A 72,089-nucleotide genomic window follows, 5' to 3' on the forward strand; every position below is an offset into this window, starting at 1 on the left:
ATGCTAAGGTCTGCACCTGTATCCAGTAGCCCATTAAATTCATGTCCTTGAATATTTAGTTTTAGCATTGGGTGAGAATCTAAATTCAAAGACAGCATAGCCCAGTCTACACCTGTGGAGCCTAATCCCCTGGAACCTCTTTCTATACTACTACTGGAAAATTTATCATGTAGGCTCAGTATTATTAATAACTCTGCTATTCAATCTCCTGGTGAAATTACTGATATACCCCTTGGAGAACTAGCTATAATTTTTATTTCACCTTCATAATCAGGATCAATTACCCCGAGACTTATCATAAGTCCTTTTAGCGTAGAAGAACTGCATCCTAACAATAAGTGTACTGTTCCTTGGGGAAGAGGTCCTTTTACTCCTGTGGGAATGTTTTGAACTCCCATCTCTGGAGTTAGTACTGCTCTGGCGGAGGCGCAGATGTCCAACCCTGCTCTCGCTCTGGTTCGTCTGATGAGAGATCTGATGGATAATGTGTCCTGGGCACTACCCTGATGCTGTTGCTGGGTTCCTCCATGGTATTTCTGGGTTCCTCCAGTGCCCCGTATATTTGTGGTCGTGGGCCCCGGAGCATTGGGCCCCCCTTTTCGTTTTTTGGCAATGGAACCTGATGCTTTTCTCCACGATATCATGGGTAAACACCTGGTCCTTGTCCATTTTTTTATAACGGAGTACTCTCTATGGTGGTTTGAGAACGGCATTCATTAGCGCAATGTCTCCCTCTACGGCATCCTGGGCAAATACCTGGTATTCTATTCTTTTGATACCTAGCTTTGTTAAACTCTCCTCCTATGGGGCAACTCCTTTTAAAATGTCCTGTTTGTTCACAATTGTAGCATGTTTTTGGCCTGGCATCTAAAGCCTGTTGTACTGCTGCCAAGACTTGTCCTTGTTCATTAATGTCTCTACATAATTTAATATATGTGTTTAAATCTTCATGTCTCCATGGTCTAATGGCCTCTCTGCAGCAACGATTTGCTTGATCATAAGCCAGTTGTTTTATAAATGGCATTGCTTGTTCTGTATCCCCCAAAATTCTGGAAGGTGTTTGAATAAGCCTATCTACAAATTCAGTGTAAGGTTCATTAGTTCCTTGTATTACCTTAGAAAATTGTCCTTGTAAATCTCCATGCCCCTGTAAAGTTTTCCATGCCCTAACCGCATCTACAGCAATTTGTGCATATACTCCAGGATCATATTCAATTTGTTGCTGTTGACCCTCATAAGGTCCTTTTCCTATGAGGGTAACAGGCTGCTGCATTTCGCCTAGCGGTCTCCATGCAAAATTCCTCATTGGCAACCTTCCATAACAAATATTGTCCTCCATTTAGCACATATTTACACATACTAGCCCAATCTGCTGGCGACATGTCCAAGTTGGTAATGGATTCGACCATTCTTACAGTGAAGGGTGCTTGAGGACCATAGGTTGTTACAGCCTCCTTTAATTGCTTCACTGTTTTGTAATCTAAAGCACGGTGAATTCGCTGCCCTCCTGCCTGCTCAAGTTCAGGGCATGCTAATGTTTAATCTATCAACTACGGGGGTTGAGGGCTACTCAGCTATCTCCATAGGTGGAGCTATTGGTTGAATTACGCCCTCTGGTGATAGAACGTGTTAGTAGCAGCCTCCTGTTGTAGCTTTTTCCCTAATAGCTGTTTCTCCTCTAAGCTTTCTTCCTTTAAATTTTCTTCCTCTGTCTGACTAGCTCAAGAGACCTTCTCTTTTGCTTGATCTAAAATGTCTTTCTCCATGCTCTGAACCTCTAACAATTTACTTAACACTGTTTCAGTTTGTTTTTTTACTAATTTCTAATCTGTTATAAAGATAACACAACCCAATAAGATAACACAAAACAAAACCGAAACAGAATGAAACAAAAACGGAACAAAAAATCATTGTATCAATTTTCCTATTTTCTTGACATGTGCACTTGTGGTCTATTTCTATCTCTTCCTCAGGGGTGAACAACTTCAAACCTTGAGCCAACCATTTTTCCCAGTCTGCCTGAGAAAATTCTAGGGATAGGCAGCTTGAAACAAACACAAAACAAATCAAAACAAGAACACATTGTTTTTTAAAATGGTCACCCATTCTCTCGCCTTCCCTTAGGGGCGAGCAATTTCACTTACCCCCAAGCTTCAGACGTTCCCCCCACGGGCCGCCAATTGCCGCAGTCTGGCTGGGCACAAATCACGAGCCATTGAAGCAGGAATAAACTTTATTTTTGAACTGCAAGAAAACACTTCACACATGCTCCTGGGGAATTCTCCCGAATGCCACGCGGTTCATCCAGGAACCCGCAGCCAGAAATATCTCTCCCGGAAATCCCTCCTCCTGCACTTCCCCAACCAATGGGAACTCTCGTAGAATCCCCGGGAGTCCCCACGAGAACTCCAAAGTAGCAGCCAAGGCAGATAGTAATGCCTCGCCAGTCAACCAACACTGTTGGCAAAATGCCAGGGGCCATACAGACTCAGCCGTGGCTCTCAGCATTATTACAAAATTTAAATAAAATATAATAAAAATTTAAACTGTAAAGAGAGGATGGAACTGGGCATTATTTGTTTGCTTATGCCTCAGTGTTAAAAATTCAATTCATAGACTAAAACAAATTTCTGATGTAACCGTTCTTTGGTTGGGGGGTTTGTGTTTGTGTATGGTTTTAAAATTTCTTTTGTTTTGTGCCTGTTCAGTGAAATAGGAAGGTAAAATCCAAGTTTTTTCCAAGTCTAATTAGTCAACAGGTATAGTCAACTCAGGCTCTGGAAGTAGGGTTTTATAAAACTACTTGTTAGAACTTCACTTTAAAAAAAAAATAAAATAAAAACTACCACATGGAATGAATGAGAAGATTAAATAGAAAATTTTATAGATGTTTTTGGTGTTGAACTGTGACGTGAGTCCTATAATTGTAAATAGAGATATTTGGAAGTAATGTAGAGAAACAATTTTTTTAAACATTATTTGCTATTAAATTTGGTAAAGTTTCAGTTATCCCAAACAAAACAAATATAAAATTTAATGTTTCAGACCACAAACTAATGCATAATGTCCTTTGTCTAATATTATGTACAGGTATTTTGATTTGTACAGTCATAATTTGTTAAGATGACTTTATTTTAACATCCACTGTTATAGATTAATAATGCAAGTTCAGATTTAAAGAATGGTGGGAAAATGGTGTATGAAATACTTTTGCAAGTATTGGGAGTTCAGTGAGTTGAAAAAAGTAATTTAATATTTGGGTGTCAAGAAAAAAGTTTTATTAAAATAGAGTGCTGGCAATGGGCAAGTCTGGTAACACTGGCACAGAGCATTAACCATGAACCTTATTAATGGTGAGGTAAATAATAAGCTTTTGAGAATTAAGAAAAAAAACTGTTCAAAGTCGAAGTTCATAAAATAATAAAAATTGTTCTACAAATTAAGGGAAAATTGATAAACTGGGTATCTTTCAATAAAAACTATTAAAAAGTACTATGCTATTTATTTATTTATTTATTTATTTGTTTGTTTGGGTACTGGAGATTGAACCCAGAGGTGTTAACCACTGGGCCACATCCCCAGCCCTTAAAAAAACAAAACAAAACAAAACAAAACAAAACAAAACACATATATACATATATTTCATTTAGAGACAGGGTCTTACTGAGTTGCTTAGCACCTCACTTTTGCTGAGGCTGGCTTTGAACTTGCAATCCTCCTGCCTCAGGATGTCCAGACTCTGGGATTATAGGCATGCTTCACTCGCCTGGCCTACTGTACACTTTAAAGTGATTACTAACATCTTCTTTTGTTATTATTGGCTTGCTCTTAAGCCCACATTTGTCACTCCTTGTATCCTCCTATAAATACAAACATTCTTTGCTTCCCTAAGATTATTACAACAAATTTGAGATTATTTAGACAGTTTCAATATGATCTGAACTGAGAGTGAAGCTACCCATATTATGCAAAATGCTTCCACACATCTCACCTCTGTACTTAAGTAAAAAAAAAATAATATGATTATGGCATACTTAAAATTATTTTCTTTGAACTCCCCTTGCCCCAAAATGGGTCTTTGAGATAAGAATGATTATTTTGCAATTTTATTCACAGATGTATTTTTTTAGTTAAGAGCTTTCTTTCTGAAAAACATAAAGCAAGATATGGTTATCTCACATATTTTATAAAAGGCAGAAAAGTGAAAACATTTGTTTTAAATCGCTAGTAATTTTAACAACAAAATTTATTCTGTCATTCTATCTTTAAATTCTGCTTTAAAATTTTGTGTAACTGTTTAGGTCCCTGTTCCAAAGAGCAGGTTTTAAACGATGGGACCATAACAATTTTATGACTTTTTTTAGTATTAAAAGTTTCATTTTACTTAAGAGTTCACATACATATACATATATGTGTGTACATGTTTATAGACTTATATTAACATATTTGATACATATACTAAGACATGCAAAAATGCATACAGTCAGATTACTAATTTTTTATGAGTATGCAAGCTATTAAATAAGATAGGAGAGAGTATAATATTCACTTTGCCCTGAATAAACATTAAAATTCATGTGAAAAATTATTCTATTTATTGATACATGACAAAACATGAAATGGCCTGTCCTTAAAAACCATTGTTGCTTTTTGCATTGATGTGTTTTCCAAGAAGCAACTGAGGTTTATGATGCTGTATCTTCTCTAGAAAACTGGTTCCCTTTGCTTAAATCTTTTTATTACTACTCAGCCAACTACCTTAGACATCATTCCCATCATAATGAAATACCATTGCATTGAAGAGCAAGAAAATATAATGATTTTATTCTAATTTCATGCCTTAATCATCACAGTTTAAAAATTTGGGTTACTGCATTCTCTAACTTGGATAATAACAAAAGTTCAGAAACTGAAAACCTCAACAAATAATCAGGGAAAGTTCTCTTTGAAAAAGACCTCACAGACCTGCAGAATTGTAGACTTCTCTCTCATAAAGAAAGCAAGGCAATTTACCATTCTGGGAGTAATTTTCCTTATTTAAGCATTTGAACTGGAAATGCAATGTTAATAGTAAAATTACTTGAAGAAGAAAAATATAGGTGTCTTGCTATTGTTAATGTGTGTGTGTGTGAGAGAGAGAAATAAACAGGGGTACCATTATTTATCTTTTAAATCATAATTTAATGTAGAAACTTTCAAAACAAAAGTTTTAAAACTATCTATAGAAAATTACAAATTTTATCTAAAATTAAACATCAATCTATAAATAATGTATATATGCATATATCCTTGTTGTTGTTGTTGTTTGGTACCAGGGATTGAATACAGGGGCACTCAATCACTGAGGCACATACCCAGCCTATTTTGTATTTTATTTAGAGACAGGATCTGAGTTGCTTATATCCTTACTTTTGCTGAGACTGGTTTAGGACTTGTAGGCTCCCAAAGCCACTGGGATTAAAGGAATGCACCACTATGCCCAGCTATAAGCAATATATTTTTGTGCACTTGTATCGATAGTTTATTTTAGTGTATTTGTAATTTTTCTTATGAATGCACTGCTTTATAATTTTATATTTTGCTTATTACTATATGGTACATGACATTTAAAATATAATGCTTAATATATTCATACTAATCCACTATAGCTGTAGATTCTTACACATTTAACAAGTCTTAGTCGTTGGAAATCAATATTATTTTCTGTTGTCTATACTATAAATAAAACTACACTGAATGACTTTCAAAATATCTTTATATGGGATTTTAATAGTTTGTAAAGTCAAATTATTTGGACACTGGCTAATAAAAAAACATCATGACTAAGGGCATATTTGTTTTGGAAGAAAATACATGAAAATTAATATTTAAACATATACAAATATGCATACATATGCATATAATTAATGATAATGCAAATTTAATTTTTACACATGAATTTAGGTTTGTGTATATGTTGTGTTTTCATATACACACATATGTATGTGTTTATACATATAGATCTGTGTACACATGTGTCTTGCATTTGTGCATACACACACACACACATATACATTAATGCAATTTAATTTTACTTTTAGAATGTATAGCAATGTCCTTATTTAGAGACAGGATCAAATCCATCATTGTATTAGTTTTAATTTTAACAAATTAATGGTTTTATAAATGGTAGTTTAATTCTATTTATGGGGGTTATTCTAAATATTCAATATTTTGAAAATTTGTATCAATCATTTGTTTTGAAGGGTAATATCTATGTATGTTTATGTCACTTTATCTTCTGAGGTCTTTCATTCTTTTGTTTATAAAATCTCATTTATGTAAAATAGAAAAAGATCTATATTATCATGGCTAAATAACAACTCAAATCTAGTAACATTATTCCAAATTTTTGTTTTTTATTGAAGATTAGAATTTAACAGAAATAAAATGTAATTTGGACCAACACAGTTTTAGTTTTCCTTGTTTAAAAGAGGTTGTCTAAACTATTAACTCAGATAATAAATACTAAACAAAAAGCAAATAATAGATCCACAAAATAATTGCTTGTTATCATGAAAATTTTATCAATTGGAGTAAACTCTAAAAGGCAAAAATCCTTCTGTCAATTATACCAAAAAAAAAAAAAACCTGCAAGTCTAGGGAGAAAAAAAATATTTTAATGGGTTTGTAATCGTAGGCTCAACTAATGCTAACAAAATCAATATAGTGAAGAAGTTGATATACCAGAGGCCTTTAAAGGTCATTATGAATGAGTGTTTAACAGGATAATTTGCCAAATCCCAATAAAGAAAATGGAATGCATTTAAAAAGTGCTCAGTGAAGAGGAACTGAGAAGCAAACACAATGATGCAAAGTAAGTCCAGTTAATTACTTAATATGGAAAGAAAACATTGGCAATTATTAGAGAAGGAGTTTGTGAATAAGAGCACTCAACATTAACCCTACAGACAGAAACTTTATAGTTCCATTTCTGAATATTTTGGTTGATTTGAAACTAGTTTTAAATATTGTAGAATATTATTATATTCCATATTATTAAAACATTGTGGTCTCAAGCTAGATTTAATGACAAGTGTGAACAATTTTATTTATCAGGCTTTGAGATAGACATAGCCACATATATTTTTTTTTCAATCTTATTAAGCAGAGTGAGATATGTCACTACACTCTACCCAGTATATATCAAAACATCTCAGCCTATAGACTAGTATATATAAAGTCAGAATAACTAAACGAGTTGCTTTATAATGATTAAAAGCAGGTTTCTTCTCATAAAAAGTTATGATAGTAAGACAGTTTTGAAAAGATAAACATCTATTGACAGACGAATGAATACATAAAGAAAATGTGGTACATATATACTATAATAATTGACTTTGCATTATCTTAACAAAATACTCAAGGCAGACAACATAGGAAGAAATGAGACTTGTTTGCTCATAGTTTGTAGATTCTGAGTTCAAGATCAGGTGGTACCATTTATTCAGCCTCAGGTAAGGAACACACCTCACCTCAGATCCTAGTCAGAACACATGTAGGAAAAAGTGTTCACATCTCAAACCAGGGAGCAAGAAGACAGGGGAGGGTGACTTGCTTTTTTAAATAACAATCTTCACAGAATAAACTCCAAAGGGGTTTCACAAATAATTCCTTTCCAAGGGGTCCCAGTGACCTCAGAACTTCCCACTAAACCCCTCCTCACAAAAGTCCTACTGCCCCCAATACTACCGTCTTGGGAACAAACTGTTACATGAATCTTCAGAGGACACTTAACTTATATAAAAACCATAGCACATAAAACAGAAGCTCATTGAACCTTAAAAGTGAAGGAAACTCTTCCATTTCAGACAGCATAAATAAGCCTAGAAGATATTATTTTAAGTCAGACAAAAGTACTGAACTAAACACAGAAGAATGAATCCTACATACTACTTGTATAATTATATAAAATAATCAGAATTATAGAAGCAGAGAATTAAATAGTTGTTGCCAGGGGTTGGGTAGAAGGACAAAAAGAGTGGGTATTATTTAAAGCACACAAAGTTCTATTACGCAAGAGGAGCAAATCCCACAGACCTACTATAATAGCATTATGCTTATGGTTTAAAAATACTGTGTTATAGTGTTAAAATTTTGTCAGTTCTTGTGTTTAGTATTCACATATCACACAAATATCATATATACCATCACTGAAAAGGAGATATTGTAATAATCCAACAGGAGCTCAAAAAAGAGGAACACAAGGTATGGGATGCAAGCACTGTGTGATGACAGCAGAGAGAAGCAGGAGTTTGTGTTCTTTAGTGATCATCAGTTTTGGCATCAAAGAGCAGATCTCGTGTTCCATCAAAATAGGTGAAAGATCAGTAGACTAGATGAAGGGGGCTGTGGGGAAAGAAGGACGGGATAAGAAGAACAGTGGAATAAATCTAACTTAAATTTCCTATGTATATATACGAATATACTTCAGAGACTCTCACCATCATAACAACAACAACAACAACAACAACAAACTAAAGGTAAATATCAGAAAGATCAGTATAATAGAGGGAAGGGAAGAGGTGGGGAGAAAGGGGAAATAGTGGGGACTGAAGAGCAAATTTTAATCCGCATTTGTAATTATGTCAAAATGAATCCTAATGCTATGTGTAACTAAAAATAAACAATAAAAAGAAAAAAAAAATCTTAAGAGGTTTCAGGGAAGGAGGTTCCTCAGGGGCCCCTTTCATAAAAAATGAACAAAGTTGAAATAAATTTCTAAAATATACATTCTTGTGAAATGCCTGTCAGTGCCCATGTAATTAATAGGGTAATGATATTTGATGACAAAGCATACTACCTCTCCTATTAGTAACAACTTATTAAAGAAGTTTCCACTCTTATTAGAGATATGTAAATCCCCACTGACAGATGAAAAGACATTCCCTAAATTTGATAAACAGCCTAAATTAAAACCTGGGACTGAAATGCCAGTATGCTAGTATATCCATAACCAAGTGTTTGGATTCTTAAATAATATGAATTTCTAAGTGGATAAAATTAGGTGAAGAATTCCTTTACACTTCTAAATATTTTTGTAGATATTCCAAACAAAAGCTAGAATGGATATAAAATCTGTATTGATTTTATGGTATTTATTTTTAAATAGTACCTATATAGATAAACTATTAGATGAACTTATTTATATTTTTAACTTTTTTTTTTTTTTTTTTTGGTACTGGGGATTGAACTCAGGGGCAATTGACCACTGAGCCACATTTCCAGCCATATTATATTTTATTTAGAGACAGGGTCTCACTGAGTTGCTTAGCACCTCACTTTTTCTGAGTCTGGCTTTGAACTCACAATCCTGCCTCAGCCTCCTGAGCCTCTGGGATTACAGGAATACGCCAAATCACCCAGCTTATTTTTAACATTCTTAAAGCTTCTGAGTTATTTTAGTATTTCTATTTTGAAAGAATAATATAGATAATAATTTTCCCATGTCCAAATATCTTATTTTGGAGGCAAACCTTTCACTTTAATTTATCATTGCAGATAAAAAAATCAAAAGTTTAATTTAGTATCAGGAAACTTAACGATTTTTACATCATTTAGTTATTCATGTGTAAAATGTATGCCTACCTTATTTTGACAGATGCTTGTTCAACATCAGCTATTTGAAAATTCTGTCCAAGGTTTTGGTACTTTGGTATCTGTTGTAGTATAGGATATAATTCCAGAGTAAAGAATGAAGATCTAATGTAAGTATCATATTCTTATCTTTTTTTAGGGCAGTTTAATGAAGGGGATGCATATTTCTAGCTCTGCTGGAGACACAAATGATTTCTATGTTGCTTGTTGAAACTGTTGCTTCAACATAATTTTTTAAATATAATAACATGGTAACTGTTATGTAAAATAAAATATAAGGTACTTTCTGGTGATATTTTTCTTTTAAATATAGCAAACTTGATATATTTGGTTTTCTACTTAATATGAACTACACATTTTACCTTTATTTCAAGTACTGATAAATATAGCTTCTATGAAGTAATTTCAGAGCAAAATTTGAGAAACTATTTTCAGAGATATAATCAGTCATTACAAGTCATCCAAATTGAACTGAACAAATCATAAAAAATGAGTAATTTTAGGAGTCATATTCATAGGGATTCTGAATCCTACATGTGCCTGGAGTGGTCTTTCTATCGATCCATCTCAGAAGTTGTTTTTTTTTTTTTTTTTTCATGTAAGCAGATGAATTTAAACTTAATCTACTTTTTTCAGCAAGTACCCTTTGAGTGGTTCTGAATCTTTTGGAGGAAAATATCAAATAAGTGAGAGAAATTAGAACAAACAAAGAATGTCAACACACATACAGACCTTTTTTCATTTTACATAAAATTAAGGAGTATACCATGTCCATTTGACATACAACATCTTTTCTCATTAGAATCACCACACAGCATTTTCAGGTTTACATCAGTAATAAACTCAGAAAACATAAATTATTGTATTTACTTAATGTGGCAGTGGATAAAGGCAGATAATTCAATATACACTGCATCTTTATTTAAATTTAGAAATTAATTTTATTGAATTATTAATAAACATACAACATATTTTGCCTAATTTAGGCACATAATATTTGAATTTGGAATGTATGTAAAGTCATATATTCTGGAAATACATATAATTTTTATGTATAAATTAAAACCATGGAATTATTACTACAACAATCTTAATAACCCTTAAAAAGTTTCATGTAGAAATCCCTTCCTATGCTCTGTGTCCCTTAATAACTACCAATCTGTCACTATATTGTTGTCTTTATAAACTATCTATAAAAGAAATAAATTCATATATAATTATGAATGGAATGGCCATATTGACTCCATGCTATTGTAAGAAACTATAGCTTTTTTTTTTTTCTTATTTAATGACCTAAAAGAGTACATTTTTGGTAATAGATAAAATGGTGTAAAACCATTTCAATTTGTCTCTCCACTTATTATAAATGAAAATTTGGGGCAGAATATACACAAACAAAAAAACTCAGGACTCTGAAAAGTAGATAATAACCAGCAGATTGTTGAGAGGAGCTAAAATTTGAAAATAAATAAAAGTTGTGGCAGGAAGTTTCCTGATTTCTTTCACTATCTGTTATCCTCTGACAGAAGAGTAGGCTGAACTAAGGAAATTCATGTCAGAGGTTCTTAGTGAAACCTTGGTGCATGGGCTGTCTTTATGGCTAGATGACCTGGGGAAAATGTCCCCAGTTATCCAGCTACAGAACTATGCTACTGTGCCATAAGGGAAATTCCATGAGAAAACCTATCCCTCTGAATACAGGAAATGAAATCCCTATGAAGCAAACATTATGGAAGAAATACATTTTTCTTAATGTATCTTCCCAACTCCCTGGCTACTGTATACTGATTGTGGACTATTTGTGTGGAAGTATGAAACTGTATGAGGAGCTAAAACAATGAAAAAACACTGTATGTATGAGCAAAAAGAATTGGAATAAGGCCCTGAGAACTGAATTCTCTAGGAGAAAGATCCAGGGGAAATAATATCTGTAAGGGAAGCACTAATTCTGTACACAGACACTAACGAGTCCTATGATTTCCCCAAGCAGAACATATTTGGAACACTCCTGGGGTAGTACACAAAGGTTTTTGTGAATTCAACTAAGATATAAACCATCATGGAAGTCCCAAAAGAAACTCAGAGAGACAAAGTCACAATACAGCAAAGGCTTTGAAACTAAACTACTACTAAAACTACTGTGAACTGACAATAAAAATTTGTGGAGCAAATTTGATACTTGCTTGCTGAAATGAAATGGGATAAAACAAAAACTTACACTCTCAGGAAGATTTTAGCAGAATTTAGAGTCTTTGGATATAATAGTAAAAATATCCAGGCCACAATGGAAACCTTCTTGACATTCTATTGAAGTACTATGAATTGGGGGGTTGGGGGTGAACAACTCGCAAAATTTTAAAGGAAAAATGATAAAGTATATATTATAATTATTAAGCATACACGTAATGGTAGAAAATTGTTAATAGAATTGAAACTACAGGTACATATCCTCAGTAGATTAAATATAAACTATATAACATAAGCAAATATAATTTTCAAAGTGAGAAATAGAATGTCAGAAATGATAAATTAGTAACTGATTCAATAGCTGGGTGATGATGATAGTAATGAGACATGAACTCAAAAACAGATAAACTACAATGATGTCTGATGAACAGAAAAAATTATTTAAAGTTAGCAGAGTTTCAGGACCTGAGGGCCAATATTGACAAGTCTAACTTCTATGTCATGGGAGTTACTGAGTGATTTGTGCAGCAAATTTTTTTATGAAATAATGAATGAATTCTTTAGATTTAGCAGATAATTGTGTAGATAATCACAATTTAAGAAACTCAATTAGTTTCAAACTAGATAAAATCAACCATGACCAGACATATTATTAACAAATTGTTCAAAAATCAATACAGCCTAATGTCAATAGAACATGTAGGGGAACAACAATCTGTTTGACCTGGAATCACGTCAGTAAGCCCGAAACCCAGATGATGGTAGAATAATAAAGTTTTAAAAAGTTAAAACCAAAACTGCAAACCAGCAGTTCTAGGTCCACTAAAAATATGCTTTAGGAATAAGATTGAAAAAAAGACGTCATCTGATGAAGTATAATTAACAGGCTTCATTATCAACAGACCTGCTGTGTTGATAAAAGGCTAAAGGAAGCTGTTTATGCTGACAGAAAATGATACCTAAGAAAAATAAGAAAGTTTAGGTTAATGAATTCTACTGTATATCAATTACAAAATAATTTTTTTCAGTTCTAATAAGATATAGCTAGGTTTTGTGTAAGAACATGTTTAACTTCATAAAAATCTCCTTATCTATTTTTACATAGACTCAAAGAAGAAGCTCCCTGTTTCCCAAAGTTTCTGTGCCATTCTGCATTTCCTCCAGTACCTTATAAGTTTCTGTTGCTATTGAAAGGTTTTATTTTAGCTAATCACATCAATCTTATCAAGACCTCCTAAAGTTCCTACTACTTTGCCACTCAGCGTCTCCTCTCCCACAGAAAGTATGCAAGGTATGCAGCAGATGACCTCAACACAGACAATAAATACCCACCATTCCTCACAGTCTTCTGTGTCTTGTCAAAAAGGCCCAATGCCAGCACAATATTTCTCCAGATCATATTTGTTCCCCTTTATCAGAGATTTTAAATTTACGAAGCAGGTAACACACAATTTCCCTCTTGACATCTCATATCAACAGTGCCCAACAGATAAAACATTCAAACATTGTTCCAGGTTCTATTGTTAATTTAATGATTCTACCTATTCTACTTATTTTATTTCATTTTCTCTTGACTTCATATTTATCTTTTATTTTTGAGCTCTTATTTAAAACACACACCAAAATGTTTGATCATTTTATATTTTGTTTTAAGTAATGTTAGGTGAAGTCAAGATAGGACATTAATTTAGGACTAATTTCACTTGATTGGTCAGACAGGCAGAAATATGAATAGTCCCTCAAATTCTTCAAGTCTTGAGTATTACTTCCTGTGTTTTCCTTTGGTTGTTGGTGGTTATTTTCATATGCTTGAGCAGCCTCCTAACATGTACACTCAGGTGATAAGATCCTGGACCTGAGTCAGCACCAGACCTCCCTTTAGGCTACAGGTATACGCTTGGCCTTGCCTCAAAGCCTATTAGGCAGAGAAGCTTAGGCACAGGTAGCAAGAAGGAAGCAAGCCCAGGGACAGATGATGTGCATTAAGCTAGTCATCACACCATGTGGCAGAATCAACCAGAGTGATGCAAAATACTGATAGCCAGGTTCCTACTAGGCCTTGGAGTCAAAATGGATAAAAATCCTTCTGGTAATTCTGAAGATGTTCTGGGAATGGAATTACTGATAATGCATCCCTGATTTTCCAGAAGAATATCCCTAATCCCAACAGGAGATTAATTATCCTTAATACTTATCATTATTAAGTCATAGTTTAAGGGGGAACCTCTGATAATATCACAGTTTTCTTTCTGTGCAACTTTCTCCTTTCTGATACTCTATTTTGTGAATGCAAGGCACCCCAGCCTCTCTTGACTCACAACTTTCTCTCCTCAAAATAAGGAGTGCAACAGCCTTGAAGTTAGCTCCTGCTTTCTACTCTGTGCCCTGAAAATACTTTGTGCTCAGTAATCTGGGACAAAGTTAGTATTTCCCTTTTCTCCTTTGTCAATCATCTTTTGATGCCTTGTATTCTATTGTCTGAAATCACTGTTTCATACATTTGGTCCTTTTTTTTTTGCTAGCTTTTTCAAATGTGTGGGTAAGCCTGATCCTTGTTACTCTATTTTGACTGGAAAACTTGATCATTTATTGTTTTTAAGTGTGTATCAAAATCCTGACAATAAAGAAGGTAATTAAGGGCACTTAAGTACAAACATTTCAGCATGGGGAAATTTCATTTTTGGGCAGACACCCACTTATTCACACGCAGAAAAATGGAACATAATATATTTGGAAACTTACAAGATCAGTTTCAGATGAAGCTTGAACACAGTTGATGCTGAATTCCAATTAATGCTGCTCTGCTGGAACTGCAAAAATTTAATGACAGAAAACCTGTCAACCAACATCTGCACACCAGAGGAGCTTGAAGAGGCTAAGAAAAGATATATGGGAGGAAGTGCATCATTTTTTGTTGAACTGAGAGCTCCACTTTAAGAGGGGCATGGCTGGTGATTCTGTTCTTGTCCATAAGCTTAGTGAAGAGGATTGAATAGAATCACTTAAAGAGCTTAAAATTTGTCCCTTGAAGTAAACCTGGATGTTTTCACCTTTCAAATCTTATATCAAGAGGGTCACAAGGCTAGTTGCTGAAGAGTGAACTGAATTTGAAATGACTACATTCAACATCCTGTATTTTCAGATTTTGTTAAGAACACATTATTTTCTGTGAAGCTGATATAAGTCACAACTGACAGAGTCAGCATAGAGCTCTCTTGAATTCTAAGAGTAAAGGAGAGAAGACTTCATCAGAGAGAAGCTACACATAACTTAAGAGGCAAATATATCAGAAAGCAATGAATCAGGGAAATAGCCATAAGAAATTAAAGTATGTGGTCCCTGGTATCAGCTGATTTTCTGAAGAGCACATGAGAGCCCTCAGACCAGAGCATGAGACTTATACATCTCCCTAGACTATAGAGCATGCTGTCCACTGTTGATACTACCTGATAATCAAGGCTTTTACTTCTGATTCACCTTCTCATGGTCACTGTGCTCTTGCTCTGGTGGGATCAGAATCAGAGTGGCAGAGAACTAGTAAGACATATAACAAAAATAAGATCAATGTACAACACCTTTTTCTTGAATGTGAGCATCTTGTTTTCACTCATGGAAGTAAAAGGAGGGACTCTTTAGGGAAGATAGAGAAAAAAACCATAATATTAGAGCGGACTTTTCACTACTATTTTGGTTCATATCTTAATTCCTGAGTAGAGGAGTACTAATTATTTTAGAATTATGCAAATTGTATGGGACCTGCCAAACTCATCCTCCTAGTATGAGAGAATAATAACTAATCCAACTGAATTAAAGTTCAAAAAATAAGCTTCAGTATTGTCAGTTATCAGTTATTCTAGCTTACTAAAGTAGTTTTCTACACACGTAACACACACATTCACACACACATACACACACAATGATAGGGAGAAAGTTGGGTTTTATAAATTTGATTCTATAGCATGTGTTTGACTAATTAAATATTATATTGTTCATATTCCCTCTCCCCCAACTTTTTTCCCTTCATCTATGTTCCAATTATGAGTGCTTTCCTCAATGGAGAAGCAGGGAACAGAGCAGTGAAATGGCAACTATAGCACTGTGATGGACAAGGTGGTGTCACTGTCTCAGAACCATGCTTAAACAGATGCCAAACTTGCCACCAGGCACTATCTGGTAATTAGCAGCAATTCAAAGAGAGTTAGTTATTAAAAAATGTCAGTAGAGCCTACTTTGCAACAAGATTTAATGTGGATGATTAATGACTCTTAGCATCCCAAAACTGTGGGAGTAAATATGTAGATCAGGGGAAGATCACACAAATGTCTCAGACACTTCATCAAGTGTCTTGACTTGTCCTGTGACTACATTTACTAATGAGTTATAAATGCCGTGGGCCTATCTCTAGCTACCAAGACAATCATCATAGTACAGTAGTCAGGAAGGGTTGTGGGACCTGCTGTGAATCCCATGTAAATTAACATGGCCCAGTGATATTCAATTTGCCTTCTAAATACTTTGGTCCATCCAATTTATACTTTGGGACAACTCACTCAAGGGAGAGTTTATGTCTGAAGGTTCAACCTGATATAAGGAAGAACATCTGCAATATACTACCAGGCTTCCCAAATATGTAGCATGAGGCATATGCCTACATCCTGTTCTCTGGTGCTTAAAATCTAGCACATGAACTAGTGTGTTTTTGCCATAGAGAAGAGAAACACTAGATGAATGTACAACCATAGGCAGCAAAATTAGAAATCAGAGAGTGTGGAGAGCGAGTGAGCCCCTGGTCATCAGCTAATCCTTTAGTGTTGGCAAAGTCAAGCATGGGAAACATTCCTTGCCAAAGCTGAGAATGTTAATAGCCTTGACTCTCTGCTCTGATGCTAACAGTTATCAGACATCCCAGGACAATGGCAAGGTAATGGCAGAATGTTCTTAGCACTGCAACAATAGTATGCTGCAAAATGTTCCCAGCTCAGTAACCTTTTAATGCACAAAGAAGCTTCTAACAATTCACAAGCTTTGAACAATATCCAGTGCCTCTATAGTTCAACTTCCTGCTTATGAGACCCTATGTAATAAATTTGCGGAGCTAGTTCTAGGTCACTGCTATGCCATCAGAGTATCACCAGTATGGTAGAATTAGGAAGTGAGATATTTTCTAAGATGATGAGGGCAGAGTACTCATGAATGGAATTAGTGTTCTTGTAAAATAGTCCACAGGGTGCTGAGCTCATTTACCTCTTCCATCATCTGTGCACAGCTAAAGGGCATGGTATTGAAAAAAAAAAAAAAAAGTGTACCATCACCACACACTGAATTCACTGGTATCTTGATCTTTGACTTCTCAGCCTTCAGAATTGAGAATAAACTTTTGTTGTTAATAAGCTATAAGTTACCTAGATTATTGCAATTTTCTATAACAGTCCAAGGGTACTAAGACATACCATCCAACCATTGCTGCTCTAATACGGATCCAGTGATCTGATGGATGAGTAATTTATAGATTTCTGTATTTACTTACTAATTTTTAATTCATGCATCAGTGAACCAAGGTTGATATTAGGGTGATAAGAGTATTTAATATAGATGGGGATTAAATTCCTGCAAAATATATATCTTTATTATCCAAACTGAACACATTATTAAGTTGGACACCATATAAACTAATGCATTCTATTAAGTAATACTTTTTAAAAAATCATTATCCCCTAGAGATACTATAGCTGCACTAAATAGGGAAGAGGGATGGGAGGAAAAGTGACAGGGAAGGGGATTAGCAAGGATGGTGGAATGTGATGGTCATCATTATACAAAGTACATGTATGAAGACTTGAATTGGGTGTCAACATACCTTATATACAAACAGAGTTATGAAAAATTGTGGTATATATGTATATTAAGAAATGTAATGAAAAAAATAAAATACATGTATAAAGGCATAAATTGGAGTGAACATACTTTATATACAGAGATAAGAAAAATCGTGCTCTATATCTGTAATAAGAATTGTAATACATTCCACTGCTGTAGTATATTTTTAGAAAAATCAATAAAACCAATAAAATATTTTAAAAAATAAATAAATAAATAAATAAATAAAATGGTCCTCAAAGTGATTTTTCTATAATAGTAATTTTATTGAAAGCATTGTTTTGATAAAATTAACTAATATACAATAGTATTTGCCTTTTTAAAGTGTACAATTCAGTTTTCTCTATAAAGTTATTAAATTATGCAACCATCAGCACTAATATTTTCTTCATGTCTAACATATATAATATACATATAAATATGTATATTATATACATTATGTTATATGCATTGTATTATAAATATATGTTTTGTAGTACACATAGATATACATATAATATATATATATATATATATATATATATATATATACATTTTATATATATAAAATGTATATATATGCATTAGCAGTAACTCCTTAATCCTACCTCCCCATTGCAAGTGGAAATCCCTTCTGTCTTTAAATTTGCCAATTTGGGATAATCATACAATATATTGCCTTTGGTATCTGGCTTCCTTCTGTTAGCATGAGAATCTCTTTATAATTTATATTTTTGTATCAAAGGTATAACTCCAGACATTACTATATTGGTCATGCTGATTTACATTTTCAACAATAGTGCACAAGGGTTGCCTTTTCTTCTCCTTCTCATCAAAACTTCTTATCTTTTCTTATTTTTGATAATAGCCATTTTAACCAGTATGAGGTGATGTCTCATCATGGTTTTGATTTGTATTTCAATGATGATTAGTAATATGGAACATTTTTTCATTTACCTGTTGGCCATTTATATCTTTTGTCCTTTCTTTTTGTCTTTTTGATGTGCCTGACACACTAGGAAAGTGCTCTACCACTGAGCCCTGTAATGTCTTATTTTAAGAAATATCTATGTAGGTCTTTTCCCCATTTCTAAAGAGATTTTTCTTATGAAATAATTTGTGCCCCTTATGTGTGTGCTTGTGTGACAACATTATGCTGTTTTGTTTTATCACTTCATAGTAGATTTTGAAATTGGATAGTATGATGCCTACAGCTAACTGGGGTTCTTTATCAGCATTTAAAATATGTTATTTATTTTATATACCAGTGTCTTATCAGGTGCAAGTTTTGGAAATGTTTCCTCACATTCCTTGAGAGTCATTTTACCATTTTATACTATCTGTTGAAGCAAATGTTGTTTTAAATTTGAAGAAATTCCATTTTTATCTATCTTTTTCAAATTTGCTGTTGATGTTATATTTAAGATGGTACTGTTTAATCCAGGGCCACAGAGGATCACTCCTATTTTCTTGTAAGAATTTTTGCATGTTACCTATTATGTCTTTCCTATAACCTACTTTATGTTGGTTGTATTATATTAGTACAGTTTTCTCACAACATTTTTTTAAAAATGACATTCCCTTCTATTTAATTATTACTCTTGTCAGTTATCAATTGGATATCAACACATGAATATATTTCTGAACTATAAAGTTTATACTCTTGTTTTACATATTATTCATTAAGCCAGTAACACATTTATGTGATCTTAGCAGCTTTAAAATAATTTTCAAGAGAAATAGGATCCACCTGCTTTCTTTTCTACCTCTATCATTGTTCAACTATTCTGAGTCACTTGTCTGTTTATACATGGTAATACAAATGGCTTCAACAGACCTGTCTTCCAGTTTTCTATTTCTTCCATGAACTCCCATCTGCTATTAAGCATATCTAACAAATTTATCACTTCACTGATTATACTTATCAATTTTAGAATTTCTATTTGATCTTTTTTGATCATTTAATCTCTTCACTGATAAGTTGTGTTTAGTGAAATATGTTATCCTATTTTCATTTAGTCCTTTTGACATGGCTCACTTTTGAAAAAATATATAGAAAGACATAGATATGTAAGTGTAGATAACCCGAATGGGACATCTTTATTTAGCAAGCCCCACAATTGTAATTGGGGAACAATTTTTATGAGCATCTTCCCTGTATCTGAATTAGGCCTTCCCATGTTGTTCATGCCTTGAAAATTTTTGTTAAAAATTGGACATTATATATATAATATAGTTTAACAATTCTTAAAACCAGATTTTCTACTTCTTTTCCTAAAGATGGTTGTTATTGATATTCGTTGTTGCTTTGTTGCTACTCTTGCTGCTATTTAGTGACTTTTCTAAATTTGGTAAAGTCTTTATTCTGTGCAGGATACAATTTCTGCTCCATTATCTTGAACATCAACTGATGACAGAAGTTTCCTCATCATCCTTAAAACAATGTCTTCTTGTTTTCTCTCAGGAGTTCTATGGATGTTTGGAGTATACCTCCTCTATTCATGAAAGTCATTTCCACATATGGCAGAGTATTCATTTCCTTTTTAATCAAATGCTGAAAGTCAGCCATATATGAATGTTTTGGCTATGTCTCAGGTCATCCCCAGAAATATGTATAGCATTCCCTGTGAACACAGCTTTTTTGGTTCTTAGGAGTATATTCCAACTTTCCAAATTGCCATAGAAACATCTCATTTTCCAGCTATAAGTGCTTTTGCTTGACCTCTTGTTCGTTTTATTATGGAACCATGGCCAACTGTGATATTAAATTATTACTGTTGGTTAATTTTTCCAATGCCCTAGGAAAATGGTGTTCATACTGAATGAAGCCACAATCAGATCAATTTAGAAAAGGATAGAGAGTGGAATTTCCACAGAACTGCCAGGCAGGTCAATCACTGAAATTTTTTTTGAACTGAGACTTCTGGGGGAGCTCTAATCCTGTCCTGCCTTCTTCAATGGCAGTGGACTACTTTTTTTCCCTGCCGCTGTGATGAGGAGGATGTTTTTTGATTGTCTATTTGTTTGTTTCTGTTTTCCCCAAGATTTTAATAATGATGATAATGAGAGAGTGGGAGTGGGGCAATTTAAATAACTGTAATATTTGCTTCTCTTTTCAACATTTAAAATAAATATATGTACCTTGGACTGCTGTAAATTCTTTGTTCATTTTCAGAGCTCTGAGGTTTACTTAACATTTCTTTTTAGCATTCTTGTTGCTTTTAAGTATTAGAATTTTGTGGTTCTTTACATATGCCATTCTCAAAGTTCTTTTCAATGATTGTGACTAATACTCTTTGCCTCAAATTTAGTGATTCACTTGAACTTATCTTAGGCCTATCAGGGCACTTCCTTGTGAAGTCCAGTTTTATCAAGAGCTGCACTAATTTATTCTATCCCAAACCTTTCATTCTTGATATCAGAACATCCTCAATACATGTTAGGGCTCTTCTTTCTTTTCCATCCCTCAGATAATATGTGATCCTCTGATCTGTCTTCAGAAAAAAATGATGTTGATTTGGTTCAGCCACTCTCCTTACTATCTATGTTTTCTCATTATTTTCTATCCACATACTCTTCCCTGCTTTTTGACTATAAATTCCCAATGTGTATGTTGTACTAAGTCCAGTCTCTCCTCCACTACAAAATTTATTGCAGTGGTCCTGATACCTATCTCAAAACTTCTCTTCAATCACTGTGAATAAAGTCTTTCCTATGGTACTTTAAAAAGTGCGGTTGGATATTTCTGTTTTAATATGCTCATGAAGATAACACATCATGAAAGGAAGAGGATTTTTTTGTCTTTTTTTCATTGATTCTCCTCAGTAAATACTGGCTGATATGCAGTGCCTGATATAAACTCAATAAATATTGGTTGAATAATCAATACAATATTTTTGTTGGTAATCAAAGGTCTTAATGTATTTTACTCTTTTTTTTTTTTAAATTTTGAGACAGGGTCACTTTAATTTACTTAGGACCTCAATAAATTGCTGAGGATGGCTTTGAACTTGCTGTCCTCCTGCCTCAGCCTCATGAGCCACTGGAATTAGAGGCATGTGCCACTGTACCTGGCTGACTCTTCAGAAAAGCAGATAAACAACTTAAACAATTCTATCATATGACCCTGCTCCAGTAATGTTTATTGCTTTGTCTATACTGCTTTATCCACTTATGATTTCACTAAAGTTAGAATTATCTAGTCCCTTCTCAGGTCAATACAGTTAGTAAGAGGTTCAATAGAAATTACAATCAAAGAATTGAATTAGGAACCAAGCAGTATGCATGTGGCACATGCCTGTAATCCGGACATTCCAGAGGCAGAAGCAGGAGGATCACAAGTTCAAAGCACGCAATTTAGAACTTAGGAAGACCCTGTATCAAAAATAAAAATACAAAGGCCTGGAAATGTGGCTCAGGGGTTAAGCCCTTCTCGGTTCAATCGCTAATAAAAAATAAATTAATTAATTAATAAATAAAAATTCAAAAAAAAAATAGGAACCAAGTATTTAAACATGACATCTCCTTTTTGCAACTCCATGGATTTAAGAACTTTCAAATGCTGTATAAAAATATCAACTAGGTAATAGATGTTAAAAGTAAGGTAAACATAAGAAATTCCCCAATTGATCTTTAATCTAAGTCTCATTCATTTTGAATATAGAAATAGCAATTCATTACAACTATACCATAGGTCAATATGAAATGTCTTCAGGATTCATTATTAAGAGGAATCTCAAATGTTAATGACTATTTACCTGAGGGGAAGATAAAGTTGCTTCTTGGCTCCTAGAAGCCTGTTCATCTTTATGCTTCTCTATGACATGACTCTGGAATCCATATTTCCCTTCTAGCTTTCCTTCCTTGAGCTGCTGCCTCAGCACTCCTGGGCCTTTTCTCTCAGTTCTACAGTTTATGCACTAACGCCTTCAAATATGCCAAGATATGATGAAATAGGATGTGGCATGATGTGATATGATAAGATAATCTTTATTTATAATCCTTATTTAATTAAAATAGATATGTCTCTTCATTTTAAACACATCCATGCCATCCTATTGTCTGCATGTCAAATTCCAATCTATTGTATCATAGACTATCCCAGTATACATTCCTAGTCAAAAGTAATTTTTATTTATTCATATTTGCTATTCTCATCAGATATATATCAACTGTTATTTGAGGCTATATGAGACTGAATTTGAAAGCTAAGGCTTTGAAATTTAAAGTTTTAGATTCAAACCCCCTTGTTGACTCTCTTTATGTGTGTGAACACTGCCCAGTAGTGTCACTTTTATGACCCTAAATTTTTATCTATAAGAGAGGATAAATCTTATTACTCTGACAGGGTTATTATAATGATTTAATGAAGAAATGTATATGTTCAGCAGAATCTGAGACACATAAGTTCCTAGTATTTAGTAACTTTATAATTGATAAATACTATTTTTGATAACTTTTATTATCATTCTTATTCAGTTTGATTGTGAAATTTCAAATAACATTCAGTTTGTGGTATATGTGTACATACCAGTCTGTGTTGTGAGCTTAGTTAAGACTAGTGTTTTATCCTAGGAAATATTATTTATATATGTCAATTTGCATAGTGTCTGGAACAGATCAGGGCTCAACACATCACAGCTGATGAAATGAATAAGATAACATCAACTTAGTTTTAAGTACATGTGTTTATATGCCAGTATATAATACAAAAATTTAAGCAAATATTTATAGAGAGTAATATATATATATATACACGCACACACACACACACATATATATTACTCATATCAGTAAATGATTCCGCTGTATACAGTCATTTCAGATGAAAGTGATTCATTTGATATTGATAATCATTTCTTTCTAAAATATTAAGACAATCTATAAAATGTAAAATATTAACTCAACTTATTCAGTGGAGTTTAAAAATCAATTCTATACATTGTTTTAGTAAAGTTATTGGGAATTCTTTAAAAATAAGGAACTCTTTACAATTAGTTGTTTAAGTAGCATTAGATAAAATGGGTGATTGAAGTACATATTTTGAATTTTTTTGATATTTAATTAAAATCAAATGAAACAATAACATCTCAAATTAAAAAATAATGATTTAATTCTTCTGTGAGGAATATATTTTGATAGCTTAAAATATCTTCCTGGAAAATGGGAGCGCATATCCCACTTGAATCAAAGTGTGAAATATGATATATCAAGAACTATGTAATGTTTTGAACAACCTACAATAAAAATTAATTAAAAAAAAAATCTTCCTGGAATCAAAAGTAGCTCTGTTTGATGAATTAGAATAAATGAGAATATACAGAAAAACTTATAACATGATTTTGTTTAATTAAAGCCTCTGGAGAATCCACTTAGTAATAAAGGATTAACTTATCTCTAACAGAGAATTGGCCACAAATGTAAAAGTTCACAGTAATAACAGTAATGAGATTAGAGTCACATACATGTGAAGGATTTTCCAAGTTTTCAAATATTTTAGATATGCAACAATTCATAAAATCAAAATGGGATACTATATTAGTTTCATATTGCCTGTGAAAAACAATTACCATAAATTCAGTGGCTTGAGAAAACATGAATTTATTTTTTTCATTTTTATAGCAGTCAGAATTCCACAAATTGCCAGAAAATCTGTATTTTTTTCTTCTTTGTTTTGTTTTGTTGTGGGAGGATTGAACCCAGGTGCCAGGCATGCTAAACATGTACTCTGTCACTAAGTTACATGGCCAGCCCATCGTCTGTATTCCTTCTGGAGTGTTTAGAGGGAATCAGTGTCAGTTTTCTTGCCTGTTTTGACATTACTTTTGCTTTAATTCCATACTACTGTGGAGTAATGCTTCCTACACTTGTGCCATTTAACACTATGCCTTATAAAACAACACTAAGATTTTCTTTGAATATCCTTTTAATAAGCCCTTAAGGAGAAAAATAATTTAACTGCTTGACACATTTAGGAAAAACAACAAAGCAGCATCAGGCTCAGTCCAATCTTCACTTTCTGAGAAGCAAAGTGTACTCCCTGGCTGTCCTCAGCTGTTCATGATAATCAGGCTAGTGCTCAGAAGTCCAGATCAATGGTTCATCACTAACAAATCCATTGTACAAAAAACAAATTGGTTATAAAGATATTTTAGGCCCCTTATTTGCATCTTTGAGATCTAAAATTTCAAAATTTGTGTATGACAGAGGGGCAATAGGTGTCACCTGTGGGATCAGAGCATGTAACTGCTAAATGTAGGTTATCAATGATTAGGGTGAGAAATGGGTTATTTTTAATAATACTTGTTTAACAGGAATAAATGTGTTATTAGCCTTCAAACAGCTGAAAAGAACATCAAATTTACAAATTAAAAAACATTAATAAATCAGAGTGTTTAGGAACATCCATGTCGAGCAGTAAACAAATGATAATTACACGGCTCTTGGAATTGAATCATATCTCTCATCTCATTGAAATTTTGTATGCTTTGCCCAACATGTCCCCAACCCTTCTCCATCCACTCCAGCACCCCACCTGTCTTCTCCCTGCTTCTATGATTCTTGCCCATCTTGATTCCACATGAGTTGAGATAATGTATTTTTCCTTCTGTGCCTGGTTTAGTTCACTTATCATATTGTTCTCCAGACTCATCTATTTTTTTGTTGTTATTGCAAATGATAGAATTTTTCCTCTTACTTGATGGAGAGTATACCATTTTACATATAGCCTTTTTTTATGGTTTTCTGCCTCATTCACTCTCTTTTCTTTTTGCAATTTTTTTCCTCTGGCAGTGTTTTCAGTGAGATTGTTCCAAGTTATCCTTTTATCCTTTTGTTCATATTGTACTTCCCCAGATGACCTCTCAACTCTCTCCCTCACTTATGCACTCAGAAACTATCCCCCAAATTGAGACATCTCTATGGAGGCTGATTGTGTTCTCAGTAAACTATTTATAAAATTTTATATGTCATAAATAATCCCAAATTCTCCTCACAAAAACAAAGCTATCCCAAACATGTTATTATAACACCTTTCTCAGTAAATGTCACCAATGTCTACACAATTGCCAAGACTGAAATGCAAAATAATACTTATTTAAAATGCCAATGCAATATTACTGGGAATACAGGAGTCTATTGGAAATTGTGAAAATAAAGACATAATGTGAGAGGTATAAATGACCAAAGATTTAAGGAGATAAAAAATAAGTCCATCAAAGATGTAGGGAAATATTCTTGTTAACATGAAGGAAGATGTTTAAATAAAAAGCTAAAGTTGCTAAATGCTAGACTATATCTTGACATAGACATTTTTAATGGAAAACAAGAGATTCTTCAATTTTTATGCAGACTCTTTCATTTTAGTATGTTTTTAATTTCAGGGATGATTTCTTAGATTTGTAATTGATAATTGATTTTGTTCTACTGAACTTTTTCATAAATGACCTTTTTTCATACTGATGGTATCAAATGACCTGGTATGGATAAGTCCCAAGTTACTATTACATCATTGTATAATTAATTATGCAAATTAAAATTATTTGATTTTTATCATTAATATTGTTATCTATATGGATGATTCATATTTCCAAGGGCTTGTTTTTTCACTCTGTACTGTATTCAAATATCAGGAATTCTAACTATGACAGTTGCTTTGAGTTTTTATTTAAGTGTTAATATTCTCATTCTTCATTAAGGCAGGCATTGTCTATCTCCACTTTTTTCCTTGGCATACTCACACAATTGGTTTAATGGGTTTCTTGTGGATCTATCTTGACTTCCTTAGAGTTTACTAAAATCCTTAACAGTGATCCCAGGAAGGTAGGCATTTAGCCTATTCTCTTCACTGCTTCCTACAATGTCTAACTCTTATTAGCAATTCAATGAATTTTAGTTAAAATATTTAGTAAAAGAAAAAAAATGTTTTTAGCGTTTCTTCTACTTGTGACAGCATTCCTTTCAAATACCTACTTTCTTTCATTGGAGTATTTTCTCAGATTTTTATATTATATTTTTGTCAAATATTATTGTTCTTATTTACTCACCTTTGAATAAAATCCTTTGGTAGGAAAAAATAATTTCTATTCCTCTCTATGCATAGGTTTTCTTGTGGAATCTTCTATGTCAAAAGCAGTAGAAGTATTGGTATTAGCCATGTTTATTGTTTGATGGACATTCACCTAGTTTGCACTTCAAGTGTGTCTGGACCCTCTTTCTCCTTAGACATAAGTACTCAGTTGTGGTAGAAAATTTAAGAAAACCTATTGTTCCCTTCTGCATACTGATAACAAGAGTTCAAAACTACCTTTACATTTGGATATACATATTCATTTGTACAAGGTTCTTGAGTGGCTCAACTATTCTTTGATAAAATGCGCAATTCTCAACATCATTCTCTACCCTGAGTCAAATTCTCAAACTTTCTGAGTGGATATAATACCAAAGTATCCATTTGGAGGCAGCATATATATAACACCTTGTTTTTGTTGTCATTAATATAAGTCTGTAATTATGATAACATCAAAGTAAGATAAAAACTCTTCTCCTCAAGTGTTGTGTTATTCTGGTCAAGGGCAATAAATACAAGGAAAACATATGTTTACATTTACTTCCAAGTATACTAGTAGCTCCTGCTAGTTCATAGTGTTTCCCAAAATTTTAAAAGAAATTTTGTCTTAAATTTTCAGAAAAATCATATTGAGAAATATGAAAAAAATTATAAAAGGCATTGGACATCATAATCAGGAACAGTACTCATTTCCATTTTTTTTGACAATGATTATGATGTGTGTGCCTATATGTATGTGTATGTATGTGTGTTTGTGTACAATTGATATTACAGAAATTTTTAAGGACTGGGGGAGATGACTGCATACACAGGAACACCAAGGAGCACTTAGCCATCTGTTTTCATCACCTTACCAAAGTCTTTACACTTCTTGATCTATAACTCACCTCTTCCTTACATTCTTCTTTGATAGAGTCACTTTGCCTTTATTGAGTTCTTTGTTCTATCTAACAATACTAAATTGTTGATATTCTTTTAACATGCTTTCAGTTTAATTAAAAATCATCATGGTATGGGATTAAATGTCTGAAAAATAGTCTATGAAATAACTCTTTAAAAATCATTAGAGTAAATGGGGGAAAAATATCCTTAGCTCTCATTATAGAATTGCTCTTCCAACAGTAGACTTGTTAGAAACATGACCACAATGTAGAAATAAACATTTCCAGATGATGAAATACTGAATATTCATAAAGTGTGAAGGAATTAAAAGCAATTAAAAGTGAAAAATTATATATCTTATTTAAATGTGCCAGTTTCCAAAGACAAATAAATGTAATAAATTAAAGCATAACTTTTTATTTGTTTTAAGTGTAATCCTGGATTATTCCAAATGGGAAAGCACACATTCATGAATCTAAAAACAAATTTACTTTTATATGGATATCTTTGAATTGGTAGTAAAATTTATACACAGGGTATGTGTGTAATTTTATAACACACAGCAACTAATAAATTGGCACTACCTACTCCAATATAAATATTAGCATTATTAAAAGTATATTAGAAAACCATGAGAAATCACTTTTTTTCAGTCAAAATTATGCTTTATTTACATGTCCATTGACACCTAGATATTAATTGAAAACAAATATAATAAAGTGAACATCATGACTCATTGTAAAAATTGAATTCTACTTGAAAATAATCTACTGCTGACAGTTCTATGATATTTAGAATATATAGTACTGTATAACTAAATTTATGATTTTTTTTTATAAATCATGTAAAATGGTAGTTTAAACATTCACTGTCAGGGCTGGGGATGTGGCTCAAGCAGTAGCGCACTCACCTGGCATGCATGCGGCCCAGGTTCCATCCTCAGCATCACATACAAACAAAGATGTTGTGTCCGCCGAAAACTAAAAAATAAATATTAAATTTTCCTCTCTCTTTCTCTCTCTCTTTAAAAAAAATTCACTGTCTATACTGATATCCACAAAATGATTGGTCATCTAGGAGGTTTTGGAAGTACCAGGAGTTTGAAGATTGGGTTGATTATTAGCTAGAAAATGGAATAAATTTTTCTCTTAAAGGTGGGTATTTTTAAGACAAATTAGAATATTATTACTACTTCATAATTCTAATTACAAAGTTGCAACTTAATTTAAGTTAAAATATAAACCAATTAAAGATGACTTTACATTATATCATGTTTTAATTCAATGAGTAAGATAACTACAATCTACAATTTTGAAATGTTTCCTTCAAAAGCATTCTAAACATCTCATTTAATAATCTGTTTTGCCATTGTAGGAGATGTAGGATTTACAAATAGATAAGGTTTATCTCACTGTTTTACTGCTTACAATCTTAAGGGGATTTAATTTTAAATTTCTTAAAGGCAAAAGGTTTTTCTTACTGGCATTGATATAAATCTAATGAATATAAGAGCTAGAGAAATAAAAGACAAGTTCATAAGTCTTAAAATTATTTTATAAAAATTATTGCTCAGTTTGTACAGTGCTTGCCTCACTTGTACAAGGTTCTGGGTTTGATCCCCAGCACCATAAAAAAATTAAGATTAAAATTTATATTTCGTAGTAGTATTTAGGTTATAATCATATATTCACTGCAAAATACATACTTAATTTTTTCTGTTGAAGAAACTTAAAGATTTATGTATTTAAATATAATGGAAGCTCAATGTACATTTTTAATGTAAATACCATTTTAATTCAAAATTATTTTTATAATTCTCATTTTTAAATTTCATTTTGTGTAGGTTGCCATATTTTTATTTTAAGATAAACAGGTAACAGGTAATAAAAATTTTCAAAGAGGTGGGTGATTTGCCTTAAAAAATAAAATTTGTGTGAAGCTTGATGACCCAAACTATGCAATACATGGAAGAGTTCTAAATTTAAAGAGTACCAATACAATTGTTTATAACTGTAAATCATGTAAAAAAACATCTGGCAGGATGGTTTTAAGTCATTGGAACTGAAAAATTTCTCCTAGAAAACACCTGGTATATGCAGAGAGAGGAATGAGTTCATCATATATAGGGAAAACCTCTTAGAAAAACAAGTGGTTGATTTTCATTTAATATTTAAACTTGTTCTTTTGAATAATGGGCAAAGCAATCTTTAGAGATTTGATAGTATTTGGTGTTTACCTCTATATTATGACATATCTCAGAGTATGGTTATTAATTTAGTGTTCCTTTATATATTTTACAAGAATTATTCTTATAGATTTTTAAAGAATTATACAAACATATCTACAGAAAAATCAGACTTTGGAAGTATTCTGATTCCATTGCACAAAAAGTAATAGCAACTTCTGACATAAAACTAATTCTTCTCACTCTTCACCCTCCCTCAGTTGTCAAAACTATCATTTTAGCTATTGACAGAATGCTCTGTACTAAATCAAGCATATCAGTGCTGTGCTAAAATTCTTTTTTTTTTTTTCCAAAGAGAATTATATATCAGAGATTCTACTGAGCGGTTCTCAATTTTCTTTTTTTGAAAACTTTAATTTGAACAAAATATCTCTATGAATAAGATCTTCAAAATTTACCTGAAAAAAATGCATGGATATGATGGAATATTAAGCCTACTCATAAAACATGTGTACATATTTTCTGTGTCATAAAACTTCATGGAGATAAGTACGGGAACTAGGTAGACATTCATTCAAATATTAATTATTATGTTTGGGCATTTTATTTCTTTTTTGCCAATCTATCGATGTTGATACTTACTTCTTAAACTTAGTATCAAATCAACCTCCTTAAACTTAGAAACAACATTATGATATATAATATAATATAATTATCCTAATAATAAGAGAGGAAAAAGGAAGCAATACAAAGAATGAAACACTGGTTACAAAAAAAAAAAAGAGCATCTAAATGTAACTTTGAAATGATTGTAAAAGTAGAATTACCAGGAAAAAGAGGCAATGAGCATGAAGACAATTCAGGTTTAAGGCTGCTGTGAATATAGTGTTCATCACTAATTTTTTTCTTGCATCTTTACTTTTTAAAGTATAAGGCTAGACATAGATGGGAAAGATATAAGATATTAAGGGTGACAAACATTTTAAACATTGGTTTCAAAGATTGTTCTCCCCTTCTGTTACTTTCAATTTAGAATGTTCATTTCCATTAGTAAGGAAAACTTAGAAGAACTAATCATATTTTTTTCTAGTTTTTAAAAGAGGTGAGATTTCCTAAAAAACTAACTAAATAAAAATGGTCTAATTCAGGAATCTCAGTACTAGCTACACAGCAAAGGAAATGAAATCAGAATGCCCAAAAGGTACCTGAATACAGAATTCTGTGTTCCCTACAGCACTATTCACACAGCCACAATATGGAATAAACTTAATTGTTCCAAAGCAGATGAATAGATAAAAGAAAACTAACTGTGTGTGTGTGTGTGTGTGTGTGTGTGTGTGTGTGTGTATATATATATATATATATATATATATATATATATATATATATGAAATGGAATACAACACAGCACTCCCATGAAATGAATTCTTTTATTTGCAAAAATAATGTATGAATCCGGAAGATATATTATTATGTGAAACAATCCAGGCACAGACAAAAACCACACAAGTGGAATCTAAAGAAATGAAAATTATAGAAAAACAGGACAGAATGGTAAATACCAGGGGTTAAGGGTAAAAAAAGATAATTGTAGGAGAAAAAAAAAAGTAGTGGAAGTCAATAGCTAAAATGTTATTAATCAAAAAAAATGTGATTAAATAAGCATGAGGGGTGATTAATTTAAAAATTCAGATCAAATAAATGTTTGGATCATTAAGCTCATGGTTCCTTCATGTAGAAACCTGGTGGCCTCTGATCCAACATTACCAACTGGTAAATTGATTATTCATTATTAAACTCGGTAAAAATTCTAAAATGCTTTGACCAGCTTTCCTATGCACCTTCTGTTTTCCTGCAGACTTTATTGGATGCAGATCCTGGGTCTTGCTGTCTCTCATTCAACTCCCTCATCCAGTGATACCCCTCTAAACTTGAATCTTAGTAAGAAATCTCATCATAGTAGAACCTGCAGCAAATTTTTCTCTATTGAGTATGGCCATGTCACCCAAAAGTAGGAAAGAACAAAGAAAGCTTTGGAGTTCATTCTTGATTTCTCAAGATCTCTCTCTCATGAATACCACATACTTGCTCCCCCTCAATTTCTCTCCCTCTTTCTCTCTCTTCCCCTCTCTCCCCCCCCACCCCTGTGTCTCTCCCTCTTTTCTTCTTACCCTCCACCTGTTCCGATCATATTTGAACTTCCCTATTTTGATACAGAACATTTTATACCTATGATTCCTAAATCAGGGGCTAGGTTACTCTGTGCTGCCTTAGGCTTGGTAACACCTTCTCCTCAATCTGAAACCCAGAGAAGACAGAGAAAACCAAACTGTTTCTTCCATATATTTCTCCTCCATTCTGCTATAAATTTAGAAGGGGAGAAGAATTTCCTTTTTCTTTTGCCTGTTTAAATATTTCCATTATGTAGCTTCATGGCACAACCCACCAAACTAAAATAGGAAGACAGCATATTTTAGACAGCATTACCCAAGAATATAGCCTAGAATTTTTGCAGCAAAACTTTGAATGTCATTAGCTAAATATTATGTCCAATATCTATATTTCTTATATCTGATTCTAATATCTCACTAGGCAAAAGGATAAATTGGTTGAACTAGGGTAAAAGTATTCACATATTTTTAAAAGCAGTAGAAGAGTACATATTATATTTTTAAAATTTTTTTAGCAATTTGCTTATTATTATATTTATGATGAAAAAAATTCTTCAAAGATCATATACATTTCCAAAAGGCAATTGAATCATGATTTATCTAAAAATCATCATAATTTTTCAAATTTAATTTATTTTTAGATTTTGTATGTGCTGTCTCTTTCCAGAAGTTACTGTTAATACCATTGTTAGATAAGCATTTTTAAATATTTTACCAATATCTGTATAAGGGTGGTTGCATATTTAAACAAATATAATTTAGGTTATTGAGATAATCTATGAGAAAAATGCTAGAAGACATCTCAGTATCACTACACTTGTTTTAAAAATATTTTTAGTTGGTGATGTACCTTTATTTTTAATTTATTTATATGTGGTGATGAGGACCAAACCCAGTGCCTCACACATGCTAGGTAAGTGCTCTGCCACTGAACCACAACCTCAGCCCCAGTATATATTTTAATATATAGATTTTTCCTCCAAACAACGTTTTGTTTTTCTGCATAAGAGAAATTATCTTTAGTATCCTTATGGCTCATCTAATTCATATCATATTTATATTTAATTTCCATGAAAATTTACCATAATTTATATTTAAAAAAACAACAAGGGGATTTGAATATGAATACTACTAGTGCTTTATGTTCTTTTTATATAAATTCACTATGAAAATTCCTTATTTGGGGGGATTTCATTGTTGCTAAATGTAGGGCGTAGGGCGTGGCTGCCTGCTTCCTGGTCTTGAGGCTGCACATGTGGCTGGGATGGCTCCTGGCAATGAGCCAGGAGGCAGTGCTGTGGGTGGTGACAGAGGAGGCGGACCACCTCCAGGACTCTTCTGCCCTCTTCGACAGCTTGCGCCTTCCCTTACAGACTATGAGATGGGTGTACACATGAACTTGCTCCACCCCTCTGACCTTTATTCTGATTGACTCCTGTGCAATATATGTGTACTTCCTTATTAAAGGAGATCCTGCTTTGACTGTTCTCCCTGGCATGTCTGATTGTCCTCCCGGGAGGGAGGGCTGGGTGTGGGCGGCCAGTCGATCTTTACCTTTCTTGGCTCATCTTGGTTGGGGTGTGCTTTTCCTGCTTCTCCCGCTGGTCAGGAAGAGACGGGGACTAAAAACCCCCAACAGCTAAATATTTTATTCAGTTTCTAGTGTAAGAATCTTAATTAGCCCAGTTATTTGCCTTTTTAGTAAATCTACTTTTAGAAAAGTATATTGGAAATCAACTCCTTCTATGGTAAACTAGTGATTCAAATAGAATTATATCTTACTGAAGTGGGAAACATTTCATCACTTCCTATGAAAGATATTTAGGATAAAGCTACCTAAATATCAGTAAAGGGATAAGTTAAATGAAATAAATTCTTGGGGAAACATAAAGCACTTCTTTGTCCTATTTCAGTCAAATTTCAATATAATATTAGTTTAACTATATGAATAGGACTTAGGAGTTCTTCCGTTAAAAAAATAAGTACATAAAAATAATATATGCAAAGTTCAAGGTAGAGAGTTGAAGCTCATATTTTATCATTATCCCATTTTCCCTTGGGGTTCCAAACTCTGGCAACTATACTAAAATGAGCTAGTAACAGAATTAGGAATGCAGTACAATTTCAACAACTGAACATGCACACAGCTGCTCAATGCATAAGCATCCTCAATGTGTAAAGAACAAAGTTTAGATGTCAGGCTTAAGGAAGGCCTTGGTTTCATTTGTGAATGCTGATGACTGATGTCCAAAATAACCCTGCATCTCCTTTCCCTTGAGATCCTGAGTTACTGAGTAAGAAGACTGAAAGAAGGAAAGATGCCTTCCCAAATTCTGTCCTCAGAAGCAGAGGGCAAAAGAATTCCATTCATGTGTTCTGATTTCAATACAAAGTGTTCTGGGTCCTGGGTCCAACCAACTAAGCAACAGGAATAGCAACATTTTCCTATGAACTAAGAAAGGTAAATGTGAGGTACAAGGGGAAAAAGAAGCTTGAAAAGAGTTTTTCTTTTTCACTGTGGCTCCTTCAAGCTATGCAAATCTATTTATATTCCTTTAAATGTAAAGTATGCAACCCCTTTAATACAGACTTGTATATGAGAACTAAGTCGTTTCATCACATCTACTAGGTTCTTGTTGATCATAGTAGTTCCCTGTTATGAAGCTGCTTTCACATACATCATAGTTTTAGTTGAAGATATTACATTATAATACTGAATAAACTTTGATTTGTAGAAACTTCTGTTCATTGTTCACTTTCTTCTTTTAAATGAAAACACATGTACATCTAGTCTATTACCTATTAAATTAAACAAAGCAATACTATCATCTTTGAAGGATATTGTGAAAATTAGATAATATTTATAATAAGGTTTTATAAACTTTAAAAGGCATAAAAATTTCAACCAGGATTACTATCCTTGACATTGTGATGAAATGTTTCAATTTGTTTTGGACAACTGCAAGTAGGAATCGACTATATTATATATTTGCTTCATAAATAAACAGAGCAGTTAGGAATCTCAAGTTACCATAGTCAGATTCAGTAATGCAAGAACATTGCTTTGAATTGCTCATACTCTTATGCTCTTTACATAGAGTTGGCAGATAATCCTGCCCCCACACATACTGCCTACAGAGATTTTGCTACCCTTGTGTTTGTTACAGAATGCTGAAGAATTGAAGGGGATGAGGCAGAATCCAGTCCTGTGTAGGCGGCCATAAAGCCACCTCTCATCACTGTCTTGGAAAGTACCCATCAAATTCAGTGTGTTTGCATAGCTGGCTGAGTTATTTAGGATACTGCAACATTTTAAATGTCTTTTCATCTCCTTTACCTATGTATATTATGTAATGCAGTCCTTTCATCTTCCTTTTCCCCTCTCACACTGCCAGAAGTGTGGCTCCATTTGTCACCCATGTGGTGAACACTCTTCCAGTTTCCCAGAGGGGGGTGGGAGTTTCTCTTAGAGGTGAAGCTGTGGCCATAAAAAATACTTCTTCAAAGTAGCATTTAAATGACCTCAAAAATCTTTCACCAGTTTTGCCTTTTTCCTGAATTCTCTGTCTTCTCTGGAAATGTATATTGCAAAAAGTAGAACATTCTAATCCTATTTTTTCATTTCTTCCTTACCACATACTTTCTGTGCATATGGTACATATTTGGGATATTTGACCAAAAACTCTGTAGCTTTAAACCATTAATACATTTATTCTGTATTGTTTTGTTCTTTTTCATTTTTGTTGCAAGTTCTAAGGAGACTTCAATATCTCTGTTGAACTTGCTGTATGACTTGGGCTGTTTGCACAGTTGCTGTAATGGAATGTGCTTGCTGATGTAGTAGAAGGAAAAGAAAAAAAAATTGAATTATCAATTTAATATGCTGCCCTAGATATGAAAAAAAAAAACCTCTTAAAATTCTTTAACAGTATAAGTCACATGGCTTGACTCAAATCCAAGACAGTACCTGGAAGGAGAATATAAATTTGCAAGCAGCTCTAAATGCTACCATAATTCTATCCATTGTATTGAATATGTTTTCATATTTGTCCTTATTAAAGAGTATAATCATTGAGTAACAATATTTAAAATAAAGAAAACTGAATCAAGTAATTGATTTTGGCATCTTCAAATTCCCCTAAAATTTTAAGTCAATTAAAATGATTAAGTTAGTAAATCAAGCAGTTTTTAAAAAAAAAGAGCTTCTCTTTTTTCCAAAATATTTATTAATTGTTCTTTAGAAAACACTATACAATTTGCATTTAATAACACTGTCATAAAAAGACTGTCCTTGGGCTGGAGTTTTGGCTCAGAGATAGAACCTTTGCCTAGCATGTGTGAGGCCCTGGGTTCCATCATCAGCAGCACATAAAAATAAATAAAAGTGTTCTATTCAACTACAAGTGAAGAAAAAATGACTGTCCTTGCCATTCAAGAATTTAAATTTTAATGAAGCAAAAAAAAAATGTTCACAAAATAACATTTACCTACAATTCTGTAACCTATGATTGCCTGATGATTGCACAGTGGTTAACTCCCACTTCTTTTTAGAATACATCTCTCTTTGTTAATATAGGTTTATTCTTTCACTCTAAAAACCTCCCTGCAGTTCCCAAACTACCGCTTGGTTTCTTTTTCCCTGGTTTTCACAATTTTCTAAGCTATACACTTTATCTCCAGACATCTATGTTCTACTACACATATCTAATAAAAAGTTTTAAAATAGGATGTTTGCATACCTTGGTGAGTTATTTACGATTTTGTTACACTTTTATGTTGCTTTTCATCTCACCTACCTAGATGTATTGAGACACAGCTCTCTCATCCTGCTCCCCTCTGGTATTGCCAGACCTGTGTCCTACTCAATGCCCAACTGTTGAACTCAGCCTCAGAGGGGAAAAAAAAATCTTCCTGTCATAGAGAAAGATTTAAAGCAGCATGACCCAAATTTTATTCTGGGTTTTCACTCCCAAAATGTTCTTCATCTCATTAATAAATATCAGCACTTTGGATATTTAAAAAGAACAATTTTCTTCAAAATCTTCTTTTGCCCCATTTTGTTTTACATCCCATATTTCTCATACAAGACTTCTGCAATTATCAGCCAAACATTAAAAGGAGTGTGACTACTTCTGAAAATGTTTTCACAATTAAAAAAACACTAGTCTAGCAAATCACCATCTCTAATACCATCTTGTACAATATCTATTGGGTTTATAATTCACAATTTTTTTTCCACCTTCATAATAAGCATTTCCAAGAAAAAAAATGAGTGGTGATCATATATACCCAGATTAGTGTCACTCATTTAGATTTAATCTGTTACATGATAACTAGGTATGATTCATAAGAAACTATACTAGAAAAGAAAGTGATATGTTTTATGCTCAGAAAGGTAAAATGTGTAGATTCAATAATTTTTAATGAAATAATCCTTCTTTTAGGCCCTTGAATTTTAAAATAGATTTTTATTCTGCTTGGGAGCAATATGAACCATAGTTCTAATTATTCCATAATACCACTGATAAAATTTGTCAAAAAATTTTGAGACATCTGGTTTCAAGCTTACTTCTTATCTGGCAACCTAAATTTATAAAAGGAAAATTATCATTATAATTTAAGAATCAAAATTCTTGCATCAGTAATTGTTCCCTTGTAATCCTCTCAAATAATTAATTCCACTATAGATTTGATACTATCTTTTCTAAGAGATATAACAATAGCTTCACTTTTGAGTATTTTTTTTTCAGAAATGTACTGAAATTTACTAGTTTATTTTTGCAATAATAAGAATAGAAATATACACATAAAATTAACTAAATAAATATGATAGTCAAGGGATGGGGATATAGCTCAGTTGGTAGAGTGCTTGCCTCACATGCACAAGGCCATGTGTTCAATCCCCAGCACCACCAAAATAAATAATAATAATTATCAAATATTATTTAAAAGAATAATTTTCCTGCAGTGGTAAATTTTAATGAGGAAAGAAATTCTCCTGTATTTCTAAAATAACCATTTAGAATAATTTAAAGTTTCATCATTTCAATAATCACATTTATTTTTATCGTGGTATTTTTGGAGTCCTGAATTCCAAAGCATTCTTTTTACTTTGGGGAATAGTACACCTCAAGGACATCTTATTTCAACACTAAATTGTTTAAACCCTTCCAAGCTTCATGTAGTGCTTCAGTCCCAGGGACACAAATATTAATATTATGATGAGGAAGTTCATTTGAGTTACTTATGTATTTTCTGATTGAGTTCTTTGGAGATAAATGTGTGCACCAATTTGGGGTGTCGTAATGACTTCCATGGGAGCTACTGGTTGGCAATTCTCTCCTGATGTATAGCTTCTCTCTTCTTAGTATCTGGAGTGTTATGGTGGTTTCACAGTAGCTCTGTATTTGAGATTTCTTCATAATATTAAGGAAAAGCTTAAGACTAGTGTCTAGTATTGATAATTCAAGATCATTATTCCTGCCTAAATAAGTTGCATTTTTAAGTACTCTAAGCAAGTTTTAATACATAGAAAATAAATGAAGAATGCAGTTCATCCAAATAAATATAACATCTTAAATGCATTAAATTATAAATAAATTAGTTAATATAATTTAATATGTCTAACTATTTTTCTTCTTGCCAAGGGTCTAAAATGAGCAAAACACATGGTAAAACATTTTTTTGTACAAATTCACATAATTCATCAATGAGAATTTTTTTCAGACACTTCTTCACATATATTGTCTTGCCTGATTCAGAAAAGAAAGTGTGCATTAATATTGCTAACTAAAAGATCACTTAATATTTCAAAAGTGAAAAAAGATATAATACTTATATTTTATAATTGAAAATGAAAAATGCATTTATTTATTTTGAAAATTTCAATCTGGCAATACACTTCATATTTAGTATTTAACCTTCAGATTTTATAGATAATCTAGTTATGCATTGAACTTATTTTGAAATTTTAATTAAAAAATTGGCACTACACAGAGAAATATGACATCTCTTAACCAATTAAAACATTTTTGGAAAGTTAGTGGTTTATTTTTTTCAATGCCATTTAAATTTAACGTGCCCGTTTCTCCTAGTACAAAGAATAATACTAAATAGATTAAACTCTTGAGCTTTTCCAACACACACACAAAAATATCTACCCAGAATAAAATTCTGCTCAAGGCTGAAAAATGTGTCTTGTGGGAGGAAAGTACAGTGTAGTTTGCCTCCATTTCTAAAACATGCATTTCTAATATGCTGCTGAAGGGAAAGATATATCTCCCAGTGGAACATGACACAATTCTACTCACTCTATTTTATGCTTCTAATCTATTGCCACATAGATTTTTTTCAGAACGCAAGCACTTTAAAATTCATTATTTCACTAACCTACAATTTGAATAAACTAGAAATGTGCTAAGACTCATCAGAGCATGAATAAATATAAATATAGGAGATTCTCCACAAGTAAGTAAGAAACATACAATGAAGACTTAGTAATATGGGAAGCTACCAACAGTTAAGTTTTTCATTTTTCAATAAAATAAGTAAATGTCCAAAGATAGTTATCTGAACATTATAATTTCAGTGGGAAATATACTTCTTATAAGCAAAATCTCCTCTTAAAAAGTAATAGATTGTTAGAGGAAATATTTAAAATACTATTGTGACTTCTACTTTCAGATCCAATGAAAAGAATTTAAAAGTAGTCACTTCCATCATAATGATTAATAAAACATGAATAAACTAAAATTAATCGCCTCTGATTGCCTCAGTAAATTTAAATTAAAGAACAAAGAATGCCTCAATAAAATGTGAAAGACAAACAAATCTAGATTCCAATGCAAGATCTATTTTTTTTTTAACTAGAAGAGATTCACTAGAGCCATAAAACTAGAAATTTGACTTTAACAACAATGACAACAACAAGCAAAACTTTCTCATGCCCTAAAAGAGTAGAAATAAGTTTTTCAGGGAGAAGAAAAATGATCTAGAGAAGACATTTAGATCTACAATAAAAAGGGAAAAAATGGAGAAGTAAAATAATATTTAATTTATTATTCATATTCAATCTAACACACAACTGTTTGTAAATTACTAGTAATAACAAATGTATTGGGTTATTATATCACATGACATAAGTAAGATTGCTGACAGCAGTTTCCTAAGTGCCTGGAAGGAGGAACTGAAATACACCTGTACAAGACAATGGTAGTGTATGTGAAAAGCCTTATTGCTATTATTTTAAGATGAAGATGAATTTAGATTAAATGTAAATGCATATTGGAAAATTTGGGGACAAAAACTAAAAAAAAAAGTTTAAAATGTATACAGATATAAGATGGATATGCTGAAGATGTAATTAAAAAAAATGGATCATAAAAATAATTAAAAGCGAGGAGGTCTGCGCTTGTTCTGTCTAGCTGTGACCCTCTGAGGCAGCGCAGCTGTGAGGGGACGGCAGATTGGCAGGATTGGTATGTCCATTTAATACAAGAAAATGGAAACTGAACAGCCAGAGGAAACCTTCCCCGACACCGAAACCAGTGGTGAATTTGGTAAGCGCCCAGCAGAAGATATGGTAGAGGAGCAAGCGTTTATAAGATCTAGAAATAGATGAGATGGTTGAATTACGAATTCTGTTTCAGAGCAAGAATTCTGGGTCAGTGATTGGGAAAGGAGGCAAGAATATTAAGGCTATCCAGACAGACTATAATGCCAGTGTTTCAGTCCCAGACAGCAGTGGCCCTGAGCTCATATTGAGTATCAGTGCTGATATTGAAACAATTGGAGAAATTCTGACGAAAATCATCCCTACCTTGGAAGAGGGCCTGCAGTTGCCATCACCCACTGCAACCAGCCAACTCCAGCTGGAATCCGATGCTGTGCAATGCTTACATTACCATTACTATAAGGGAGGAGACTTTGGAGTTGAGACTGTTGATTCATCAGCGTCTGGTAGGAGGGATTATAGGGGTCAAAGGTGCTAAAATCAAAGAACTTCAAGAGAACACCCAGACAACAATCAAGCTTTTCCAGGAATTCTGCCCTCATTCCACTGACAGAGTCATTCTTTTTTTAAAAATTAATTAATTAATTAATTAATTTTAATTTTATTTTTTTTAATTGGTTGCTGATTCTTATTGGAGGAAAGCTTGATAGGGTGGTAGAGTGCATAAAGATCATCCTTGATCTTATATCTGAGTCTCCCATCAAAGGACATGCACAGCCTTATGATCCTAATTTTTATGATGAAACATACGATTATGGTGGTTTTACAATGATGTTTGATGACCACCGTGTCCGTCCAGTGGGATTTCCCATGTGAGGAAGGGGTGGTTTCGACAGAATGCCACCTGGTAGGGGTGGGCGTCCCATGCCTCCCTCTAGAAGAGACTATGATGATATGAGCCCTCGAGGAGGACTCCCACCCTTTCCTCCTGGTCCAGGTGGCCGGGGTGGGAGCACAGCTCAGAATCTTCTTCTTCCTCCACCATACCACCTAGAGGAGGAGATTTAATGGCCTATGACAGAAGAGGAAGACCTGGAGATCCTTATGATGGCATGGTTGGTTTCAGCGCTGATGAAACTTGGGACTCTGCAATAGATACATGGAGCCCATCAGAATGGCAGATGGTTTATGAACCACAGGGTGGCTCTGGATATGATTATTCCTATGCAGCGGTCGTGGCTTATATGGTGATCTTAGTACTTATTATTACAACACAAGTAACTATTCCCAAAGATTTGGCTGGATTTATTATTGACAAAGGTGGACAGTGGATTAAGCAAATCAGTCATGAGTCCGGAGCCTCAATCAAAATTGATGGGCCTTTAGAAGGATCCAAAGATCGGATCATTGCCATTACAGGAATACAGGACCAGATACAGAATGCACAATATTTGCCGCAGAACAGTGTGAAGCAGTATGCAGATGTTGAAGAATTCTAATGCAAGATATTTTTTCTTTTTTATAGTGTGAAGCAGTATTCTGGAAAGTTTTTCTAAGACTAGTGAAGAACTGAAGGAGTTCTGCATCTTTTTTTTTTTTTTTAATCTGCTTCTGTTTAAAAAGCCAACATTTCTCTGCTTCATAGGTGTTCTGCATTTGAGGTGTAGTGCAGAACACTAGATGTATTCACCAAATGTAATGTTTTAGTTCCTTACAAACAGGGATGGGGAGGGGGGAGGACATGCAAAAACTAATATTGAAATTTTGAAACATCCACAGAGTGAGTGAATTTTATTTTTTGTTCATTGTTGGTGGTTTAAAAAATCCCCCCATGTAAGTATTGTGAGCACCTTGCTTTGTGGTCACTGTAAACATTTTTGGGGATGGGACAGGGAGGAAAGTAACAATAGTCCACATGTCCCTGGCATCTGTTTGGAGCAGTGTGCAGAATGTAATGCTCTTTTGTAAGAAAAGTTTTATGATTTTCAAAATAAACTTAGTGAACCTAAAAAATAATAATAATAATTAAATCAAAGAAGACAAAATATGAAAGGATAGAAAAAGAATGACAGAGCAAATAAACACATCTAATAATATGGAAGTTTTCAATCTAGCTATCAGTAATCACATTTTCTGTGAATGGTATATAAACCTTAAAAAAAAAAAAAAAAAATATATATATATATATATATATATATATATATATATATAATACACATACATAATATAGTATCATATGTATAATATATAAATATTGCATATAAAGAATGTATTATTATATGTATTATAACATATTATATATAGTTACATATTATACAAACCTTAAAACATAGTTGTTAGAGTAAATTAAAAAAATAAACTGCACCTTATGTTTTTTACAAGAAACCAATTTTTGTGATAAAACTATATTTTTATAAGTTCAAAAGGTAAAGCCAAGTAGAAAGATACACCACGCTAATAGCAATAAAGAAAAAAGTCAGGCTACACATTCTACCAGGGAAATTTTACCAGGGAGAATTCATCTTTTTCTTAAGGTAATATTAATTATGTAAATAAATTGTAATGCTATGTAAGTAAATACACATAAAAAAATCTTGCACCATGCCAATTTGTAAACTAGAAATTCTAAGTATTTTCCATCTCAAAGAAATACATTTATCACCAAGATGTTAATAATAGAGTTTGGGAAAGATATGTTAAACACAATTTTTAGAACTGGAAAGCATTTGGAAGGTAACTAAGATAAAATCACACAGAATGAAACAAAGGTTGACATTCTTCACTGTTACATTACAGCTTGTAGATTATATTGAGTGCATAAGACTGAATCATAACAGAAGATTTTATTAAATAATATTTTATAACATGGGAAAAATTTTGATCTATTTTATTTAATCTAAATAGCTGAGCATGAATACATGTTGTTTTAAAATTCAATATAATAACTATGTCGTTTATCATCTTTTTTTCATAAGTTTGTATTCTAAAGTGCAAGTTGATCATAATTTATTCAACTTTTATCTTAATAATAATCAGCATTAGAAATATTTTATAAAGAAAGTAATTGAATCAAATTATCATGAGATATGATACAAAGGAGGAAATTGCTTAATTGTTGATTGATTCAGAAACAGAAAGGCAAGAGGAAATTTAGAAGAAAATGCTACTCTGTAACTCTAAAGAATAAAATATTATCAACAGCAGTGAAAACTTTTTCTGTTAAGTAAATCAGTAAAGAAAAATAAAGCACCATAAATACTTTAAATACTCCAGATTTGACCATTGGATTATGGATATCATAATTTTGGAACACTTTACACCATAGAGGAGGCACAAGTCTGATTGGTGTTTAAAAACATGGTACTCATTAATAGGACACAAATTATACTCCCTCCATACTCATGGGAGAAGTGTTGCTAGAAACTGGGGAGGAGAAAAATTGGCCAGTATCAAAAGGAACAATTGAGATCTTTGTGTACAACATTACAAAATATTTATATGCTCATAGAAATTATCCAGAAAAGAGAAAAAAGTTGTTGATGTTCCTAGGAGTTGACAAAATTGCTGGAATGATGACTTTTCAAGTTGTTAACAGGATAAGATTTAGTGCAGTTTCCTTAGAGAAACAGAACAGCAGGAAGAAGATGTGGTTAAAGAGTCTGGTACATGTTGAATATAGTATAGAATGTGATGGCAGTAATTCATATAAGTTCTCTTCTTATTGCTTCAGGTCCTTAGGGAGTAGTAAGAATGCACTGGGAGTGAATGCTGGAGTGGAATTATTAGGCATTTGGTCAGAGAGGCAAAAGTACATGAAGTCATGTTTAAGAAGAGTTAGAAAATAATGGACTGGAAGAATACAGTATGATTGGCAGGGAGAATTAACTTTTGTGGTCATCACTTAATTTAACTACTTTCTGTGACCTTTAAAAAGGTTTTTATGATATTCATAAGGGTACATATTCTCTGAGTTTTTTTTTTCCTACAAGCAAGTTACAGCTGAGCTGATATAGTGGCAAAGGATCAAAAAGCATAATCTATTTTTTAATGGAGTATGTTAAGATGTTTTCAATAATATCCTGTGTTTGACTTTAAGAAAGCAGATGTTGAATTGAATTCTAAGTCATTGATGTGGAATTCAGATAATTTATTAAAAGGAATAAGATCTCTTTGGTATTTTATGGTCTGCATGGAGCCAATCCAAAAAAATAAAAATCAAGCAATAGAACTCATTTATATACTATGGTTGGTTTATAAACAATGCTTTTCAAAATATCTATATAAACTTCATAGATAATTTGAGAATGTTTTATGATAGAATTTTTTCTCTGATAAACTTAATAGGGAGTGCATACAAATGGATTCTTATAAAAGGGAAGCCATAAAATTTATGTATGGTCTACTTGTTGAACAGGTTAATTACGTCACTCTGTAAACAGTGATGCATTTACATTCCCCTTAATATATTCTTGAAGGCTTATTACATTTTCCATAATGACAGTTTTGACCATAAACAGGGAGTGCATTCTTTTCACCATCATTTTATGTTTTAAATAGTATATTTTATTAGGTTCCTGGGGAGAAAATTAATTTGAATATTTTTCTTATAGTGTGTATGGGCACTGAAATCTTTGAGTACTTTGTTTGGCTTCTTTAATGTTACCTATTTACATATTTTCCATTTTGTGGTGTTCAGTTTCTTTGGGGTAATAAGTATTCACAGCAGCATTTTTTTTTATAATGGAAAGTCAACTTGAAATTATAAGCAACCATGAATTAGGACTGAGAAAGTTAGTAGCCCTCCTATTGAGATGAGTATTAAAGTTAATTTTTGAATTTCAAAATGTAATCATGTAATCTATCTCAAATTTATTCTTTTCTATATAATGGAATCATAAAAATTTATGCAGAGAGACATAAACTATTTACTTATTTATCCTTATTTAGAAATGAGGTGTCTATTTTCAAAATGTAGTTTTAGAAGAATAAGTGCATATATTTCAAAAAAATAATAATGTAATAATGTAATTATTAACTATGGACTTTTTATGAATCAAAAGAGAGGAAAGCAATTAGGCTAAAGTGGAATAAAAAAATTTAGACCTTCAAAAGAGAAATGTTTGTAAACCTGAGCAGGTAGGGCAGTTTTCCTTGACAGACTTCTTGGGCCCTCCATACTCTTCTACATAAAACATTCACAGAAGCAACTATGCAAAGGGAATCAGAAAAAAATTTTAAAATCTGCTAAGCAGACTTTGTGAACATATTATTGTTCAACACAGTTTTCCACTGACCCTAACATGGTGTTTCTTTGATACTTCTTAACTTAGCAAAGCCTGCCATGTTTTTTTTTTTTTTTTTTTTTTAACAACTTTATATACTTTTTTTACAGAATGGTCATTGCTGCTGTAGTTTGGATCTTAACTGTTCCCAAAGGACTGTGTATGTTAAGGGCTTAGTTCTCAGGTTGGTGCTATCAGGAGGTGGTGAACTGTTAAGAAGGAGACCTAGAAGAAGGTTTAAGATCACTGGAGGCATGATTTGAAGGGGATAGTGGGAATTCCATCTTTTTATTTCTCTCTGACCCTAACATGGTGTTTAGAAGAAGATGTGGTTAAAGAGTCTGGTACATGTTGAATATAGCATTGAATATGATGGCAGTAAGTAATCGTTTGAATAGTTTGCTTCAGTACATGCTTCCTGCCACAATGGGTTAGCTCTCCACAGACCCAAAGCAACAAGACCAATTGGTCATGTACTGAAACCTTCAAAACTCGGAGCCAAAATAAACATTTTCTCTTTTTCAGTTTATTTATTTCAGGTATTTGTTAAGACTAACAGAATGATGACTGATATATATGGTTCTGGGTTAGAATCTCAAGTTGTGAATCCTTTGGAGATAAGTGGAAAATGAAAAAGAAACCTGTTTCTATTTTCTGGAAGCAACTGAATGTAGAAGTGAATGGATGTAAAGTTTCTTGAAGCTTGAAGGTGGGTCTTTTGGAATTACAGTCTTCATTCTTATACACTGAGAGCCTTATCTAACACTTGAAAGAATATAGAAAAGTAGAAATGCTGTAACATTGTTTTCATTCCAGAAACAAGATGAGTCTGTCCTGAATCTCTAGCACTATTATAGCTATTCCACCACGATTTTGGTTTACATTCAGGTTTCTGAATTATACTTATGGACCCAAAATGTAGTGACTGTTTGACTCATTTTTAAAAATTACTTCTACCTGGGGGTGGGGTTGTGGCTCAGCAGTAGAGTGCTCGCCTAGCACATGGGAGGCCCTGTGTTCAATCCTCAGCACCACATAAAAATAAATAAATAAATAAATAAATAAATAAATAAATGAATAAATAAATAAAATAAAGGTATTGTGTATAACTACAACTAAAAAATAGAATTAAAAAATTACTTTTACCTCTAGTCATAGAGTTGTAAATATAAGAAATGAGTTTAATACCTTTTTTAATTGGGCATGTGACACAGCAAGCAATATTGCCTTTTATTGATCAGTATCAATTCTTTCCCTGTGAATAGAAACTATCCCCAACCTTCTGCCTTTTCACATTTGATATTCATAAAAATAACAGTCCTTAGAATATCTCTCTATGCTTTAATGGTAATGAAGAAAGACATTAAAACTTCTTTCATTTATCTCTTAATACTTCTATACTTCTATGTTTTTCTGTGTTTTGAAATTAACATAATATCTAAGTCTAACATTACATAACTCGTAGATATATTATAGATATATGTATATTATAGGCTTAAGCAAATAGTTGCTATTACTTATAATGAAGAGTATTCTGGTAAAACTGATTTAAACTTTATTACTTGTAAAAAATTTGGTATTAAAGTTTAATTTTTTTAAGTTTTACTTATTTCTTCTGATATTTATAAAGTAACATGCATTATTTTACTATCAAAAATATAGTAACACAGTCACTTACCACACTGTACCTGTATTTTTAGCATCTTTTACAAGACATATATGTCTCTTTAAGGCTGAAGCATTTCAGAGCTGATGTACAACCCTCCAGCCCTCTTATCTTCTGTGCACAGATGTGAAAGACCTAGCTAAACTTTGTATTTTAGTCAGCTTTTTCTCTGCTCTGACCAAAAGACCTAACAAGAACAATTAGAGGAGGGGGAAAAAAAAAATTTATTCTGGTGCTCATGATTTTAGAGGACTCAGAACATAGAGAGCTAGCTGACTCTATTACCCCTGGCTAGAGATGGGGCAAAACATGTTGGTAGGGTATGGCAGTGGAAAGTGGCTCAGGACATCACACCAGGAAGCAGAGAGCTCTCACCAGTAACCTAGCTCCTCCAGCCACACCCTACCTGCCTACAGTTATCCTTGTTAAGGGATTAATGCATTGCTTAGGTTAAGACTCTCATAACTCATTCATTTTACCTCTAAAATTTCCTGCATTATCTTATACATGAGTTCTTAGAGAACACCTTGTATCTAAATTATAACACTTGGAATACAAAGTAAAACATACAAAAAATGAAAAGTACAACATTTTAATCTTTATTTCTAAATTTTAGATGCGAAGATAAAGTTAACATTTTTTAAAATTTTTGTCTGTTTGGTTGTTTGCTTGCTTGCTTGTTTTGGTATCAGGAAATGATCCCAGGGGTGCTTAAACACTGAGCCACATCCCCATCCTTTCTTTAACTTTTAATTTTGAGACAGGATCTTGCCAATTTGCTAAGGTTTTTGAACCTCCAATCCTCCTGCCTCAACCTTCCAAGCTGCTGGTTTACAGGAATGTGACACTGCAGCCAGCCAAAATTGAATATTTTTATCATTCACATAATGTTTTAAAATGTCTATACATTCTGGAATGGCTAAATTGAGCTAGTTAACTTCTCTCAACTCACATATTTATCATTTTGCGATGAGAACACAAATTCTATAGTCTTAGATTTTTGAAAAATGAGATATGCTATTATTTACTATAGTCATCATCTTGTACAAATGATATCTTAAACTTATATATCATATCTAAATGAAAAATTTTAACATTTTTCCAACATCTCCATAACTCCTCCCTGATACCTCTCCAGGATCTAGTACCACAATTTACTCTCTATATCTGCAGAATCAACTTTTATAGATCGCAAATATAAGTAAATCACGTAGTTTGTTTGTTTGTTTGTTTATTTGTTTCTGTTTGTCTTTTTTTCAGTTAAATAATGTCATCTGGGTTTCTATATGTTTTTACAAGTGGCAGAATATTGTTATCTTATGGCTAAACAGAAATTCTTTTTGTATATCTACCACATTGCCTTTATTCATTCACGTGCTATTAGGTACTTCAGTAAAGGCAGAATTTTATTTATAAAGGCACTGATATTTCAAGAATTTTGTTGTTGTTGTTGTTGCCACAGAATAGCTTCATCCAAATGAATACAAAAGTAGCTTGTAATTAAAATCATGGTAATTCTTTAGAAATTATGAATTGTTAAGGTTTGGCTGTGAGGTGTGCCCCAAAAGCTCATGTGTGAGACAATGAAAGAAGGTTTAGAGGGGAAATGAATGGGTTGCAAGAATCTTAACCCAATCAGTGATTTAATCTCAGGATAGGGATTAACTCAGAGGTAACTGAAGTGGTAGAGTGGCTAGAGGAGATAAGAATTGGAGTGTGGCTTTGGGTGCATATTTGTATCTGGCAAGTTGAGTCTCTCTCTCTCTGATTCTTGATCACCATGTGAGCTGCTTTCCTTTGCTACACCCTTCCACCATAATATTTTGCCTTACCTCAAAACCTGAGGAATGAAGCCGGCCTTCTGTGGACTAAGACCTCTGAAACTGTGAGTCCTCAAATTAACCTTTCCACTTTTACAATTATTCTGGTTGGGTCTTTCAGTCAGACTAAAATATGAATAAATATGTTTCTGATTTTCAAGTCTCTAGGAGCTTTAAAACATTACAATTTTGCAGTTTGTGGTTTTTCCCTGTGAAACAATGACTTGTGAAACATAAAACAAAAACAAAAATCTTTTAAGTGTTAAAGAAATCTTTATATTAATTGACTGCCACAAAATTAAAAGCCAAATGATAAATTTTAAAGAAGTTTCAACTTAAGTGGGATACAAATGACTTGTATGCAATTAAATTCTTAAAATTGATGTGAAATATGGATGTAATTTAAAAAGACAAAATCAAAAATGGAAATGTTTAAGTAAAAGTATATATTATGTATATGTTTGTATTACATATGTTTATTGCTGCACTTTTATTGCAATAAATATAAATGGAATATATTAAGATCTTACATTTATTTAATATCTCTGAAAATATCCAAATTTATCTGCAAATACCAATTCACAAAATATTTTAGTGTAAATTAGACAGGATTAGAACCTATTGGTCATTTGTTTCTCTCTTCTATCTCTTTGCAGTACCTGGAAATTACAATAGTGCAACAAAATATCTGTAGAAACCTTGGGGGACCAAGTTATGCTGAATTAACAAGCAGCAACAGAATCAGGATTTCAGTTTACTTCCTGACCATATCTAATCCAGGAAAGGAAGGGACCTATTTTTCCTCTCAGTTATGCTACACAATCTTTGACATCTCAATACAATAGTTCATGGTTTATCTTGTTAGAAAAACGAGGAGAGAGATGAAGAGACAATCACAGGCAATTAAATGCTATGGCCTGGAAGTAATACAAGTCTCCTGTACCAGAACGAACTAGCTGGAACTAATTGCATGGCCCTGCTTAACAGCCAAAAGGTCAAGACAATACCAGATACCAAAATGGACTAGAACTAAACATCAGAAACCTCCACTGCAAGTACCACTAACACAAGAAAAAGTGTAAAGCATTGTGCAGCATCTTTTATTAACACATCAATAACCTTAAATATTTGTTCTCTTTGAGCCAGTAAATTTTCTTCTTTAAGTTATGTAAATAAATTGTAAAAAATGAGAAATAAAATATTTAATATTCATTATATGCTAGGTATTCTGATATTTAATTTTATATGTAATTTTATTAATCTATGAACCTATTATTTTCAGTATAGTTAATAATAAAAGAGACATAAAAATGCAACTTTTTAAATATTTATTAGGTTAGATAAATTTCAGAATTACAACTTTAATTCAAAAATATTAACTTAAACTTGATGGCCTTAATACCTATGTGTTGCTATGCCAAAATTATGATCAGGGACATTGCAATAGTATTTTTGTTATTGCTAAAATATATTTGGAGACATAAAAGAACCACTCAAAAGACAATGGTAACCAAATTGGGATGTATATGATAAAGCAAAAAGTGATAAATTAACCAAAACATACATTTGAAGCACATTTGGTGATTTGGAAAATAGTCTAAAGCAATTTAGCAAATAAAATCACAACATACAAAACCAATATTGTTTCTCATTTTAGTCATTTATTTACTCATAAATGCATTCAAAACAAATATTAATTGTGCATATATTATTTTGCAGGCAATTGTCTTATTCAGTACAGAGCACTGTGGAGAAAGAGAAGAAATGGGTATCAGCTGATTTTCTTATGAGAGTGAAAAACACTCTGAAAAATCAATACTTTTGTCACCTAAATAACTGTTATGGTTTAGATATGTAGTGTCCCCCAAAAGCTCATATATGTGACATAGTACAAGAATATAGAGGCAAAATGATTAGGTTGTGAAAGGTATAAAATAATCAATGGCTTAATCTATTGATATGGATTAACTGGGTGATGAGCATAAGCAGGTCTGATTTGGTTGGAAGAGGTAGGTCACTGGTAAGGAAAACTCTTTCTGTTTCTTTGTTGTGATGCCTTGAGTTATTTTCCTCTTCCATCCCAATTCATCTTGATGTACTGCCTAACTTCATGCCCACAGCAATGGAGTCAGGCATCTATAGACTGAGACCTCTGAAACTGTTAACTAAAAATAAAGTTCTCCTCCTTTACATTTTTTCCCCCTCAGATATTTTGGTCACAGTGACAAAAAGCTAACTAAAGGAGAAATTGGTATGGACAAGAAAGGGTTTTCACAGTGGCTTATCTTACCATTAGGTTCAGAAGCTTTTGGAGATTTCTTGGAGTTTGTGGGAGGAATTTTTAAGAGTTTAGAGATGAAAGCTGAAAAAATTGAAATGCTGGAAGCAGAGTTTAATGGACAATTCTTGTGGGGCCTGAGAAGACCAGAATGACTGTAGGAGTGTAGACAGTAAAAACAGGGCTCATGAGGTTTCAGAATAGGAGGCTATTGTAAATTAGAATAGAGACATCTGTGTTATGTTCTTGCAAAGAAGTTGTCTATATCTTGCCCATGTCCTAAGAACATTAGTGAGGCTGAATTTAAAGGTGATGGGCTTATTTATCTGGTGAAGAAAATTTCAATGCAGCACAGCATTCACAGCTCTGAGAAATTTGGTGTCACTTCTAATGCTGGAAGGCAATTGGAGCAAGGGAGACAAGAGGCAAGAGAGAGAGAGAGAGCACACCCCCAAACCCTCTATTTATTTAGGGGAAAGATATTTGATAGAAAGCTCCACACAACAAGGCAAGGAATTGGGTTTCGGAGGGTGGAGTCTTGCTTGCTGATGTCTTGTGGTAAGCAGATTGACTGACATTTGGCAAGTCATGCCCATCTCAGGTACTGTATGGGATCACAGGCAGGGCGAGAGAAAAGGCACACATGCATGGAACAGCCCAAAAAGAGCATAAGGCTAGATCAGTCCTCTCATACACTCAAATGTGTATAGCTCACAGCCCATGAAAGGCTCATGAACAGATTTGGACTTGAAATTTTGGACAATGCAAAAAACGTTAATACTATGAATTCTTAGGAATGAAATAAATGTGTTTTGCATTATGAAAAAATGAACATGAGATTTTGGGAATCAGGGGCCAGATGTTATTGTTTGGACATGTAGTATCCCCCAGAATCTTATTGTGGTACAATGCAACAATGTTCAGAAGCAAAACAATTAGGTTTTGAAAGATGCAACCTCATAAGCAGCTTAATCCACTAATGTGGATTAACTGGGTGGTAAGTGTAGGCAGGTAAGTCACAGGAGGTGTGCCTTTGGGGTGTGCATTTTGTCCCTGGTGAGTGGAGCTCTTTCTGCTTCCTTGGTGCAATGTTCTATGTTGCTTTCCTCTGCTATGCCTTTCCACTATGATGATCCTCCTCATCTCAGGCCCAGAGTAATAGAGTCAGTCATTTGTTGATGGAAAATTCTGAAACATGACCTCCAAATAATCTCTTCTTCCTATACATAGTTCTTCTCATGTATTTTTGTTATAGAAATGAAAAGATCCTAGCATTTGAGAACACAGGGAATAGCATGCTGGGGAAGAAGAAGCAGTGCAGTGATGATTGTAAAAAAAAAAAAAAAAATCTGTCAGTTTCACATATAGAAATAAGGCCTCTTTGTTAGAGATTGATTACCACGGAGGTAGATAATGTACAACAAACTAAGAGAGTAAAATAAGACCCAGATCATCAGGGTATGAAGACCAAGGTAAGTCATTTTGAATTTATTAATTGACTTATTACAACAATGGCAGAGGGAAGATACGATTTTGCCTGGAACTCAGCTAAGCTTGAGACATCTTAGTTGCAGAGCAGCTTTAAGACATCAAGCCAAAATTAAAGTAGCAATCACACCTTGTATCACTATGATGGTATAAATAAGAGGCTGAACCACAAGAAGTGCCATCCTTACCAGCACTTGCATTTCCTCCGGTGGGATGGCATACAGTGGTGGCATCAGCACAGATGTGAGAGTCAGCTTACCACTGAGGGAGCCCACAAAAAAGGCTACTATTTTTTATGGTTGTAAGGGTCAGAGAGAGGGTGATGACCTTTGAAGAGTAACCCTAAGCTAGGAACAAAACTATGCATAAGAAGCACTTAGCTTCACTCAGCCCCTGGGACCTGAGTTTCCAACCGAAATTCCCTTCAGATCCTACATTGTATTAGTTCTACACCAATTATTGTATTGGGATGAGCACTCTGCTTTGAGGCCCACCAGATAAAGCATTTGCTTACATTTTATTAGGCCTGAAAAACCACATAGGGTTTTTGTTCAGAAGTTAGGTTCCTCAGATTTATACTTTTAAACTTGTTTCTAGGAGAAATAATGTGTATATATGTATATTCACAGAATGTTTTCCATTGACAAGAAAGAAATCTATAGATTACTATCTTTAATCAATGAGATCTTTTTTTATTGTTGTGTGTATTAAGACTAAGGTATGAACTTTTTATAGATAGGAAGAAAATGTACCCCCAAAATTACATTATATTTATAAAGAAAACAGCCTGAAGGCAGGAAGATGAAGTCAGCAAGAAGAAGTAAGGTTTGTAATTGTCTCTGGATCATGAAAGCAAGTCCTAAATGCTGAAAACAAAAATAGAAAAAATATATAAAAATTAAAGACAAAAGCAGGGAAGAAATAATGAAAAAATAGAGTAATACACTAACTCTATGACATTGAAAAGTTTGGGATATGTTTGAAAAAAAATATGGCCTTATTTGATTCAAAATATATTGCATGGTTTTAAATCCTATAAGTGGGAGTAGCTATTGTTTATAGGCAGTGTTATCATTAATGGAGAGTTATTGAAATTATCAGAAAGAAAATGGAATAATTAAACCTACATGAACTAGGAAAGGGTTCCACTTCATCAGGGTAGCAACTCTGAGTCCATCACATAAATTCAAAGCTGTTGGGTCAAAAGTGATCAAAAGAAAATGATGATAGACCTCATTAATGTGAATGTCCTTCTGTTCTCAAATGAAAGTTCCTTGGTCATTACCTGTACTTCTTTTCTCTTTGATTATTTTAACTTTCTCCTGGTTTTCATGCAGTTCTTCACACTTCTCTGTATTTGTCTGATCTCTTTCTGCTGCAAATGAGAATGATTCATGTTCAAAGATGTGAGTTCAAATTCAAGTTAAAAAAAAAAAAGCAAAAAACTTTAGTCAGTGTGAATTCCCCAGTATTAGGTTACAAAGATTATCCCTACCAACATTTTGCCTTAACATATGAGATTTCACTCTATACAGAAGGACTGACATGCGGGTGCAAAAATTTGTAGCTAAGTACAAAGACAGCTGGTTTCTTCTTTATTAATATTTATTTGTAAAATCTATGTGAAAGCTAAGTGGAGGTATACATACTTAGTTTCCTAAAGTAGAAATATCAAGAATAGCATCTAAGATTCAACAAATCAAAATATTCCTCATTGTCTAAATGTAGATGTGTTACCCCAGCTATCTAAAGACCTTGCCAAATAAAAAGAAGCAGTGGCATTAATGATAATCTATAGAATAAGTTGGAATAAAAACTTCCTGAATCAGAAGCAATAATCTAGGCTGAGAAAGAGTTAATGCAGATCTGCATTAGGAGGATGGAATTGGAAATCAAAGAGCAGAGACAGATGGGAAAGAGTTTACAGAATGAAAATCTGTGGGATTTAGGAATTAATTGGTTGTGGAGAAGAGGGAGTGGTAAACAATTACTCTGAGGTTTCAAATCTAGTTGACTGAGCAAATTGTGGTGTTATCTTTCTCTATAAAATGCTTATCCATGTTTCTGTGAGACTCAGCTGGTCATGGTTTTTATTATGTTTCCCCAGATTCAGCTGAGTGAGGTTTCACTCAATCAATCCAGTCAATAAATATACAGCAACCAGTTATGACACAGAAGAAATAAACTCTACACCTTTTTACATATATTCAACTATGGTGTGTGGATAGGGTAGAGCACAGTAACAGACTGTATGACTTTTCTGTCCTAAGCAGCATCTTTCTATGGTTTTACATGCATCTCCTCATTAAACTCACACAAACTTCAAGCAAACATGATGAATAGGTGCTATAATATCTCTATTTTTACAGATGAGAAAAATGATGTTCAGAGAGGTTAGATGATTTTTCCAGAGAGACATAGATTATACCTGGGGTCCCAGAGACTCACTTTAAGTCAATCTTGTTCCAGGACCTAACATAATCCCTCACAACCGGGACCTGAAGTGGTTGAACAAAATGGTTATACATACTATGAATTTGGATCATTTTGGAATAAGAGAAAGTTTTCTGTGGAGCTTGGAAACCTGACAGCATATTGCCTAAGACATATGATGGGAGTTGCTGGTTCTGGAAGAGGATGAACAGGTTTAACTCATCCCTATGACTTGAATAAATTAATCATCTCAAAACCTGGGCAGAACTTGATGGAGAAGGGTTGGGAAATGTGACCATTTTATTGAATACTGAGTTCTCTGGATGCAAAGACAAAATTAGGTTATGAGACCTGTATTACAAAATGATACAGGTCAGCCTCACTCAGAATCCTTCATAAGACTTCACCTGCACACAAGAATGTAGGAGAGAAATGCTTAGATGGACTAACTGATCTGAACTTAATAACCAACTGCACGAATCGATCATCTACACGAATGAACATGCTAAAAATACTGACTACTACTGCAGAGTTTGAGAGCCTAAACAAATGGTCTCCCGTGAACATTTTACTGTCTCACATTCATTATCTCTGCCCTCTGTGGGCCTTCATCTTTTGTGTAGGCAACCCGTGTGGTTGAGTGGTAGCTGCCTCCATCTAAATTCCAGCTGATTAAGAGCTCTAATCACAGCAGTTACACCTACTTGCCAGTGACAGGTTTAAGAAGGAACTTAGTGCAGTGAGACAAAAGATTTTCTACAAAACTTTGTAATTATTTTATCTAAGAGTAATTCCTCCTCAATTTCTGTAAATGAAAAAGTCTTATCCTGTTTCTCCTGGCCATAGTATTATAACAATGAGGCACTCATAAGAAGAAAGTAACATTTTGGATGCTAATTTGAAGAAAAGCAGGACAGAAATTTTTAGAATATTATTCTGAATTCATGTCTGAATCTGCCTGTCTTGATATCTGTCCCAACTTCGGATATATGCTTGCATGAGTTAATTATTTTTCTTATTACTTAAGCCAGTTCAAGTCCAATTTTCTCTTACTTGTATCTTCAACTGACATGCTGACAATCTGGTTAAACTGAACAGTTCAGATATGTGCATATAATCAGTCCTGATTGCCAGTTTTATTTTATAAACCACTTGAGTCCTTGCCTATTTCAGAGTCATAATAATCTGGATTCTCTGACTATTGTGTCTACATTTACAAATTCAGATATTTTTATAATTTTTGTCACACTGATCATGTCTGACAGACACATAGGTTCAGTAATCAAAAGTTCCTTGCGCATCAGGCCAGTTCATGTCTTAGGAAATCATGTTCAAGGTGGTTGGCCTAGTCAACCTATCTATGTTCTCTCATGCTGCTATGTTTAGCTGGTGGATAAGCTGGGGACCTGGCAGCTTATCTTTTCACTCTTTAAGTGGAAATTCAAGGATTTTTTTTCAAGTCATTATGACACAGAGAAATATTTTAAATGAGAAATTATAGAAAATATAAGACCTCTGAAGAACTAATTTTCCAATTCTCATAATATAGTCAAGCATGGTGGCTCACACATGTAAACCCATCAACCCAAGAAGCTGAGACATATATCTCAAGTTCAAGTTTAACCTCAGCAACTTAGAAAGACCCCTTCTCAAAACACATAAATAAAAATGACTGGAATGTAGCTTAGTGTTAATGAGACCCTGGGTTCAATTCCTAGTGCCAAAAACAAAAGAAAAAAATCACATCTCATAATATCACTTCTACCGTATTTTATCTATTATTTAAGCAAGTCAGAGACCCATCCAAATTCTAAGGAAGTGGAAATAAATCTAGACTTGATTCTTTTCTATGAAAATAAAACTACAATTAATATAGCAGGGGATTTTACTATGAATTCTTAAATAAAAATGATTGTTCATGTGAACTATTTAATAAAGATATTGCATGCCTAGTACAAAAGTGCTATCAGTTGCTATTTTGTAGCCACAATTTTTATACAGTGCATTGAATAAGTTATTTCAATAAATGTTAGGTTGTTTTTCAGAAGTCCTTTGATTTAAATGTGGAAGGAGGAGATTAGATTCAAGCAGAAGAATATGACCCTCAGTTACACAGTTTTCTTTCACTTCCTACTTTGACCCTAGAAGCATCTGAAATAATGATCAATATGCAAATTTGTACATTCTTATAGTATTTTATATAGTTTATCCCATTTTAACTATTTAGAATTAGAACCCTTAAATAAAAAGCTAACTTGTTATTTAAATCTCTTTTATGCATACATACTTCATGTTTTCAGAATATCATGTTGGACAAATTATGAATCTTTATATATCTACATAGAAAACTTATGGTTAAGAAGTTCTTGGGCTGGGGGTGTGGCTCAAGCATGGCATGCTCGGGGTGCTAGGTTCGATCCTCAGCACCACATAAAATAAAATAAACTGTTGTGTCCACCGAAAACTGAAAAATAAATATTAAAAACTTCTCTCTTTCTCTCTCACTCTCTCTCTCCTCTCTCTCTCTTTAAAAAAATAAGTTCTTTATATTGTAACCAGGAAAACTAATACCAGCATCACTATTGGATATTGCTCTTGATTTTGACTTTGTAATAAAACTTCAAATAGTGTAGGAAAAATTTAAATTTATTTTCTACTTTAAAATAATGATAATTTTCATGCTTATATGTTAACTCTAATATTATTTAAATCATCATATGATGTGATAAGATGATTTAAGAAATTCAATTACATCTTATGTTTCTCCCAGGAATGTCAAAACAAAGCTGAGACTGTTTTATTAAAAGAATAATTAATATGTGTCAGTAAGGTACTAACTTTTATTTTAATCTCAGCTGTTAACATAAAAAAAGCAAAGAAAAAATAGACATATTTAGAAGTTTTATGAAAGATGAGAATGAACCAATTTTACTCCTTCACGAGATTTATTCTCTTCATTTTTAAGAGTTGAACTTGGGATAATGTACTTCTCTGTTCCATAAAAGAAATTTTCACTAGAAGTAGAAAAAGAATAACCCCTGCCTTTCATTATGACCCATCATATCATATCTTGTACATTTAGAGTAGACAGATGAAGTGAAATTTCTACTTTTTCTTCTTATCACAATAAGTCAACTTTAAGATCACCTATATTCTTAGACAAAGGTTTAGTAATTTCCAGTGCTGAAACCTTTAATCATTCATTGTGCCTGTAACAAAAAGATAGAACTTATTTCAAAAATAGCAACCTTGTCACTTGGACTGAAGAAAAAAATCCACAATGTTAATAGATCACTGTGACAGTTTTTGTGGTCAGAAATAGGACAGAGGAAAAAAAAAAAAATAAAGTACTGCTTCCATTTATCTTTCTTAGTAGTATGGACAGGACAGAGAAAGAAAGGGAGATTCTGAACATGCAGATATTTCACTGTGGTGAAGCACGAGGAAAAAAGTATTCGATTTTATTTAGTGGCTTAATGTTGTGTTGACAGAAAATAGAACTGTTCTCTTTTTTTTTTTTTTTGTCAACTCTAAAAGACAGTTGACAAAATCCTTTAAAAAATTTTATCATTTGCTCATTTAATTTTTCAGTTAGTATTTATTGAGAACTTGTATTATTGCAAATACTGTGGGCTATCTGGTATTGTTCTAAGAGTGAAAGAAGATGTTATCTATCAAAGTATTAAAACATTGACAATCAAAACATAAAATTCAAAATATGCTGATTATTTGTGAAAAATCTGTACATGTGTATAGTCTGTTAAACTGACAGTGCTTTATATATGTTCCACTGACTTCAAATCTAGATTATCAAATACCTTATAGAGCACAAATTATATATAAAAATTCACTTAGAATCAAAATAGTGTTTTATTAAACCCTTTTAAATATACTAAAATACTTAACAAGTATTTGTAACTGCTACCTTATAAGATGCAAAATATGTGGTGTTTTACTTTCAGAAAATTTATTTAGGTCTTAGTGAATTTCCTTAATGCCAATGAATGCTGAAGGTATTTTAAATTGTAGATTGCTATATATAACCACAGTTTATTTAGATATTTATTAGATCTGCTATCTTACAATAAGCCTATTAAACCAACATTTATTATTAAATTTCCCTAGAATATGCATCACTTTATTCAAATCTACTCTTTTATTCAGGTCAGTATGAAAGAGTGGGGACAAGATTATTATCTAATAAGTTTACATTCTTCAGAGGCTTATGCCAGACTGGAGTGGATGTGAGTGGCTATACCATTCTGGGTTCTTAAGGGTGTTGCCAACCTCACAGCTCCAGTAGGCATTGACCTAATAAATATTCTCTGTGGTGCCCCTGACCCTATAGATCCAGTGATCATTGTAGTAGTGGGAGGCTTTCTACACTGCTCAGAAACCGTTTGATATCTACATGGAGATAGTCATACTTGAACAGATTGAACACTCTGCTTAACATGGATTTAGCTGAGATTTCCTGGTTGTGCCTCTGAAGGACCTGCCCAAGGCAGTCTTGAAGATTTTCAAAATGACATTGATTTCATTCTTTCATTGTACTGATGAATTTTATCTGGTCTTGACCCATGCATTGTAATCTCCTCCAATGATTGCAGGATATCATCTGGGAATGCCTTCAGCCTTGGTGTTTGCTTCTGAACATACTTTTTACAATACAGCTAGGGTGAGAAGTTTCCAAATCTATTGATTATAAATTCCATCCTTGATTAATCATTTTTTCCTTATATTTGACTATTATCAGTCAAAAGAAAACTTGACAGGTACTCAACATTTTGCTTAGAGATTTCTTCTGTGAATTGTCCCATTTCATTATTTCCAAGTTCTAAATTTCACAAATCACTAAGAGACAAACATAATACATCCAAGTCTTTCCTACAGCTTCCAATAGTATATTTTTATCATCTACTTGAGATGTCATCAGAATGGCCTTTAGAGTTCCTAATTCTTCTAGTATTTTGATCACAAATACTTAGTAATAAGATTAAATCTTTCTCCACAGTTCATTTCTTTTTCTGAAGCTTCACTAGAATCCCTCTTTGTGCTTCATTCTTGGCATTTACTTCCAAACTCTCAGAATTTCAACCTTTTACATGGTTCCTGCGGGAGGCTATCCTCGCACTTGATTTGAGTTACTTCCCTGGCTGGGTGAGAGGAGCTTAGACGCAGCTGTGTCAGAGCTTTCCCCATCCTTCTCCAGGTGTGAGGGCTTGTCCATACAGAAGCATGTCTGGCCACTGCTTGGAAGACTCAATCTTCGCCCCTGACCTTGGGACGCTGCCTCCCTTAGCCTTCATTGGATGGGATTTTTCCCCGGAAATTTTTGTTCCCCAATAAAAGTCCACTTCCTGGCGTGTTCTCTCTCTCTCTCACTAGCCTCTTCAGTAAACCTCGCTACCACATTTGGTAGCTGGAGGCTGGAGCTAGGAGAAGCCGTCCTGGAGCTGGTTTTAAAGGTAATTAGAGTCTTGTCTCTTTAATTTAAAACTCCCTAGTATTTTGCTCATGGTTCGAACCTTCTTTAATGAAGCCAGCGTGGGTCACTGGGCAAAGGTTCAAAAGCTACTATCACATTTTTAGGTGTTTTTCTATAGCAGCACTTCATTTTTTCCAGTAACAATTTCTGTCTTAGTTGCTTTCAATGGCTAAAATAAAGTACCATAAACTTGATAATGTATCAGTAATAGAAACTCATTGACTATAGTTCTATAGACTAAAGATCAAAGTACAGATTCAGTGGCTGGAGAGGCCACATTCTCTACTTTAAAAATGATAATTTCTGCTGGATGTGGTGGTGCATGCCTGTAATCCCAGCAGCTCTGGGGCTGAGGCAGGAGGATCTCCAGGTCAAAGCCAGCCTTGGCAATGGCAAGGCACTAAGCAACTCAGTGAGACCCTGTCTCTAAATAAAACACAAAATAGGGCTGGGGATGTGGCTCAGTGGTTGAGTGTCCCTGAGCTCAATTCCTGCTACAAAAAAAAAAAAAAAAAAAAAGTGGATATTTTATTGTGCATCCTCCACTTGGAGGAAGGAAGCAAGATGGCTTGCTTTGACCTATTTGCAGCGTTCTCATAGTTTAATCAATATCCCCAAATCCCTACTTCTTAATACTATATATGGGGTACTAGGTCCTCAAGCATAAATTTTGAGAGAACACCAATATAGAGAATTTAACACAATTCCAATCTAGTTCTGTACCTTAATTGAAAATCATGGTTTTGATTTTTAAGCAAATGTAGTTTTAATTCCATATTGCCTCATGTCTTTTCTGTAGTTGCTAATATTGAGGCTTTAATACAGATTTCCACCAAGTACACTGATGTTAATTTTAGAAGACAAATTAATGGCATTGACCTCTACCTTCAAGCCCTATAAACATTATGCCAGATGATCATAAGAAGTCCTTTTTTGTAATGTCAACTTGAAGAAAAATACATCTTTCCATCTATAACAATCAATCTTAGATTCTATACAAGTTATTTTGTTCATTTGGTAATTTCAAGAAATTTACACAAGAAATTCTGAACTGGGAGAGCTTAGAACTGTTTACAACATTTTTCTCTAAACACTTCTCCAGCCATAATAGAAGGTTGACATATAGCACAAAACAGTAAAAACATTAAAACATCTCTCAGATCTATGTTAGGCTGTTAAAACAGTGGAGGAATTTAATTTTCTTACTATGAATTCATTAAAATATTGAAAAAAATAGTAAAAATACCATAACAAACATGTTCAAGATACACTGTTATAGACATTCTCCTACACTGTGCCTCATTCACATTGTGTTGCAAGCTCCACAATTTAAATTTGTAATTGAAAAACTCATCCCAAAGAAATTTCATAGCCATAAAGTTTGAATTAGTGAGCTCTGCCAATTATTCAATGAAGAGTCTTATGTAATCTCCTCCAGAATATGTGAGATAACACTGAAAACTTGTTTTATGCTGCAGTCCGGCTGCAGCAAAATAACGGGGGGGGGGGTGACAAGCAACTTGTGTACATTGATACAGCAGGAGTGGGAGCCCTTTATTGTAGGACAGAAGGCGTATTTATACATTCCACACAGTTTATCTTAATTAACATAAACTAGATACAGCAGTCAACCAATACTGTTGGCAAAATGCCAGGCCCCATCCTGACTTGTTTACAGACTCAAATTAGAGTCAAATTAGGGCTCCCACTCCTGCTGTATCAATGTACCCACGTTGCTTGTCACCCCCCAGTTATTTTGCTGCAGCCGGACTGCGGCATTTTATGGAAATATTACCTAATGCTAAAACCAAAGTACAAAGAATACTATAGACCAATATCCCTGATTAATAAAGATGCAAATATCATGGATGTAACATTTGCAAATGCACTTCAGCATATATATAAATTCAAATTATTACATTCCATAACCAAGTTTAGTGCCAGGGAAGCAGGAAGATTTGATATTTGAAATTGATAAATGCAATGCACATTTATTAACATACTCAAGAAAAAAAGTCACATAGTCATATTAACTGATATGGAAAGACATTTAAAAAATATAACATTGGAGCAAAAATTAACTCAACATGAATCTTGACTTCTATGCTAAATATATAATTGGAAAACTAGCAGAAAAATTTAGAGCAAATCTTAGTTTGTAATCTAAGCAACTAGTTATTTACCTTGCCACCTCAAAACAGTATCCATAAGAGGAAAAATTAACAAATTGGAACTCATCATAATTTAAAACAAATGAACAAATATAAATTCTGATCTGTGAAAGTAACAGTTAAATGTATGAAAAGATGTTACAGACAGTAAGAAAATATTTGAAAATCACATATTAGAAAAAGATCATATTAAAGTATATAGTAAACAATCAAAGAATACAATTAGAAAATAGAAAAAGCATGAAAAGACATGTCTCCATAAAAGAAAGATTATAAATAAAGCACAAGAAGATCTTCAAAATCATTAGCTGGTATAAAAATGCAAATTAAAATGAGAAAAAATGTCATTCATAAATATGAATGAAGAATAAAATGATTAAAATAAACACTAAAAGAGAAAAACATTGGAGTATATGTGGAAAAACTGGATTATTCATGCATTGCTATTAAATAGTAGAATTGTACAGTCCTTCAGAACAATAGGTTAGCAGTTTCTTAAACCTCTAAACATGTAATCATGCCCTTGCATTCTGTGAATCTATCTGAAATAAATTTAAAAAAAGGAAGACACAATGTGACATGTGCATATACAGACACACACACAACTCTGTCAAGTAAATATTTATGGCTGTTTTATTAATGGTAACCAAAATTTGCACAGAATCTAGAAGTACTTCAGTTAGTGAGTGGTTTAAAAAATTGTGGTATAGTCATTTCATATAATACTACTTATTAATAAAAAGGAATACACCATTGATAAAGATAACAGACAAGATTAATTGCCACAAATTTGTGAACATAAAAAGAAATTACTAAAGCCTACATATTGTATGATTACATTAATACGCCATTTCTGAAAAAACAAAATTGTAATGATGAAGATTTCTTTAGCATTCACAGAGGAAAAGGAGAAGATTTGGCAGTAGCTAAATGAAGTGGATATTGAATGACATCTGGGATTTTTGTGATGTAAATTTGAGCCTCTACTGCTTTAACTTCAATATCCTGTTTGCAGATTTGTTTCAACATTATCATTGAAAAAAATCAGTTAAAGCAGGCTTGAAATCTCCTTATCTATTGCAATAGAATGTGAATCTTCAATTATGTCAAAATAGTAAATTTGATTTAAAAAGCAAAAGTTAGATGGCTCCCTTTAATTGTATGAAGTGATTTTCTTTGTCCCCTGTATTTTATTTTGCTTTGAAACCTGCTTTGTTGGATATGAGAGGATCTAATCCTCCTTATTTGGGTTCCATTTGGATAGAATATAATTTTTCATCATTTCATTTTCAGTCTGGATATTTTTGCCTGTGAGTTCAGTATCTTGCAGAAAACATACAGTTGGGTCTGGTTGTCTTGTTTTTTAATCTAATCTTCTAGCCTGGTTTTTAATTTGGAGAGTGGAGACTGCTTACATTAGGTGTAATTATAGAGAGATGTTAATTACATTCTGCCATTTTGATTTATTTCTAATCTTTAATTCATTCCTAATTCGCATTTACTTAACTATTCTTCTGGTAAGATTCATCCTTTCCTGAACTGCAATGTTTGTTTTTAGCTTCTTCTGTGCACAAGATATCTTTACTCATTATCTCTGCAATTGACTTAGTATTATGAACTCTTAGTTTATGATTATTTCAGAAGGATATTTTCTTTAGATTCTGAAGAGCTGTGATGGATATAATAATATTAGTTGACAGATATTTTCTTATTCTATCCTTCTGGATTTTAGAAGTTCTTTTGAGGAAAAAGAAATTCTGGCCAGCTTCTCTCTAAACATGACCTGATAATTTTTTCTTGAGACTTTTAAACTTATATTTTTGATTCACATGTTAGGCATATTAATTATAATGTGTCATGGAAAAATCTTATATGGTCTTTTCTATATGGGGCTCTGAATGTCTCAATATCTGGATGTATATTCCATTCTCAAAGTTTGGAAAATATTCTGTTATCATTTCCCTGAAAATTTATTAACGCCTATATTTCAGAACATTCTGATTTTAACACTTATTAACTTTGGCCTCTTAATTTTGTCTATAGTTTTTGCATATTCTGATCATGGTTGTTTATTTTTTATTAATCGATGATGACTTTTCAAAGATGTATTATCTTTTCTTTGTCTTCCAAAACTTGAAATTCTATCTTTTACATATGCAGTCTATTTTTATTTGATTCATTGACTCTTTCATTTCCAGGATTTATGTTTGGTTCTTTTTCAGAATCTTTCTCTCTAATGAAATAACATCAGTAATTTAAAAAATGTTCCAACAAAATAAACCCAGGACAGATGGATTCTCAGCCCAGTTATACCAGTATTTAAAAAAGAAGCAATGCCAATATTCACTACATTATTCTATGAAATAGAAAAAGTGGAAGACTTCTGAACTCATTCTATGAAGCTAGTATCATCTTTACACCAAAACCAAATAAATATGGGAAAGAGAAACAAAAATATAATATCTCTTTTAAACATTGATTTAATGATTCAGTTTAATATTAGCAAATTTTATTGAATCATACAGTAAGAAAACGTGATTCACTACATAAAAAAACATAAGTATGAAAATAAAATGATCATCTCAGTAGGTACAGAAAGACCTTCAAAAAATTTAGCATGCATTTATTATAAAAATACTGAAGAAACCAGGAATAGGAGAAACTTATATTAGTATCATAAAGGATAAGTAAGGCAAACCTAAAACCAAAATCATAATGAATGGGGGAAATTCAAATGCATTTTCTCTAAAAACAGGAACAATACAAAGATACCACTCTCACCACTTCTATTCAGTATGTTACTTTAAAATTCAACCAGCACAATTAGGCATAAAAAGGAAATAAATGGGATACCAAGAGGAAGGGAAAAATCGAATTACTAATGTTTGCAGATATATGATCCTATATTTAAAAGGTCAAAAAAATGCAACAGAAGATTTCTAGAATAGATAAACAAATTCAACAAAGCAGCAGATTACACACACACACACACACACACACACACACACACACACACAATGGAGTTTTCTAGAACCATGAAGAAGAACAAAAATATGTAACTTGGAGAAAAATGGATGGAGGTGGAAAAGAACATTATGTTAAGTGACATAAGTGAAACTTAGAGTCAAGGACTGTATGTTTTCCCTCATATGTGGATGCTAAACCAAAAAAGGAAACATAAAAAAAAATAGTTGCATAAAAATAGAATGGTTTGAGGAGGGGAAGGAGAAAGGAATGAAAAGTGTGGGTACTGAGAATGAATTTGACCAAATTATCTCATGTATTTCTATAATCATTTTACAATGAACCACAACATATTGTACAATAATAATATAAGTGAAAATAAAAATAAATTCAATGTGAAAAAATAAAACAAGAAAAAATCTGAAAATTGTTTTTAATTTAAAGTCATCCATTAGCTATTTTATAAAAATTTGATATGTCATATTAAAAACTACCTAGTAAGATCAGAGATTAATAGAATGAAATTTTTATTTAATATTTATGGTGTTTTTCTCTATCTATAAAAGATGGGGTAAAATTTCTTTAAATAACAATCTATTGAAAATTATATTCACACTGGTTGTACTAATCTGCAGTCCCATCAACAATATACACGAGTATATTTTTCCCCACCATTTATTATTTGTATTGTTGATCCTTGTCATGTGACTGGAATAAGGTGGGATCCTAGTATAGTTTCACTTGGATTTCCCTGATTGTCAAGAGTTAATTGACTTTTTTTTTAATATATTTATTGGCCATTTATATTTCTTTTTTTTGCAAAGTTTCTATTAGTTCTTTTGCCTGTTTAGTGGTTTGGTTATTTATGTGTTTTATGTTTTGTTTTGTTTTGGTTTGGTTTGGTTTTGATAATATGTTCTTGGAGTTCTTTGAATATTCTAAATATTAATCCCTTATTGGATAAGTAACTGGCAAAGATTTTTCTCCCACTTTATGTCTCTTTCTTCACACTCTTAATCATTTCCTTGCTATGCAGAAGCTTTGTAGTTCAATGGCATCCCACTTATAGCTTCTTGGTTTTACTTCTAGTGCTTTGGGGTTCTTGTTAAGGAAGTCAGCACCAGCACCTATATGATGAAGTGTTGACCCTGTGTTTTTTCCTACGGTTGTAAATTTCTGGCCTAATTCCTAGGTCTTTGATCCATTTTGATTTTATCTTTATGAAGTGTGATGGAGAGTGGTCTAGTTTCATTTTTCTACCTATACTTATCCAGTTTACCCAGCACCATTTGTTTAAAAGGCTGTCTTTTCTTCAAAATATATTTTAAACACCTTTGTCAAATATTACTTGACTATAGACATTTGGAATTGTCTTTATGTCTTTTATTCTCTTCCTTTGGTCTTCATGTCCATTTTGATGAAAATACCATGCTGTTTTGTTACTAGGGCTCTGTAGTACAATTTCAAATCAGGTACTGTGATGCCTCCTCATACATGTGTAGAATTTAATTTCAATTCATGATCACCCCCTTGTCCTTCCTCTTTTTTCCTCCCATCTTCTGCCACCTCTCTCTTTCTTTCTCTACTAGATTTCATTTTGTTTGTCTGTTTGTTTATATTTTATTGGTTCTTTTAACCTATGTGTAAAGATGAAGTTCCCTGTATTTATATATATTTATATATTTATATATATAAATCCATTTTTCTTGTTTAGTATTGCTTTGACTATTTTGAGTCTTTTATTCTTCAAAATGAATTTAAGACTCATTTTTTTCTAATATTGTGAAGAATGCGATTGATATTTTGATAGGGATTGCATTGAATCTGAGTATTGCCTTTGCTAGTGTGACCACTTTGACTATATTGATTCTGCCTATCCAAGAACACAGGACGTTTTTTCATCTTCTAAGGTGTTTTTCCAGTTTCATTCTTCAGTGGCCTACAATTTCTATTGTAGAGCTCTTGTGTTTCCTTGTTGATTAGATTCATTCCCAAGGTTTTTCTTTTTGTGTTTGTAATTTTGTTGTTGTTGTTGTTTGTTTGTTTTGGTTTTGAGATTATTGGGAATGGATGGTTTTCCTCATTTCCTTCTTGGATGGTTCGCTATTGGCATCCAGAAAAGTTATTGATTTGTGGGTGTTGATCTTGTATCCTGCTACTTTGCTGGACTCATTTATAAGCTCCACAAGTCTTCTGGTATAACCACTCTAGAAAGAAGTATGGGGATTCCTTAAAAAAGTAGCTTAGAATATAGCGAATTTTTTTTAACCAAAATGGTATTTTATTATACAGATTCATGTAATTTTTGTTGTTGTTGTTGTTGTACTAGGAATTGAACCCAGGGGCACTTAACTGTCTTTGTGTCTTTTATTTATTATTAACTGAGCCACATCCCCAGCCTTTTTTTTTTTTTTTTTTAATGTTGTATTCTGAGACAGGGTCTCACTAAGATTTTTAGGACCTCACTAAGTTGCTGAGGCTGGTTTTGAAGTTTCTATTCTCCTTAACCTCAGGAGTCATTGGGATTGTAGGTGTGGGCCACCATGTTGGGCCATAAATTTAAAAACACTGGTTCTTGTAGAGATTCCCTGGTCATCTTTTTAAAATTACACTTTACTGAATGATAAAATGTAAATTTGTAAAACTCCAATTTATAAGAGATTTTTAAAACTTATTCTAAACAGATATTCATATAATCCTTAAATTTTATTGAGGATTTGGTAAGTTATTCTTTAAAGGTGGTTCCTAATATTATATAAACACCAAGCCCCTGAAAGTCCCATTAAGATGCATGCAACCCTCCTGAGCTACTGTCTCATGTTGAAATTTTCCCTTCCCCATGCACAGCTCCAGAGCCTCTTCACAGTTTCATTTTCAAAGGTCTGCTAGTGTATCTGTTAATATTTCCCTTGAAGTAATCAATGCATTTCTTCCATTTATCTTTTTGTGGTGTCCTCAGCCAGTGTTAACAGTGGTATTCTATTATTTGGGGATTATCACTTTTGAGATGACATTTTGGGTTCATACTATTTCCAGAGGCACAGGCTTTTCTCCATCATCAGTGGAGACACCATTGCTTCAAAAATGTGGTTATGTATCTCAGTCTCACAGCTAGCCATGCTGTTAGATATTTCAAATGAATACTTCATTTCATATACAATTGAGGGAAAAATCTGCAAGTGGTCCCATTGGAGCACACTCACTTACTACAAGGAGAGGAAAATTCTTTGCCACTTTTGTGTGGATGCTGCATTCTCCAAACTGGTCCCTCCATAATTCTTGGCAAGTCTTTTCTCACAGAGCCTAGCTATGCCAGGTGAGCTTTAAAACTGTTCCCCTTCCCATAGTGGGCACGACATGTTGTGGACTGTGTGCTTGAGGATTTACAAAGCACTGTGTTAAACCAGCATAGGACCTCAGACAATATCCAGACCAAAAACAAAACAAAAAAAAAGTTCTTGTAAACCAGCTAAGAAGACTATGTTCTTAAGAAGATATTTTTAGAATTTTTAGAAGATATTTTTAGAATATTATAGTGTGCAATTTCAAAGTTATTTACTCAAAATAGCAAAATACATATTAAAATGATTATAATCCATCTTTAAAATTCTCGTTGTGAAAGATGGTATCAGCTTTTGGCTTTCACCATCTCTCACAGGACTGAACAAGCATTACAGATATAATGACTATTATTTTTTATGATACAGTTTCTTGTACCTGTTTTTTTTTTTCCCCCAATCAGTTTGGGTAGGAAGTTTTTGAGTACAGAAGTTAAAACATGAGCATTTCTTTGTGAACGGTTAATCTTTAATGTTGTTTTCACTTTGTTTTATTTTTCTGGAGGGGTGAGCAACCCAAAGGCATTAGTGGAGTTTGGAGATTAGTCTGATATTTCATGGAGTTGCAAAGAGCAATAATTTGTACAGAGCAAGATGAGAGGTGATAAAGAAAATAGGTTATTTTTAAGTGACCTCTAAACACGCCCACTGTGTCCCATTGAAATGATTAAATCAGTGTTTCTGTCAGAAGGTTTGGTGTGCAAGGAGATTTCTAGATCATCTTGGAATTCTTTTTAAGATCTGAGAATATTATAAGTTTTAAAATAAAATATACATGGATTCTAGCTTTTGCAAAATGTTATTGATCTACCTGAAAGAAATATTTATGAGTCGTATCCCTATAAATTTTCTAAGGAAACATGAATCTTCTATAAATACCCTTAGCATAAAAATAAAAAGGTTCAATTAGAGAAAACATAAGAAATCTGTTTCAGAAATCTAAGATAAATGCATATTAATTCTTAACATTTAATATGAGTAAAATAAAATTAGGTAGAAATGGCAAGTTAAAACAAGTCAATATAAGAAAATATCTGCTTTCTGAATATGACAATTAATGAAACTGTGTTGCATAGTCATATATTATTAAAGCTTATTCCCCCAAAGTTATGTCATCTGACCTAATTATCTTGTTTGCTCTGAGACTTGATTAACTTAAAAATTCAGAATTTTCCTTTTAAAAACAGGCATAGCAACAATACCTCTTTCTTTGGTTTGTTCTAGTAAATGAGGTAGTCTATTTTGGAACTCAGGATGGAGATCATCAAATCATCCAAACTGTGGGCATGGCAATAGTAGTTATGGCCATGATGAAGAAAATTACTTCTAGCTTTTATAATGTTAATCTTGAATTTATGTTTAAAAACACAATGATTAAAAAGCAGAAGATAAACAAATTCTGAACCCAAAATACATGTTATACTGATCCAATAGCCTTCATTCCACACAAGGACACAATATTTTTATAATGGCCTATTTGAACACAAGTGTGATGAAACAAAAGTGGATGCTGCTATCTATTGGTGCCAAATCAGTATATTTTGAACTTCTATAGTTAAGTGGATATTTGGAGTGAATTCTCAGTAAACGTTAAAAGAACTATTTGTCACTAAAGGTCATTTACTGCACTCCAGCCAATAGTCATTTACTGTACTGCAGCCAGTATTCTGCATCTATTCTAATATTACATTAAGGCTCTACAAAGTGTCCCTATCTATGCTGAGAAAGAACTTGGATAAGTTTTTAAAGATGCACAATAATGCAACCTTATTTAGTGAAAAAATTTAAAAGATCAAATGTTAAAAAATCATCTCTTATCTATTAGACCACTTTAAGGAATCAATATATCATCCTAAATGCTAAGTAAAGAATGTAATGCTCTGTTTCTAGCTATTGAAGAACCAAGGTATGTTAACAAGACTTCCTATGGAGATTATTTCAAATCAGAAATATTTGTATTGACTTTGTCACTTTATAAAAATCATATATATATATATATATATAGAGAGAGAGAGAGAGAGAGAGCCTATATATATATGTCACATTATAAAATTATATATGTGTGTGTGTATATGTGTATATGTGTATAGCCTATTTTTGCTAGCAGTACTAGACGAATAGACAAACTATTCAAATCAAATCTGTTTTCTAGAAAATACACACAGACACATATTTCTCATTTCAGAAACTGGTGTGATCCCATTTACTCCTTCATAGCAGCACTCAGCATTGAAAGAACCTAGGCTTCTCTTTATTGGAGAAGTCTCTCAGAGTCTATGGAGACAATTTAAAGTGAGTTGCAATGATTGGTGGACCAGAGGTCTTCTCACCATCTTCTATTACACGCAATCAACATTAGGGGTGAATATTGTTCCCATTTTTTATTCTTTCTTATTAAGTGATATTATGTGTGCTGACACATATTTTATTCACTTATTAACAGTCAACTCTATAATCAGTGTACCCTCACTACTTCTCAATGCATGTTTTCAGTCTATTGTAACAAATAAGTTTAACCTAAAATAGCTTGAGTGTAAATTTTTTTTGTGCTAAATTAAACAAAGCAGCATGCTTAGTCTAATATTTTGAATTATTATTCTGTTATGTCATTCATACTTTTTAAATAAGCATTTCCAATGATGTTATTGCAATGATATTACCACTGGATTAAGGAATTTTCTGTGGTTTATATCTCACCTGATTTTTCTCTATATACAATAATACT

The 72,089-nt window shown here is 32.9% G+C and overlaps 1 pseudogene; it reads left to right on the forward strand.

The window, feature by feature from the left end:
* Positions 1–40,484: 40,484 nt before the first annotated feature.
* Positions 40,485–42,056, forward strand: LOC143402513 (heterogeneous nuclear ribonucleoprotein K-like; annotated as a pseudogene).
* The last annotated feature ends 30,033 nt before the right edge of the window (positions 42,057–72,089 follow it).

The sequence above is a fragment of the Callospermophilus lateralis genome, chromosome 6 (assembly GCF_048772815.1).
Source record: "Callospermophilus lateralis isolate mCalLat2 chromosome 6, mCalLat2.hap1, whole genome shotgun sequence".
Classification (NCBI taxonomy): domain Eukaryota; kingdom Metazoa; phylum Chordata; class Mammalia; order Rodentia; family Sciuridae; genus Callospermophilus; species Callospermophilus lateralis.